Source organism: Salvelinus alpinus, chromosome 20, assembly GCF_045679555.1.
Source record: "Salvelinus alpinus chromosome 20, SLU_Salpinus.1, whole genome shotgun sequence".
Taxonomy (NCBI): domain Eukaryota; kingdom Metazoa; phylum Chordata; class Actinopteri; order Salmoniformes; family Salmonidae; genus Salvelinus; species Salvelinus alpinus.
Window position 1 is genome coordinate 9,582,453 of NC_092105.1, and position 55,911 is coordinate 9,638,363.

General features: G+C 44.3%; 2 protein-coding genes across 3 annotated transcripts; both read left to right on the forward strand.

Moving 5' to 3' along the window:
- Positions 1–13,616: 13,616 nt before the first annotated feature.
- Positions 13,617–21,148, forward strand: LOC139546261 (exosomal polycystin-1-interacting protein-like). 2 transcript variants are annotated; one of them, XM_071354414.1, is made up of 3 exons: positions 13,617–13,724; positions 13,843–13,968; positions 16,172–21,148. In XM_071354414.1, exon 3 carries the CDS (start codon positions 16,235–16,237, stop codon positions 16,997–16,999), a length of 765 nt encoding a protein of 254 aa, XP_071210515.1. In that variant the 5' UTR covers positions 13,617–13,724; positions 13,843–13,968; positions 16,172–16,234; the 3' UTR covers positions 17,000–21,148. The 2 variants fall into 2 exon arrangements, with proteins under 2 accessions (XP_071210515.1, XP_071210516.1); XM_071354415.1 differs by lacking the exons at positions 13,617–13,724; positions 13,843–13,968 and adding an exon at positions 14,028–15,198.
- A 6,033-nt stretch (positions 21,149–27,181) lies between these two features.
- LOC139547283 (uncharacterized) lies at positions 27,182–47,154 on the forward strand. The gene is made up of 13 exons (XM_071356340.1): positions 27,182–27,481; positions 30,884–31,041; positions 31,290–31,438; positions 31,555–31,714; positions 31,888–32,015; positions 32,400–33,815; positions 35,979–36,111; positions 36,844–36,973; positions 37,739–37,917; positions 39,099–39,244; positions 39,455–39,620; positions 39,698–39,810; positions 44,940–47,154. The coding sequence occupies exons 1-13, from the start codon at positions 27,297–27,299 to the stop codon at positions 45,735–45,737; spliced, it is 3,861 nt and encodes a 1,286-aa protein (XP_071212441.1). The 5' UTR covers positions 27,182–27,296; the 3' UTR covers positions 45,738–47,154.
- The last annotated feature ends 8,757 nt before the right edge of the window (positions 47,155–55,911 follow it).

Here is a 55,911-nt window from a genome sequence, read left to right on the forward strand (position 1 = left end):
CTGCAGGCCCCGGACTGGGGACCGTCGCTGGAGGCCCCGGACTGGGGACCGTCGCTGGAGGCTCCGGACTGGGGACCGTCGCTGGAGGCCCCGGAATGGGGACCGTCGCTGGAGGCTCCGGACTGGGGACGGTCGCTGGAGGCTCCCCGCGGTAAGCACGGGGAGTTGGCTCAGGTCTATAACCTGACTCCGCCAATCTCCCCGTGTTCCCCTCCCCCCCCCAAAAAAGAATTGGGGGCTGCCTCTCGTGCATGCTTTGTCGTGCCAACTCCTCGTATCTTCGCCGTTCCGCTTTTGCTGCTTCCAGCTCCTCCTTAGGACGGCGATATTCTCCAGTCTTTGCCCAGGGTCCCTTGCCTTCCAGTATCTCCTCCCATGTCCATTCCTGCAGAAAACGCTGCTTGGTCTTTTTGTGGTGGGATCTTCTGTAACGCTCGTCTGAAGAAGTAGACCAAGGTGCAGCGTGGTAAGTGTTCATGATCTTTAATACTCAGAACACCAAACAAAAACAACAAAAGGAATAACGAACGTCACGTCTTGCAGGCTTCACAGAGCTAACAAAAAACAAGATCCCACAACATAGGTGGGAAAACAGGCTACCTAAGTATGATTCCCAATCAGAGACAACGATAGACAGCTGCCTCTGATTGGGAACCACACTCGGCCAAAACCAAAGAAATACAAAACATAGAATGCCCACCCCACATCACACCCTGACCTCACCAAATAGAGAAATAAAACGTAACAAGGGGACTAGAAGTATTGGGACAAATTCACTTGGTTATTAAAGTACTAAAAAGTGAAGTATTTGGGCCCATATTCATAGCATGCTATGCATAAAGTTTGTGACTCCACAAAGAGACATTGTGATGGTGAGAGGTTAGCATGTCTTGGGAGGTAAAATATTTGTGCGTCTGTCTATACATTTCTCACTCGTCATTATTCAGGATTCATTCCGGTTTATCCGTAACCATGGTAGCATACACATTCATGTACAAGTGTTAAGAAACATTCTATTCTTATTTACAATGAAGTGACTTCAAAATGACACTATACGTTATATACCATTCATTTCTATTGGCACAAAATAATCTGAAAGGCAACCAAAACAAACAGCAAATGCAGCCAACAAATGTGTAGAGTCGGAAGCTTGATGTAGTCATTGCGTGCTGTCACGGCTGTCTAATTCCTCCTCCTCGGACGAGGAGAGGCGAGAAGGATCGGACCAATACGCGGAGTGGCTAGTGTCCATAATTTATTAGCATCGAACTGAACACTATAATGAAACAAAATAACAAATAGAAAACCGACAAACAGTCCCATGTGGCACAACGACTACACGGAAGACAAACACCCACAAAACACAAGTGAAACCCAGGCTGCCTAAGTATGATTCTCAATCAGGGACAACGATTGACAGCTGTCTCTGATTGAGAATCATACCGGGCCGGACATAAACATCCCAACATAGAAAATACCACATAGACAACCCACCCAACTCACGCCCTGACCAACTAAATAAATACAAGAAAAAGGAAAACAGGTCAGGAACGTGACAGCGTGCTATGAATATGGGACCAAAGACTTGACTTCGCACTACTTTAATGCACATATTATTTGAATTTGTCCCAATACTTTTGTTCCCCTAAAATGGCGGGACTATGTACAAAAAAGTGCTGTAATTTCTAAACGGTTCACCCGATAATGATGGAAATACCCTGAGATTAAAGGTGACAGTCTTCACTTTAAGATCTGTAGTCATTGTATCATTTCAAATGCAAAGTGCTGGAGTACAGAGCCAGAAGGGGGGAAGAAATGCTTCACTGTCCCAATAATTACAGGGCATTGTACAGTGTAACTGTTAATGGTCCTACTCTGAGATGTTGTGATTACAGGCCCTGCTTAATGACCAAATTGAGCATCATCTTCTTTTGTGACATCTTATGAAGTGATCTTTTGTCTTTAAATTCTTATTCCAGGTTGATTCAACTGGCCCTCCGTAGCCCTGAGCTAATTCTTATTACAGGTGAGGGCTGATTCAACTGGCCCTTTGTAGCCCTGAGCTAATTCTTATTTCAGGTGAGGGCTGATTCAACTGGCCCTTTGTAGCCCTGAGCTAATTCTTATTTCAGGTGAGGACTGATTCAACTGGCCCTTTGTAGCCCTGAGCTAATTCTTATTTCAGGTGAGGACTGATTCAACTGGCCCTTCGTAGCCCTGAGCTATTTCTTATTTCAGGTGAGGGCTGATTCAACTGGCCCTTGGTAGCCCTGAGCTAATTCTTATTCCAGGTGAGGGCTGATTCAACTTGCCCTTGTAACGACTGTCGTCCTCTTCTTCCTCTGAAGAGGTGTAGCAAGGATCGGACCAATACGCAGCGTGGTATGTGGAACCAGGCTTCCTGTGCGGAACCAGGCTTCTGTTCCTCCTCCACGCACTCGCCCTGTGGTGCGTGTCTCCAGCCCGGCACCACCAGTTCCGGCACCACGCACCAGGCCTACTGTGCGCCTCAGCAGGCCAGAGTCTGCCGTCTGCCCAGCGCCACCTGAGCTGTCCATCTGCCCAGCGCCGCCTGCGCTGCCCGTCTGCCCAGCGCCGCCTGCGCTGCCCGTCTGCCCAACAAAGGTTCGTAAGGACAGCGTAACTAGCAAATTGTCAGCCAACCTAACGTGTAAGGTAACATATTTGCAAAGTCATTACTTTATTACATTGCTCAACATTTTCTTAACATTTGTCATAATTAGTTTGTTAAAGACAAACTAGGTTGTTTGTATCAAGTTGATGGAGTAGAATAACCACACCCATACATAAAGGACAAATGTAGGTTGTTTGTATCAAGTTTTGAACACTGTACCATAAACGATCTCTGAGAAACTGATGAAACCATCTCCGGTCTCCCTTATGTGGCTGAGGAGGGTTTCCAGTAAGTAAACTACCGTAAGTGGTACATTTGTCAACTGGTACTAGTGCACCAAGTAGGTTATTGTAGTATTCTGAAAACAAAACGGTTGATATATTGTTTTTAATGTAATTTTGACAAAGTAGACTATTCATTGGTGCAGAGCTATAGGTGTGCCCTTACAGTTGATCAAAGGCTGGGTTATGGAATGTGATTGGGGATCTCCCTCTTCAGAGTAGTCTGCTACAGAGTAGTGACTCAGAAGATCTCTCAGTACTGATGATGATGATGTAATGTGAATATGAAGTCAGGGGAACTGTTGGTATTTGACATGATTCTTAAGAACAGGAATATAGAAGGATAATTTACTGGTTTCCTTTCTCTAATGTACAATCTTGTATACACATGTATGCACGTGCACTCACACAAACACACTAACACACACACATGCAGTACAAAGTTATTGTCAATCTGGAACTCTTTGGGGCTCTCAGTGAATCCATCATCCCAGAATCCTTTGGGGCACTGGAGCTCCTGAGATTCCGCTACATCTCCCACTGGGCCACAGGATTGTTTGTTTTTTATAGAGGCCCAACTCTATGCAAAGAAGATGTGACGCTGCATGCGGAAAATGTGGTCACACCAGTATTCAAACACAGCTCTAGACTGCCTCGGGCTTTTCCTGTTTTTCATTTAACCAACCTGGAAGACCAGGTGTGTTGAATTTATCTCTGATCTGATCAATTGGCTCAGTTGGTCAGGTGTGGTGCCTATTTGGAACAGAATCCTGCAGTACCTTCGACACTCCAGGAACAGGGTTGCGTACCCCTGGCCTCGGCCCTCACATTGAGCAAAGAGACAGCTATTTTAACATGAGTTAAATGTCACGTATCTTGCTCTGTGGGAAATCTTTTTTTGTTTCTTAAACTGTAATTATTATTTATATTATTTTGATCTATATATGTTTTGTGTGTTGTGAGATAAAGCACTGCTACAGAGACCACTCGGGTTTTAATTGCACGTTGAGACAACCCCTCGTTCCCTTAACAGCAGTTTTGTGTTGAATTTGTAATATTTTATGTTGTCAGCGGACAGATGTGGATTTGGTGTAAAGAGCATTACCTCTCATCCTGTTAAACTGTTGTGCTTTTGTTCCCGTCTGTCATTTTTCAATGTATCTCTGAAACGTATGTTCTGTGTATAGACAGACGCTTAATGTTCATAGGTCTGGTGTCTGTAGTGAGGTGGGCCACCTCTGCCAGTGATGTTATTGTAGAGTTGGTTCACTCCACACACACATATAGCAGGCTGGAAAAGGCAGTTAGAGATGGGAGGACAGACTCACTCACTGAGGGGTTTGGTGACTGGCTGTCCCACTAACACAGCTGTGTGTGTGTGTGAACAGATAATTGTTATTGTCTGCCTGGCCTGTTGTATCAGAACTAGTCTGGTGGTGCAGAAAACGTTGTATTTTAACTACAATGACCATAATCCATTGCACGCCCGTGTTTCTTTTACACCTGCTAGGTCAGCTTAGTGTGGGGCAGATACGGTGAGAAGAGACAGAAGAATGTGTGATGGACAGGGGTAGAAAGAAGTTGAATCGCAAGTTATCTGTACCTGAAAATACATGATCTAAGTGACTGATAGGTTGTATTCAGCAGTCATAAAAGTCTGCTTTATTTACTTTGAGGAACTACTAAAATAGTGATTTGTCGGACAGCATAGGCAACAGCTCTATACAGATGAGGCATTGGCATGAAATGTCATCAAATGTAATATACACAAGTTAAATATTTTATTAAAGTAATGTGCATAAATGATGGTTAATAAGTGATAAGCAGTAATGGACAGTCACTACCTGTCACGGCTGTCGTAAGAGGAGGACCAAGGTGCAGCGTGGTGACCGTACATACTTTTAATAGTAGATGTCGCCAACAAAACAATAAACAATACAAAACAAACCGTGAAGCTTAAGGCTATGTGCCATCAAACAAAGTTAACTTCCCACAAAGACAGGTGGGAAAAAGAGATACCTAAGTATGGTTCTCAATCAGAGACAACGATAGACAGCTGTCCCTGATTGAGAACCATACCCGGCCAAAACATAGAAATAGAAACTCATAGAAAAACAAAACATAGAATGCCCACCCCAAATCACACCCACTGACCAAACCCAAATAGACACATAAAAAGGATCTCTAAGGTCAGGGCGTGACAGTACCCCCCCCCCCCCCCCCCAAAGGTGCGGACTCCGGCCGCAAAACACAAACCTATAGGGGAGGGTCTGTGTGGGCATCTATCCGCGGTGGCGGCTCAGGTGCAGGACGTAGACCCCGCTCCACCACTGGCTCATCCCACTTTGGTGGCACCTCTGGTGCGGGGACCCTCGTCGTCGACCCCGGACTGGGGACCCTCGGTGTGGGCCCCGGACTGAGGACCCTCATAGCGGGCCCCGGACTGGGCACCCTCGTTGCGGGCCCCGGACTGGGCACCATTGCTGCGGGCCCCGGACTGGAGACCGTCGCTGGAGGCTCCGGACTGGAGACCGTCGCTGGAGGCTCCGGACTGGGCACGCTCGCTGGAGGCTCCGGACTGGGGACCCTCGCTGGAGGCTCCGGACTGGGGACCCTCTCTGGAGGCTTTGGACTGGAGAACGTCGCTGGAGGCTCCGGACTGGAGAACGTCGCTGGAGGCTCCGGACTGGAGACCGTCGCTGGAGGCTCCGGACTGGAGAATGTCGCTGGAGGCCCCGGACTGGAGAATGTCGCTGGAGGCGCCGGACTGGAGTCCTTCGCTGGAGGCTCCGGACTGGAGGCCTTCGTTGGAGGCTTCGTGCCATGACTCCTCACTGGAGGCTTCGTGCCATGGATCATCACTGGAGGCTTTCTTGCCATGGATCATCACTGGAGGCTTCGTGCCATTTTTCATCACTGGAGGCTTCTTGCCATGGATCATCACTGGAGGCTTCGTGCCATGGATCATCACTGGAGACTTCGTGCCATGGATCATCACTGGAGGCTTCTTGCCATGGATCATCACTGGAGGCTTCTTGCCATGGATCATCACTGAAGGGAGGAGACGTATGGGCAGTCTGGTACGTTGAGCTGCCACAGGGCTCACCAGGCTGGGGAGACATACAGGAGGATTAGTTCTAGGCGCAGGCACAGGACTCACCAGGCTGGAGAGACATACAGGAGGCTCTGTCCTAGGTAGAGGCATCGGATACACTGGGCCGTGGAGGCGCACTAGAGGTCTCGAGCTTAGAGCCTGCACAACCCGTCCTGGCTGGATGGTTACTTTCACCCTGCAGATGCGGGCGCAGGCACAGGACGCACTGGGCTGTGCAGACACACCGGAGACACAGTGCCAGAGCCGGCGCAGGATATCCCGGGTCGTAGAGACGTACTGGCGGCCAGATGCGCTGAGCCGGCATCCTCCGACCTGGCTGGATGCCCACTCTAGCCCGGCTCTGTCGTAAGAGGAGGACCAAGGTGCAGCGTGGTGGGCGTACATACTTTTAATAGTAGATGTCGCCAACAAAACAATAAACAATACAAAAACAAACCGTGAAGCTTAAGGCTATGTGCCATCAAACAAAGTTAACTTCCCACAAAGACAGGTTGGAAAAAGGGCTACCTAAGTATGGTTCCCAATCAGAGACAACAATAGACAGCTGATTGAGAACCATACCTGGCCAAAACATAGAAATAGAAACTCATAGAAAACCAAAACATAGAATGCCCACCCCAACTCACACCCCTCACACCCTGAGACATAAAAAGGATCTTTAAGGTCAGGGTGTGACAGTACCATTTTGGGACTTTTATTATTGTTTTACTCTGTGTTCCAGCATTTAACTCGCATAATGCAAAGTGCATTTCATGTGAAAACTTTAATGATTATTTTTTATAATCAAATCGAAACCGACCACAAAGAGCATTAATTGCTCAGCGTTATGAATTTGTAAAGACTTTCGTCTTGTTTCTCTTCCGCCAATAAAGACAATATCAATATGTACTTTTTGTCATGGATTTATTAAGGTTTACACATTGCTATTGTACATTAACTGTTTATAATATTGCATTTATTGTTTCTATTGTTTGTTTTTGCAAAATAAAAAATACGTAACTACTTACTTCTTTAAAATGGTTTCTGTTCAATTGCAAATGTACATACATTTGATACATTTCACATAGATTTAGAGGGGGAAGGAACTTTGTGTGGAGGGAACACTATTTTAACATTTCTGTATAAAAACGATTTACTGGCCAAAAAAATACTGGTACAATTAATATTATTTTACAGACAGTTCCGTCAAAAGAAATACAGAAAATACTGTATAAACACAGTGATTGTCCGTTAATAGACATAGCTGATATTTGGATAAATATGTTTGTTTTTTTAAAGTTGTTTTTTTACGGAAATTCCCTTTAATCTGTTACATCGAATGTGCAAAAAAAAACAGGACTCTTTTTTTTTATCAATCTGTTACAATTCACCCCAAGCACTGTTACAACTAACCCAGACTATGGGGTTAATAACACTCCACTCCTTGTATTTCAGACAACACCATGCATTTGCAGTTTATTTACATATAGAATAACCACACCCATATGTAAAGGACAGATGTAGGTTGTTTGTATCAAGTTTTGAACACTGTACCATAAACGATCTGAGAAACTGATGAAACCATCTCCGGTCTCCCTTACGTGGTTGACGAGGGTTTCCGGTAAGTAAACTACTGTAAGTGGTACATTTGTCAACTGGTACTAGTGCACCAAGTAGGTTATTGTAGTATTCTGAAAAAACGGTTGATATTGTTTTTAATGTAATTGTGATGAAGTAACGGTTGCTGTATTGTTTTTAATGTAATTGTGACGAAGTAGACTATTCATCGGTGCAGAGCTATAGGTGTGCCCTTACAGTTGATCAAAGGCTGAGTTATGGAATGTGTTTGGGGCTCTCCCTCTTCAGCGTGCTGTAAATGTTTGACTAAACAGATCTCAGTACTGATGATGATGATGTAATGAGAATATGACGTCATGGGAACTGTTGGTGTTTCACATGATTCTTCAGAACAGGAACATAGAAGGATAATTTACTGGTTTCCTTTCTCTAATGTACAACCTTGTATACACATGTATGCACGTGCACTCACACACACATGCAGTTGTAACGTTCGTTCTCCTCCTCGTCTGAGGAGGAGCAAGGATCGGACCAAAATGCAGCTTGGTATGTTTCCATATTTATTTTTATAATAATAACGAAGACGAAAAACACTTAATAAACTACAAAACAATAAACGACAAAACAATAAACGACGTTACAAGACCTGAACATGTGAACTTACAGACAACGAAGAACGCAATGAACAGGAACAGACTAACAAACGAAACGAAACAACCCCATGTGGTACAAACACTAACACAGGAACAATCACCCACAAACAAACAGTGTGAACAGCCTACCTTAATATGGTTCTCAATCAGAGGAAACGTAAAACACCTGCCCCTGATTGAGAACCATATCAGGCTAATTGAAAAGAACCCAACATAGAAACACATAACATAGAATGCCCACCCAGCTCACGTCCTGACCATACTAAACAAAGACAAAATAAAGGAAATAAGGTCAGGAACGTGACAGCAGTACAAAGTTGATGTCAATCTGGAACTCTTTGGGGGTGTCAGTGAATCCATCATCCCAGAATCCTTTGGGGCACTGGAGCTCCTGAGATTCTGCCACATCTCCCACTGGGCCACAGGATTGTTTGTGTTTTATAGAGGGCCCAGCAACCCCCACGTGTATTATCTGTATATTGTTCTACACTGAAGGCATGACGCATTGTATCCTGGCAACCACATTTGCATCTCGTCTCCTCTCTCGCCCAGACACTTACAGGAAGCCATCTAACTTCAGCCCTTGTCCTTGGAGGAAAATCCAAAATGTCCATCTGGACAGTTTACTAGAAACACCACTGCCAAACAAACACAAAGAATAACATGAATTCATATGCCCGCACTCTCACTGAGGCAAACATGCTCATATACTAGTCAGTAAACACAGTGGCTGTGTCCGAATACCCATAGTAGCGTACTTCATACTTAAACTGCATACTATTTACTATTTAGCACGTACTGTTTAGTTAAAAAGGATGTAGTATGTCGCAGCCCCAATGCAGTAGCGGCTCCTGATTGGTTGAATAGGTGGGGATGGGCCGAGTGTGAGTGGATTTTTCCAAATTCAACAGAAATGCATCGCCGGACAGTAACTCATTCCCAATTTGATTAATTTCTTTAAACTCCGAATAGACTAGGAATGGAGTTATAGGCCTCCTCAGGCTGGTTATAGACAGACTATCACATTCAACCTAATGGAGTTATAGGCATCCTCAGGCGGGTTATAGACAGACTATCACATTCAACCTAATGGAGTTATAGACCTCCTCAGGCTGGTTATATATAGACAGACTGTCACATTCAACCTAATGGAGTTATAGACCTCCTCACGCTGGTTATAGGCAGACTATCACATTCAACCTAATGGAGTTATAGGCCTCCTCAGGCTGGTTATATATAGACAGACTGTCACATTCAACCTAATGGAGTTATAGGCCTCCTCAGGCTGGTTATAGACAGACTATCACATTCAACCTAATGGAGTTATAGACCTCTATCACATTCGACCTATACAGAAGAAGAACATATATATCCTATTTAAAAAGGACTGAAAAGGGAAACAGATCATTTGGTTCCATTTCAACATATTTATTAGTGAAACCAAAATACTGTAACATATATCAATTAAATCAAATAGGTTAGTACACACACCAAAACGTTTTGAATCAAAAGGCTATTCCACAGAAAAACGTGGACAGTCGGGTGAATCGCAAATTCGGAACGGCTCGAAAGCCACATAATAAACTAAAGCACTGATCGTTGGGGAACAAGATCAGAATGACTGCTAAGGCTTGATTCATTACTCAAATAATGAAATGGGTAGCCTTGCCTACAAAACGAAAACAATCTGTTTAAATCCAAAGGCCTAAATGACACCACAGCCCCGGTGTCGCTTTTTAATTAACTGAAATAAAAGATCCCATAAATGTGTATACGCACAGAAAGCATTATGTCTCTCAAATTTTTGTGCACGAGTTTGTTTACATCCCTGTTAGTGAGCATTTCTCCTTTGCCAAGATAATTCTTCCAGCTGACAGGTGTTGCAAATCAAGAAGCTGATTAAACAGCATGATCATTACACAGGTGCACCTTGTGCTGGGAACAATAAAAGGTCACTCTAAAATGTGCAGTTTTTGTCACACAACACAATGCCACAGCTGTCTGAGGTTTTGAGGGAGCGTGCAATTGCCATGCTGACTGCAAGAATGTATACCAGAGCTGTTGCCAGAGAATTTTACTCCTCCAACGTCGTTTTAGAGAATTTGGCAGTACGTCCAACCGGCGACCATATGTATGGCGTAGCGTGGGCGAGCTTTTTGCTGATGTCAACGTTGTGAACAAGAGTGCCCTATGGTGGCGGTGGGGTTATGGTATGGGCAGGCATAAGCTAAGGACAACAAACAGAATGTCATTTTATTGATGGCAATTTGAATGCACAGAGATACTGTAATGAAATCCTGAGGCCCATTGTCGTGCCATTCATCCACCTCATGTTTCAGCATGACAATGCATTGCCCCAAAATCTGTACACAATTCCTGGAAGCTGAAAATGTCCCAGTTCTTCCATGGCCTGCATACTCACCAGACATGTCACCCATTGAGCATGTTTGGGATGCTCTGGATCGACGTGTACTACAGGGTGTTCCAGTTCCCGCCAATATCCAGACAACTTCTCACAGCCATTGAAGACGAGTGGGACAACATTCCACAGGCCACAATTAACAGCCTGATCAACTATATGCAAAGGAGATGCTGCATGAGGCAAATGGTGGTCATGATCCACGCCCCCAACAGTGTATTAGTGTGCTTTGGTGAGTTAGTCATGGCAGAGAGGGTTTGAATAGTACAAATACTACAAATCATGCATGGTGCTGCAAGCAGAGGTATCTCTTAGATTTTTTTGTTCTATTCTGTTCACTGTCTGTTCTGTGACACTTTGAGATTTACCCATGAGCCCCAGTGTCACAATGTTCCATGGAAGACAAACGGTGTGGGAGGGGGGGGGGTCGTTATGTTGTAGTTTGAGCTTAGCCATTTTGACATTTATTTGTATTCTAATGTCTGCATTCTTTTCACACCTCAGTCTCACAATGCCAGTAATGTATGGCATTCATCTAGCAGCTGTTGATTCATAGAGAGATATGAGTATAGTTCTATGTATTGATATGAGTAAGTATTGCCTGTTTTGCCCACATGGGTATTTTTGTACTAGTTAGAACACACCCACTCAGGAAAGGTAATGAGTACCATCAGGTAGAGTACATGTCTTCTCCCTCTATGACCTGTAGAGACCACTGTGTACTCCATCACCCATCATGTAGAGACCACTGTGTACTCCATTACCCATCCTGTAGAGACCACTGTGTACTCCATCACCCATCCTGTAGAGACCACTGTGTACTCCATCACCCATCATGTAGAGACCACTGTGTACTCCATTACCCATCCTGTAGAGACCACTGTGTACCTCCATCACCCATCCTGTAGAGACCACTGTGTACCTCCATCACCCATCCTGTAGAGACCACTGTGTACTCCATCACCCATCATGTAGAGACCACTGTGTACTCCATCACCCATCCTGTAGAGACCACTGTGTACTCCATCACCCATCCTGTAGAGACCACTGTGTACTCCATCACCCATCCTGGAGAGACCACTGTATACTCCATCACCCATCCTGGAGAGACCACTGTGTACTCCATTACCCATCCTGTAGAGACCACTGTGTACTCCATTACCCATCCTGTAGAGACCACTGTGTACTCCATCACCCATCCTGTAGAGACCACTGTGTACCTCCATCACCCATCCTGGAGAGACCACTGTGTACTCCATCACCCATCCTGTAGAGACCACTGTGTACTCCATCACCCATCCTGTAGAGACCACTGTGTACCTCCATCACCCATCCTGGAGAGACCACTGTGTACTCCATCACCCATCCTGTAGAGACCACTGTGTACCTCCATCACCCATCATGTAGAGACCACTGTGTGCTCCATCACCCATCCTGTAGAGACCACTGTGTACTCCATCACCCATCCTGTAGAGACCACTGTGTACTCCATCCCCCATCCTGTAGAGACCACTGTGTACTCCATCACCCATCCTGTAGAGACCACTGTGTACTCCATCACCCATCCTGTAGAGACCACTGTGTACTCCATCACCCATCCTGGAGAGACCACTGTGTACCTCCATCACCCATCCTGGAGAGACCACTGTGTACCTCCATCACCCATCCTGGAGAGACCACTGTGTACTCCATCACCCATCCTGTAGAGACCACTGTGTGCTCCATCACCCATCCTGTTGAGACCACTGTGTACCTCCATCACCCATCCTGGAGAGACCACTGTGTACTCCATCCCCCATCCTGTAGAGACCACTGTGTGCTCCATCACCCATCCTGTAGAGACCACTGTGTACTCCATCACCCATCATGTAGAGACCACTGTGTACTCCATCACCCATCATGTAGAGACCACTGTGTACTCCATCACCCATCCTGTAGAGACCACTGTGTACTCCATTACCCATCCTGTAGAGACCACTGTGTACTCCATCACCCATCCTGTAGAGACCACTGTGTACCTCCATCACCCATCCTGTAGAGACCACTGTGTACTCCATTACCCATCCTGGAGAGACCACTGTGTACTCCATCACCCATCCTGGAGAGACCACTGTGTACTCCATCACCCATCATGTAGAGACCACTGTGTACTCCATCACCCATCCTGTAGAGACCACTGTGCACCTCCATCACCCATCATGGAGAGACCACTGTGTACTCCATCACCCATCCTGGAGAGACCACTGTGTACTCCATCACCCATCCTGTAGAGACCACTGTGTACTCCATCACCCATCATGGAGAGACCACTGTGTACTCCATCACCCATCCTGGAGAGACCACTGTGTACTCCATCACCCATCCTGTAGAGACCACTGTGTACTCCATCACCCATCCTGGAGAGACCACTGTGTGCTCCATCCCCCATCCTGTAGAGACCACTGTGTACTCCATCACCCATCCTGGAGAGACCACTGTGTACTCCATCACCCATCCTGTAGAGACCACTGTGTACTCCATCACCCATCCTGGAGAGACCACTGTGTACTCCATCACCCATCCTGGAGAGACCACTGTTTACCTCCATTACCCCTCACCACACCAACATACTCTTTAAAATCCAAGTCTTCATAGTTTTTCAAAGAACAGAAACATAATGAAAAGTGGCAATATTGTCTCTTTATTTTCCAGCTTGGCATTAGTTAAAAACATTTCAGATTAATTGTATGGTATTCAAATAACATGATTTGATAGATATGATCTTGAATAATGCAATTTTAATAGTGTAAGTAGTCTGTATTAGTCTGAATGGTGAACGTTTGTTTAGTAGTAGGCTTACTACATTCTACCAGCAGATGGCAGCTTGAGGAAAATCACTGACAAGAGGGAGGGAGAAAAGAAGAGAGGGAGGGAGTTCAAAAAGAGGGAGGGAGGGAGGAAGAGGGAGGGAAGAAAGAAAGAAGAGAGAGAGGGAATGAAAGCGAGTGACATGAGGAGAAAATGGGCAGATTATTTGTGTCCCATGTCATCATCACTGAAGACCGTGCAATCCCATGTTCAGAGAGTAAGTCTGTCTTTCTTTCTCCTTCTCTCACTCTTCCCAGCTCTCTCTCTCTCCCCCCCCCCCCCCCCCCTCTGTGCCTCTCTCTGGGCTGACTGTTTCTCCCCCTTGCGTCTGCTAGACGGGTGAGGAGTTCCACTGGGTCTGCCAACAGATGTGGAAGGCTAAGTTGCTGCGTCTGGAGCGGAGCTAAATTATAACGTCTGAGAAGCACATGCCTCCCTGACTGCTGCCAGCGCTCTTCCCGGTAAGTAGCCATACTTTTAATAATCAAGCCACATCTTGTCTCATTTATCCTATGGGAATGTGTCAAAGTGCCTGATGTCTGTGTGTGTGTCTGTCTCCTGTGTGTGTGTGTGTGTGTGTGTGTGTGTGTGTGTGTGTGTGTGTGTGTGTGTGTGTGTGTGTGTGTGTGTGTGTGTGTGTGTGTGTGTGTGTGTGTGTGTGTGTGTGTGTGTGTGTGTGTGTGTGTGTGTGTGTGTGTGTGTGTGTGTGTGTGTGTGTGTGCGTGACAGTCTCAGACAGAAAATTAGATTTTGAGGAAGAAGGAGAGGGAGGATTTGGAGAGGCAGAGAAAGAGGGAGGATTTGGAGAGGCAGAGAAGGAGGGAGGATTTGGAGAGGCAGAGAAAGAGGGAGGATATGGAGAGGCAGAGAAAGAGGGAGGATTTGGAGAGGCAGAGAAAGAGGGAGGATTTGGAGAGGCAAAGAAAGAGGGAGGATTTGGAGAGGCAGAGAAAGAGGGAGGATTTGGAGAGGCAGAGAAAAAGAGGGAGGATTTGGAGAGGCAGAGAAAAAGAGGGAGGATTTGGAGAGGCAGAGAAAAAGAGGGAGGATTTGGAGAGGCAGAGAAAGAGAGGGAGGATTTGGAGAGGCAGAGAAAAGGAGGGAGGATTTGGAGAGGCAGAGAAAGAGAGAGGATTTGGAGAGGCAGAGAAAAGGGGATGATTTGGAGAGGCAGAGAAAGAGAGGGAGGATTTGGTTGGGGGCTTGCGGCCGCATGCGGAACATGATGTCAGAGGAATGCTCTGTGCCGCTCCTCGTAGCTGACTGGAACAGCAGCCACCTTCCTCTCTCACTCCCTCCCCGTCTCCCTTCAGCATCCGGCACAGCAGCTGGAGCTTGCAGCAAATGAAGGGAGGGGAAGGGAAGAAGGGAGCAAGGGAGGCAAAAGGGAGAGAGACAGAGGGAGAGGCAAAGTTTGGTGTGACATAAAGAGAGGGGGATGAGTTGGACTGGGACAGTAAAGGAAGGAAGGGAACATAACAGTAGTCTATAGAGCTACACTGAGCTCTATAGTATTGCAGACCTGTGAGTCATGGCTGTGGTCTGTATAGGAATGGAACAGAACAGTAGTCTATAGAGCTTGGGCTCCGGTAATGCAGACTGGGCTGTGGTCTGTGTACTTAGCAGGGATCCGGTGACTGAAGGATACAGAGGCTGCATGGAGCAGTCAGACACCTATACACAGAGTGGGAGTAAGTTGACACAGTGTTGTATGGAGACATGGTTGCTGAGCTTCTAGTTTAGGTTTAAGGCCTGTGGTATATTGAGAATGTCTTGATGTTTTGTGATGGATAAGAGATGTTTGATGCGAGGCTGAGGAGTGGGGATCGACAAAGCCGAATCCTCTGTTAGTCTGGGTTTTCAACCAAACATATCCTCTTACATAGTCTGCCAGCCTGGCACTGTAGTGGCAACTGAAGCCATCTACAGCGCTATAAGCTGGTTATATAAGAGATAAATAAATAGGATTCTTTGTGACCAGAGCCATCCTTCTATTTTTCCAGACATGTTTCAGACAACTAAGTACAATTTGTCCAACTGTGATGCCAATCACATCGGAAAGTCCTCTCTCCTTTAAAAAACAAAAAGAGGGAAAAAGTTATTCTGGAAGACCTTATTCATCCCACTTTCCCTCTGCTCCTCGATGGTGAAAGAAAGAGGCAGTGTTTTCATTTTTTCCTGACTGTTTTATTATGGCTGGCCTCTGCCTTTACCGCAGCACGGTGCAGGCATGTTTATAGACAATCCTATGCCATCCGCAGTAGCCCAAGGCCTGAAGGACCTCTCCCCAATAAAGTTGGAGAGCAATTTTTTTTTTTTAAAGGCACAATTACGGGCGCCTGGAAATGAAGAGCTGAATTCAGTCGGCTGTCTCTCACGGACCTCCAACCAATAACGTGGCATTTTAAATAAGAAGCAGCTATATAACTGTAGTTACAGAGAAGCTATTTATCATGTGCTATTCTGAGCGAGTGAGTATGATTGTGTTCTTCTGTGACAGAGGCAGAAGGCAATCTGATACATTTTTCCCACTTGGTAGGATTTGTCTTGGTTTCAATTTTGCTTTGTTTTTGATTTGTCTTGGTGTCTATATTAGGTTGAAATCTATCTCAAAGTACACTTTGCTCTTTAAAAATCTGCATAACTTTCCCTCCCATCCTACAGATTTGTTTACAGGCTTCAGGATATCCACTCGGTGAAGATGTAGTCCATTTGGTTTCCGTGGAGATGTCTCTAAACAGGGCCTTCTCTTGTCGCCGCCCTCCTGCCCTGTTGCCGTGGCTACTGTGGACTCTGTGGGTTCTACTCCTCCCCACGACCGTCGCCTCGACCACGGGCCCCGGCAACAGCACCCTGCTCTTCAACAGTGCCGCCCACGGCAACAGCCTGCGGAAATGCAGCTGCTCCACCCACATTCAGGACTGTGACGAGGCGTTGGCAAACCTGCTGTGCAGCTGCCGCACCATGTCGCACTCAGAGCTGACCCCTGGGGGCCTGAGGGAGCAGGGCAGCTTGACCATGTGGCTCAGAGAGCCCTGGGTCCTCACAGAGCTACTGAATGGGAGCGTGGTGCCAGACCTGCGCCTGTCCTACTGTGGACCCGGGTCCCTGGCCATCCCCACCCAGTACCTGGCCCTGTTCGGTCTCCGTAGGCTGAGGGTCCACATCGCTGCCCAGGGTGCCCCACACCCGGAGCAAGTCCTCACAATCGCCTCTGGGACTGAGGATATAGAGGGTATGGGGTCCCTAGCCTCCACTGACCCCTCGTCTTCTATCCTTCATGTATCCTTCCTGGATGTAGCACTGCTTAATGGCTTGTCGTCCCTAAAGGCCTACAGTGTGAGCGCCCCTCCCATGCCCACCCTCTCCAAGTACTTCCCCTACCTGCCCCTGTACCCCTCCACCGCCTTGGACCAGCCCCTGTACCCCTCCACCCCTCTGGACCAGCCCCCAGATCCCCAACAGGACTGCCTCTTCACCTTCATCTACTAGACCTGTAGGCTCTGAGCAGAGAGCAGGGCTGGGTCAGTCCCTCAGCTAACTAGATCTATGGGAACTAGACTGAGCTGGATGGATAACACTGAAGTGGTAAGTGCAAGAGCTCCATTCACCCTGATGTTACTGAATGCGCTTGATGTGCAGAGAGCTATGCTGCTTTTCAATTTGTTTCTATATGGTGCGTTTCTACGCTGCAGAAAACACTATTCCAAAATCCACAAGAAGACTCTGGACAAGACAACCATCTCTGAGAAGAAGGAGGCATCTGTTAGTATCAATGCAAGAGCGAGGCAGAGAAGAAGAGATGGAAAGAGACTGAGAACGAGACAGAAAACAAGACAGAGAACGAGACAGAAAACAAGACAGAGAACGAGACAGAAAACAAGACAGAGAACGAGACAGAGAACGAGACAAGGACGGCATCCGTCTGCTGCATTCATAACAAATGCTATCTGACAGTTAGCTTTGCCAGCTGCTCTTTTCTTCAGTTATTCGGTGCAGATGGCCTATTAAAGCATGTTGTTTTGAAGCAGGTTACCATGGCTCCCCTTTAAATGGGTCTTCCTGGTTGGAACCCTAATGGATCGTCAGGTCATGTGACTGTTCTTAGTTGAACTGTATGGTTGTGGACCCCACCTTAAGCTGGACTTGGTTGGGTTTTTAATTCAAGATGAAGCTGACGTAGAAGCCTTCTGGACTGGTGAGCTCTGGAGACTGGGTCCGTCCGGCCCATGCTGGATTGATTACATCACTGTGTTTCTGGTGTTCTAGAATACAGGGTTGTTCTGGAACGACCTTGGTCTCACCCCTATGGTCCACAATATGTTCTTCTGCTCATGTTCTAGAATACAGGGTTGTTCTGGAACGACCTTGGTCTCACCCCTATTGTCCACAATATGTTCTTCTGCTCATGTTCTAGAATGAGAAAACCCTTTTAGTTTTTAAGTAGTACCCTGGCCAGGGATTAGACCAGGTTAGTAAAGGTTAATACATCTTACCCTTGTTTGTTTTTTTATTATTAAAAGAGGGGGAAGAAGGAACATGACGAGAGGTGTTAGGAAATATTTTCTGATCTCCACTCAAAAAACAAATAGCACCTGTTTTATTTTCAGCTGACATCCGGAGAGAGACATAGTCACGTCATTCATCTAAAACCACCCTCACAAACCGACTGCAGCCAACACTTCTGTTCTGCGTGTGTGTGTGTGTGTGTGTGTGTGTGTGTGTGTGTGTGTGTGTGTGTGTGTGTGTGTGTGTGTGTGTGTGTGTGTGTGTGTGTGTGTGTGTGTGTGTGTGTGTGTGTGTGTGTGTGTGTGTGTGTGTGTGTGTGTGTGTGTGTGTGTGTGTGTGTGTGTGTGTGCGTGTGCGTGTGCGTGTGCCTAGGCATGCAAGTGTACATGCATATTCTTATATACGTCTTGTAAATAATTGTTGAAGATGGGTGAAGTGACGCTTCAGTTCCTCTGCCTGCCCTGTGGTGAGCAATGATGGGTATTTTCTGTATTAGGTCACGCCAGAACACACTCACTGATGACAGTTGGGAAATTAAGGTTTCTGTATTAGATCACGCCACAACACACTCACTGATGACAGTTGGGAAATTAAGGTTTCTGTATTATGTCACGCCAGATCACACTCACTGATGACAGTTGGGAAATTAAGGTTTCTGTATTATTCTGCATTGACATGACAACATTCAGACGCATCAGACCCCAACCAGATCCATGTGTTTAAGAGAGCTGGGAATGTTGAATATGGTTTCTAATTCTACACATTCGGTTACATAGCATTATATTTAAAAATTCCCAATGTCATGTTAATGAGGACGGAACACATCTCGGATACAAGCTCTCAAGCACAGGCTCGCTCTGTAGAGACAGAAATCTGTCATTAGTGCTTCCCATTTCGGGGAATTTAGGTCACACCTCTGGGGAACCATTTACTGTGGATTAAACATTTAGGCTAGGTCATCACAAAATGTGTCACTCCTCACGCTCACTGTCTGCACCATAAAGTATATCTCAGTCACTCACAATCCAGGCAGAACGATCCATGAGCCTCCGTAGTAGGAGATGGGTGTTTGTGTTTCATGTCATGTTTATTAACTAGTGTTGCTACTTTGATTTTAAAGCACCTTTTGATTCAAGCACTTTTTTTCTTCACTGTATCATATCAGGACATTTTTTGAAGGTGTATATACAGTTGAAGTTGAAAGTTTACATACACCTTAGCCAAATACATTTAAACTCAGTTTATCACAATTCCTGACATTTAATCCTAGTAAAACTTGCCTGTTTTAGGTCAGTTAGGATCACCACTTTATTTTAAGAATGTGAAATGTCCAAATAATAGTAGAGAGAATGATTTCTTGCAGCTTTTATTTCTTTCATCACATTCCCAGTGGGTCAGAAGTTTACATACACTCAATTAGTATTTGGTAGCATTTCCTTTAAATTGTTTAACTTGGGTTAAACGTTTCGGGTAGCCTTCCACAAGCTTCCCACAATAAGTTGGGTGAATTTTGTCCCATTCCCCTTAACAGAGCTGGTGTAACTGAGTCAGGTTTCTAAGCATCCTTGCTCGCACACGCTTTTTCAGTTCTGCCCACAAATTTTCTATAGGGTTGAGGTCAGGCCTTTGTGATGGCCACGCCAATACCTTGACTTTGTTGTTCTTAAGCCAGTTTGCCACAACTTTGGAAGTATGCTTGGGGTCATTGTCCATTTGGAAGACCCATTTGCGACCAAGCTTTAACTTCCTGACTGATGTCTTGAGATTTTGCTTCAATATATCCACATAATTGTCCCTCCTCATGATGCCATCTATTTGTGAAGTGCACCAGCCCCTCCTGCAGAAAAGCAACCTCACAGCATGATGCTGCCTCCCCCGTGCTTCACAGTTGGGATGGTGATCTTCGGCTTGCAGGCCTCCCCCTTTTCCCTCCAAACATAACGATGGTCATTATGGCCAAACAGTTCTATTTTTGTTTCATCAGACCAGAGGACATTTCCCCAAAAAGTACGATCTTTGTCCCCATGTGCAGTTGCAAACCGTATTCTGGCTTTTTTATGGCGGTTTTGGAGCAGTGGCTTCTTCCTTGCTGAGTGGCCTTTCAGGTTATGGCGATATAGGACTCGTTTTACTGTGTATATAGATACTTTTGTACCTGTTTCCTCCAGCATCTTCACAAGGTCCTTTGCTGTTGTTCTGGGATTGATTTGCACTTTTTGCACCAACGTATATTCATCTCTAGGAGACAGAACGTGTCTCCTTCCCGAGCGGTATGACGGCTGCTCCATGGTGTTTATACTTGCGTCCTATTGTTTGTACAGATGAACATGTTAGCTTCAGGCGTTTGGAAATTGCTCCCAAGGATGAACCAGACATGTGGAGGTCTACATTTTTTTTCTGAGGTCTTGGCTTATTTCTTTTGATTTTCCCATGATGTCAAGCAAAGAGGCACTGAGTTTGAAGGTAGGCCTTGAAATACATCCACAGGTACACCTCCAATTGACTCAAATCATGTCAGTTAGCCTACCAGAAGCTTCTAAAGCCATGACATCATTTTCTGGAATTTTCCAAGCTGTTTAAAGGCACAGTCAACTTAGTGTATGTAAACTTCTGACCAACTGGGATTGTGATACAGTGAATTAATCTGTCTGTAAACAATTGTTGGAAAAATGACTTGTGTCATGCACAAAGTAGATGTTTTAACCGACTTGCCAAAACTATAGTTTGTTAACAAGAAATTTGTGGAGTGGTTGTAAAACGAGTTTTAATGACTCCAACCTAAGTGTATGTAAACTTCCGACTTCAACTGTATGCTTTGCAGGAACAGGTATAAATCACATATGCGTAGATAAGTACAGGCTCTCTGGTGTTGGGGCTGGCTGTATAAATCGTTCTGGGTACTTGCCTTCTATAACATATTTAATACGTCATCAATAAATCATGTATCACAGTTTGGTGGCTTTGATTTGTGTATAATTTGGTTCAAGGCAGATTATTGACTGTTTTTTAAGGTAGAAATAATTTGTTTATACGTGCGTGTGGGTTATGGCCTCTTGTCTACACACCATTTATGTTGTATATGAGTATTATGTTATTAAAACCAATAAAAGTGATACGATGTCTAAAATGCAATTATTTCTTTGTCGATGCGCGCACACATATACAGGTGTCAGTGTATGGCCCATAGAGGGCACCTTGGAGCTATACAAATGGCAACGTACAAAAACATTGAATGTTTTGAGGGACACCGACTCAAGTCCATTCCCTTTTTCAGATGTATAGTTTATGGAACAGCAGCAAAGACTTGGTTTCAGAAGCTGGACAGAATCTGGTATGTAGCTTTAAGGATATGCATTGGTGCATTTAAATCAACATCTGTATGTGCCTTACTCGTGGAGGCAGGTGAGATGCCTTTGGATATACAGCGTAAAAAAAAATGTCATTAGCTTATTGGGTTGAAAGGTTGTGAGGTTGAGCATCCCACTGCTACTGTTCTAGATGACTGTTGGGAATATACTAGTAGACTGTTGGAAAGCTTGCTGATGACAGTGGTTTAAGGGAGTTGGAGGTTGGCCCTTTCTGTGTTGATAGGGGTTCCTCCATGGTTACTTCCAGATCCTGTTGTTGATCTAACCTTGGTAGAGAAAAGGAAAGATTGGTCAGAAGTCAGTGATAAAGGGAAAATGGTTGACATTTACATTAGTAGAAGTTTTTATGCTTTTTTTTAACCGCTTTTCACAGATGGATCCAAGGACCCAGATAGTGGAGCACAGGAGCAGGCATTTACCTTCCTGAATTTGATGTGCAGATATGTAGAAGACTAACAGATGAACTGTCAGTACCCTCAGTTGAACTGTTGGTGATAATAGTTGCCCTCCAGTGGGTGGAGGACGTACAACCTGTTAGAATTATAGTATGCTCAGATTCTCTGTCTGTATTGAATAGTTTATCATCTGGTAAATCTAATAGGAGTGATCTACTATTGGAGGTATTCATGTTATTATGGAGAATTGAGAGAATGGGTGTAGTAGTGAGATTCTGCTGGGTCCCAGCCAGCACATTCAGGTGTGGAAGGGAATGAAAATGTAGACCAGTTAGCCAAAAGAGCTTTGAAACGAGATATAATTTATGTTAATTTTCCACTGGGTAGAGGTGAGACCAAATTTAAGATCAGAGCCATTTTGATAGATGCAGAAGAGATGGGACTCTGAGCCCAAGGGCCGGCATTTATATGCCCTCCAAAGAAATGTCGGTGGACCAAGATTCAAAGGTCAGATCAGGAAGGAAGAGGTGGTGTTTGCTCGATTGCGCTTAGGACGTTGTACATTGTACTCATCATTACAACTGGTTAGCAAGCATGTGAATGGTTTGTGTCTGAAGTGTATGGTCGCCGAAACGGTGGAGCATGTGTTGTTATATTGTTGTAAGTATGTTGAAGAGAGGGAAAGATTAAAGTGTAGGGTCATTGAGGTCGGACGGGGTTGGGGGGGTTTGGAAGGGATTTGTGGGATGGGGGAGGGTCTATTAGAAGTTAGTAGAGTTTTTATTTCTTTCTCAGAAGTACTGAGTTAGGTAGGAGGATTTAGAAATGTTGCAAACCGTGATTGACCACACACTCCAGCCCAGTAGGTGGCGGCATGTACCTTTAACGTTGGTTTGCGGACCGCCATTATATCGTAGAAGAAGAAGGAGGACTATGGTTCCGGATAAAGAAAAAGATAGCTGAGGTGGATCCTGAGTTCGAATCAAGCAGCGCGTCGAGCAAAGTTGATGAAGACAAATGTTCTGAATGGACAACGGTAGTAGTGAAAACTGGAACAAAAAGGAAATTGGCAAAAATTGGAGTGGAGGATATGTGTATGAATGATAATGAATCGCTTCTTGTTGGAATGCATATGTGGGAAACCCGTTTGAGGTGTTGAAAATGTTGAGGTATGCACTGGGAAAAGTGGAGTACAAATTGATTAATTGTTTTTCTGAAGAACAGAGGAAGATTGCAGTGAGCCTGAAAAGAATCCGAACAACAGAAGTGTTGGGTTTTGAACTTCGCTGTAGAGCACCCGTCAAAGGAGTCATCTCAGGGGTGACGACGGATGTTCAGGTTGAATACCATTACCTGAAGAAAATTCCTGCTGTGGTTGGTTCCCGGCGTCTGATCCGCTGCCACTGGGTGAATGAAGAAAAAGAAAGTCTGTCGGACCTGTCGTTTTTTTGATAAAGAGCTTGTCGGGTCCGCTCATAGTGTACATGGGGCATTAGGCGGCCAAATATGGCGGCAGATTAACGACCTAAACTGACCAAGATGCACCTCCAACAACAACACACAAAACCTCACATTCTGCCCACAAACAATTACAATTTCTCACAACCAGTGGCATATGGGCTTTTTAGGTGAGTGCTTATGCCGCATTTGATAAGCAGTACCCACTGCAAAAATATTTTGCTTGTCCATTCCCTGCGCGCCTCTCCAGGGTGGAGGGACGCATCTCTTAAGCGCTCCACCAATGTTTTTCATTCATCTAACGTAAATCATGTAGCAGATATAGGATATGGTAGAAAGAGTATGGCCTTTTCTATAGCCTACAGACTGGAAATTTAAAAAGAAATATGAGGCAGACACTTTTTACATCATGCAGGTTTCTCCAGATCAAATACCGGAACCTAAATGGCACTCAATCAAATAAAAAATGTGATGTCATGAAAACAAAACAACATATCCTAAAAACAGGACAGGTCATAAAATGGACAATATGGAATGGACAATCACATCTGTTGTCCAGGAGTTTCACTCCATTGTCATGATCAGTGGTTTCAAGTTTGTATCGGTCAATGTTTGACAAGCTGATCGTAGCGAAACAAGAAAAATACTTCTACATTTCCCGCTGTGTAAACACTTTGCAAAAAGGCTCGAGAACTCCTGATGAAGTTGGGTAGCTGATTTCAGAGCTTAAATAGACAAATTAATTAGTCACAGGAAACAGAACTAATAAAGCCAATGCAACTTCCTGTTTTACAAATGGTGGGCCTACCACATGGATGGGCATTCATAAAATTCCATTGCGGGATGACAATGTAGGCCACACCCCAGTAAGCACAAGCCGACATCTAAGTTTACCACATAGATGAGCATTCATAAAAATGTAATTTTAGGCAACATTGTAAGCTATACCTCAGCACAGGAGGACGTCTTTTTTTTGGTGCAGTTCCGGACAGGCCTTGATTTCAACGTCCACGGACATATATTTTTGATCCGGACTAAATCTGAACCAATCATATGTTAGGTTCAGTTTTTGTCCAGTCTGGACCATTCTTGATTTGGCCCAAACATAGACGTATATAAATTACTTATTTTCAACTTTCATTCAGAACCGAAAATTAACCTGATTTCAACATCCAGAAAATATGTATTTCTCAACATCTGGAAAAGATGCCTTTTCAAAATCCTGGAAAATGTTTTTTAAACATATGGAAAATACCTTTTCACCTTTCATTCAGAATCTAAATTGAACCTATCTTCGTCTGGTAAATACGTATTTTAGACGTCCTTTTAACGTCATTTTGCGTACTGAGACTATTCTAGTTTTGTGCGGGGGCGACATGTTTTGGTCTGTCCTATCCCGGCATAACCGCAAGGACCGGTCTTGTGCCGAAAATCCCCCCCCTGCCAGAATCCTCCATTCGCGTGAACGCGCATGCACTCAATTCTTCATTGTTTGCTAGTTGAGATTTCTGATCACGTTAGGCTACGCCCTGGTGAAGAGTAGACCGTACCGTGAAATTCTTACTTACAAGCCCTTAATGAACAATGCCGTTTTCAGAAAATATAGTTAAGAAAATATTTACAAAATAAACTAACCCAGACTTCCTGGAGTGCCCTGTAAACGTGAAGGACATTGAGGTGACAAAAATCAGTTCGGTCAATCGAATCTCCTATGCAGAAGCGATGAACAGAATTGAGAAAGCAAGTGATGCTCGTGAAGATGTGGTAGTGGACGCATCACAGTCTGTAGTAAATGTTTGCTGCCAGCCAAAATATAGCCTGTGCGTTAAAAAGTTGGATTTTGTGGCGTTCATTTCCACAGTTATAAACTGTGCGGCACAAGTCTCAAAGAAGTAAAAGAAACCTGGACATTATTGTGTTTGCGGCAGAAAGTTTTTGGGACTTAAGGATCTTATTTCTGAAGACCCGCCCTCCCAGGTTCCCCGTGAGCCTGTGTATAGATCATATGTTTTATTTTGTTAACAGAAAAGTTGTTTGATTTAGTTTATTTTTTGTTCTTTTTTTTGGTTGCATTTTGGGGAATCCTGTTTCCATCCCGCACAGCAGGTTGCCGGATGCACATTACATTGTGCGATCGTCAATATACCATAGAAGAAGTCCATTCCACAGATAGAACAATGAGACAGATATTTCACCAGATGTATAAATGTACAGCATCCGCTTGGCGTTCAAACTAACTACCAAATATGGTAGTGAGAGGAAGCCCAGTGGCCGGTAGTGGTAGAAGACGGTAGAAGATTTTGGTCGACATTCTGCACATTTTCTCATCGATTAAATTTTTTTATCTCAATACAGTTTTCTGTTCCCAAAACTAGAATATGTTATAAACAGAGTGGACTACGTTTTGTAGACTTTAACCTTTGCCAAAGTTATAAAAAATCGCATTGTTTAGAAGGAACGCAAAGGCGAATTTAGTTATTGCACACGCGCACTTCACAGAGTAGGCGTTCCCTAACGTGAATATGCAGATATCTGCTAAACGGACGAATAGGATCTCATCTCAATATGACTTATTTGTTTCCATTGCAAACGACAGGCCGTGGTCTATCTTGGTTTAGTTATACACATTTTTGCCCATTGCCATTTGGGAGCGTTCGACCGGGTTACAATGTGATTTCACGGAAACGAGTGACGTTTGGAAAACACGTGACTGAAAGAAACGAATAAATTACTAGTATTCACTGCCCAGCCAGACTGTTTATGTGTTTACGTGTCTAATTTCTCTTCTTCTTTTACGCACAGGGGAAATATCACGTTCTTTGAAAGGGATTCATCAAGGAAGGTATGTCTTCAGGTAAAATTATTTATTAATGTCAGCATTTAGTTCGGATCAAGGAACAGTGTAGCGTAACGTTACCCCTTTACTAGCGAAGTCATTATTAGAAACACTAGACTTGGAAGACTACACAAATCTCTATCTTTTATATTATTCATTAAAAGTGTTTGTTGTGTTTAATAATTTCAAGAGTTGCAGACTGGTTGTAGACAACATATTTATATAAACACATAACAGTAGCCTAAAGTAAGCATAGATTGAGTCAAGTATTGTTCACCTGTCCCAACATTAGATCATACAACCTGGTCGTTATATCAATAGACTTCAAACAAACCTCACAGTACTGCTCTACCTTTTCTTTTGTGTGAGTGGGATAACTTCATATTCACTTCTGTATTCAATATCTTTTGTTTTTCAGAACATTGACCAACAATGGACCAGTCCTCTAGAGAATTGTTTAAAAGGTTTTAGGAATAAAAAGATATGAAACGTTTCCTTCTAACTATTTATTTGATGTTGCAGTGTTTTTATGGTAAGTTGTCCACTGCTATTATGGGTTTAAGAACAGGTTCCACGTAGCATTGTTTACTGCTGAGCAGTGTTGAGTTTCCCAAACTAGGGGTCAATTTGAAAACGAGGTCGCAAGAGAAAATTTAGGGTAGATTCTAGATGCGGTTGTAATTAACAGACCGGTGTCTGTTTTCTTCCTACAAATGTGGCTCTCTTTTTAACGTTTCAAGCTTAACAATATTATGATGCCGTTACTGAAAGATACGACTCAGGAACACTGTTTCCAGCTACTATGCCCACAAGCCATTAGAATAGCGTGGGCAAGACCAGGCACTAAATCAGACTGAGGGGGAAAGAACATTGTCAATGATGGTGTTATTTTCTACACAGAAGATCATACAACATTATTGCCTGATGGTCTTCTGAACTTCTCAATACCTTTCTGATGCATTTCAGTCACTTCAAACCATACTGTCTTTTAGATTGAAATACTGTCAGACTGATTTGTAATAAACTGTCATAGTCAAATTTAAGAAAGTAACCATTGGCCGTTGATTACATAACATGGTGGGGTTACTGGCAGCTAGGTAGAAGTTATTGATTTACTGTACCTTAGCTGGGATAAGATACTGAAGTCTCTAGTTGCTCTCACACATACACCCACAAACAGTCTGTGTCTGTGGGCAGTATAGTGGATTGTACTGACATACTGTATGCTATCTTCATTTATGAGTTTAATGATAATGTCCCTCTCTGTATCCCCTTTTGCCATCCTAGCACTGTGTACACTGCCTGCTCCAGTCAATGTTACCATCGATTCTCTCAACTTCCACCATGTTCTCCGCTGGATCCCTGGGCCAGGCACACCACCCGGGCCCATGTACAAGATCTTTCGCAGGTTGTCACCTACAATCACCCATCATCATGATTTTGCTTGTGTTTATCATATTGGATAATTCTACTACTGCATTGTGGTTAAGGTTTATGGACTTTAGACAAATGATGGGGATCTGATTCCCATGACACTTGATATGACTGGGTTGTAAACGTGTGTCAGACGTTAGGTGTAGTAATAATGATGATGCTATAATTACAGTTTTTAAATCATAACTTTCCAATGAGTGTTTTAGTGAAAAGCAATGTCTTCTGTCAGAGCATTTCGTTTTTTCACTTTGTGGAGATGAGCGCTGGTCTTAGAAATAAGCTTTTGAATTTTTCACCTTTGCGTGTGTATTGCAACATTTTAGTCTATTCAGAACAATTTGCCTATCTTACCAAGTGTGTTTGTGGATGGAACATTTGACTGCAGTGTGACGTGTTTTCTCAAGTATTGCTTTCACTTGAACATAGCTACAGCTCTGTGGTTGTAGTTTGCACCCTCATAGTGTCTCAACTCCAGAGACAGTACTCTGCTCTGCAGGTCTTACCACTGGAGAAAAAAAAGGCCTGTGAATCTTTTTTAATTACATTGTATTAGGATCCCCATTAGCTGACGCCAAAACATCCGCTAATCTTCCTGGTGTCCAACACAGAACTGACAAGACATTACGAACAATTTACATTAAGATATTATTAAGATTTAACCAGTAGACATTACAGACAATTAACACACCTGGTACTGGCAGCAAGTTATTGATTTACTGTTCCTTGTTTGGGATACAGTGGCAACCAATGTTCCCTCTAATTTTTATCGGCACTGAGTGAATTTCAGGTCTGTTGAGCGCAAACTTGAACATTCTGTGCAACTTCCAGAGTGCGTTTACTGTGAACAGTGCGTTTACGGGTTGTACCCGCTTTAAGTTAATTTTAACAGTAACCAAGTAGACTACTGTGGCTATTTGATCATAACGTAGGCCTACCAGAGTGGCCTACCATCAGAAACAATGGAGAAGATGCATCCCATAACATTTTAACATGGAAATGGCTGTTCTATCATTCAGCCTACAGTAGCAGACAATGTGTGGTGTTCAATGTAGACCTACATTCCATGAGACGTTTCTAAAAACATGCAGGGCTTGACATTAACCTGTTTGTCCACTTGTCCTTCAGACAAGAAGGTGACTGAAAATGTTGCGTTGTTTGATGCAAGAAACCACTTCATAAAATACATTATTATTCCCATACAATTATTACAGAGAATAAGACAAATTATGCAGCCCTCTGCCTATTGGCTACTTAGCTTATTCAAGCATATCTCAAAATACAACATTGCACCTTTAAGACAAAAAAAGCTCTTTACCTGACTCGCTTTTCAAAGAGGTCTAGAAATGTTGCGCACCCAGCTCACTCAGGTGCTTCGCTATATCACATTTGACATTGTCCGTAAGCTTGAGTTCATTTGCACACAAAAAATATCATACAATGATGGAAAGACCTGTGTGTTGCCCTTGTTAATGCAGACAGAAAAGAGCTCCAACTTCTTAATCACAGCCTCAATTTTGTCCGGCACATTGAATATAGTTGTGGAGAGTCCCTGTAATCCTAGATTCAGATCATTCAGGTGAGAAAGGCCAGTCATGTGAGAAACTCGCCATGCAAGCGGTCAGACAAGTGAAAATTATGGTCAGTATAGAACTGTAAGCTCGTCTCTCAATTTAAAAAAAACGTGTCAATACTTTTCCCCTTGATAACCAGCGCCCTTCTGTATGTTGTAAAAGCTTTACATGGTCGCTGCCCATATCATTGCATAATGCAGAAAATACACGAGAATTCAGGGGCCTTGCTTTAACAAAGTTAACCATTTTCACTGTAGTGTCAAAAACGTCTTTCAAGCTGTCAGGCATTCCCTTGGCAGCAAGAGCCTCTCGGTGGATGCTGCAGTGTACCCAAGTGGCGTCGGGAGCAACTGCTTGCACGCGCGTTACCACTCCACTGTCTCCCTGTCATGGCTTTTGCTCCATCAGTACAGATCCCAACACATCTTGACCACCAAAGTCCATTTGATGTCACAAATCTGTCCAGTACTTTAAAAATATAATCTCATGTTGTCCTGGTTTCCAGTGGTTTGCAGAAGAGGATGTCTTCCTTAATTGACCCCCCATAAGCGTAACGGACATATACCAGGAGCTGTGCCAGGCCCGCCACGTCTGTTGACTCATCCAGCTGTAACGCATAGAATTCACTGGCTTGTATGTGAAGCAGTAACTGTTTCAAAACAGCTCCTGCCATGTCACTGATGCGTTGTGAAACAGTGTTGTTTGATGAAGGCATTGTCTGTATAGTTTTTTTGGCCTTTTCCCCCAGCATTGTCCCAGCCCATATCTGCGGCAGCAGGAAGAATTAAGACCTCCACAATAGTATGGGGCGTGCCTGTCCTAGCCACTCGGTAGCTCACCTTAAAAGATGCTTCTAGCCCCTTCTTATTAATGGTATCTGTTGCTTTTATACAGGTCTTACTACTCCAAAGTCATCTTTATTCTTGCTCCAAAAACTCCCGTGGCTTATTTTTCAAATTGTCATGTTTCATTTCTAAATGTCTGCGCAAGAGTGAAGGTTTCCCGCGAGAGAGTAACGGTTAATGTGATTGGATGTTAATCATTTGACTAGGCTACCTGTATTTGACATTGTGTTGTTATTTCGCCGGATGGTTTATTTTATTTTTGGCAGTGAAACGAGGCTACTCAGGGGAGGGGGAAAAAACTCACCCAAATGTATAGCCCCCGTTGGAAAATCTAAATGTGCTGTTTGATTATAATATTTTTGGTATTTAAAAAAAAAAAATGTGAATCACATTTTTTATTTGGCGTACCCCCGACGGCATTGCGTGTACCCCAGTTTGGGAAAACCTGATATAGAAGATATCGCCGTAGTCTAAAGCCGGAATGAATGTAGACTGAATTATTTTGTTTTCTGCTATTTAACGAAAGACATTCCCTATTCCTAAAAACCTCTTAACTAACTCATCAATTAGCTTTTTGAAAGATAGCTTTTCGTCAATCCAGATACCCAGATATGTATAACCCTGGACATGATCAATGTGGGCATCATCCAATGTACATATGTATAAATCATCAGATACGTTTCCCAATATGGATAAATCACATTTCCAATCTTTTTGGAATATAATATATGCGTAGATAAATACTCTTAAGCCATTATGGAACAGGAAAGAATACTAAACCAGTAATGTTGCAACACACACCACTCTGAGAAAGAATATATCTTGTTGAGGTCTGAAGACCACATTGATTCAAAATTATAATAATTTGGATTCCAAATTAACTCACTGTATTTTGTCAATAAAGTAATTTAACTAGGTCTACTTTGTAATTTTATCCTATCCTATATTCTATCCTAACAGAGAAAACAACGTGACCCTACAGCTACAACATCAAACCAACATGACAAATCAGAAGCTGGATCTGTACCCCAAAGAAGAACACAGATTGTGTGTTCAGGCTTCCCACGACCTCTTAGAGTCGCCCTTGGCCGGGATCACCTTCACCCCCTTCACAGAGAGTACGTCAGCTGGTCATTCTGTCTTACTAATAGGCGGATGACTATACTTCTGCTAGGGATTTTAATCAAGTGTTTGTGTGAGGGCCATTATTTACATTAGCCAAGTTGACATCACATAACACAGTCTAGGCATGTATTTGTGTGTCAATGTGTCTGTTATAATATATTCTTGTTAAAAAAAATAAAAATAAAAAAGTAAAGTATTTAACTGTGAAATGATGCTACAGTACCATTTATATCTTCCACAGCTGTTATTGGTCCTCCAATATTGTCTTTGGATGGATGTGGCAATTGCCTGGTAATCAACATCACACTGCCTGAGATGAGAACCATTCAAAAAGTCTATGGGAGCACTGTATCCTTTCAGATCGACTGGAAGAGAGCAGGAGAGACTCAGGTGAAAACAACAATGCCTATCCTTTCCCTGTCTTCATTGTAGTGTCAAATTCTATTCAAATTATTTTTTTATTTTACAAATGATGACCATTTCATCTCAATCATATTCATTTTCAGTTCAAAGAGACCCGTACACGTCATTTAAGTTATATGCTGGAGAACTTGAAGGTGGGTGCAGAGTACTGTGTGAGGGTGCATACGAAGATCACCACCAACAAGAACACACAGCTTTCTGAGTGGAAGTGTGCTCACACCAGTATTGTGGAGCCTAACAGAGGTGAATATTGTCTATAGTTATGCTTCATCACTTTTACTATGCCAGATATTAGGTAATGTGTTACTATTTTACATATTGCATGGAACTCTTATGTTATCAGGATTATTCTGTTCATTCAGTGCACCTTGGACAGGGGTCTAACCATGACTTGTCCCCCCCCCGTCCCCCCCCAGTCCCTGCTGTTGTAGCCGGGGTGTCGGTTCTCCTCATTGTGAGTGGAGCAGGCCTGATGGTTCTAATGTTTGTCCTGTTCTACACTGGGTTCCTGTGCAAGTTAAAGACCCACCTGCCTAGATCACTGGTGAGAAATGGCTCTATCTTGTAGCTAACCACACCCTACACTCTCACTCATTTGTTTCAATTCAATGTAAAGGGCTTTAGTGGCATGGGAAACATATGTTTACATTGTCAAACCCATCTCTCTCAACTCTCTCACTGTTTGTCTGTGATATTATTTGTTTGGCTTTGCCATTGTTTCAATGTTGATCTGTTGGTCCAGGATGTGAATTTGTGGAGCTTAAGAAATACAAAGCAAAAGTAAATTCCTGCAAAAGGCAAATAACATTAACGTCAACTCTTTCATGCCCTGTAGTCCACATAAAGTTAAATCAGCTTCAGGCAGTGACATCACTGTGCCTTTCTCTGTGTCTAACACAGCCTCTCTCTTCTCCCTCTCCCCATGCAGACTGCCCTGGTTGAGGGCTACCTAGTCATCCCAGAGAGAACAGTTCCTGACCTGGTCTCTATATCCTCTGAGCCAGAAAAACAAGGAAAGGCCCTCACACCAAAAGCACACCACAACAGAGAGAACTCAAACCGAGCAGGGGAGGAAGAGGAGGAGGAGGAAGAGGAGGAGGAGGATGAAGAGGAGGAGGAGGGAAACGGTGCGGTCTACATGGACCGCGACGCGGGGCTCTCCTTTGATAGCAGCTCCAGCACCACACAGTCCCAGGATGCATCAGGGGCCAATGTTGCCCTTCTTAACGGAGCAGGGCTTTCTGGGGGGTTGAGTTTTGAGGCAGCTGCTGAGGAGGAAAAGGAAGCTCCTGTGGTTGTGGTGGTGCTTGAAGGTCAGGGTCAGAGAGAAGTCAAAGGTGAACTAGCGAAGATCATTTCCAGTCTAGACGGAGAACAACCCAGACCTCTGGGACTTGTAGGGTTGGGTGGAGAGGAGGAGAAAGAGATGACGGAGGTGGAGGAGGAAGAGAAAGAGATGAGGGGTGAGACCTCTGGTAATGTCAATCTGTTCTCTGTGACTCTGGGGGCTTTAAAGAGGGAGGAGGAGGAGCATGAGAATGAGACAGATGTTTTATTAGGCTGTTCCAAACAGGAGCAGAAGCCTCTACTTCCCATAGACTCCTTACAGAGGACATTAGGACTAGACAGCATGGGATCAGAGGGTGAAGAGGAGGAGGGGGGAAATGATTACTACATGGACTGCGCCCCCAAGCTCTCCTCAAAAAGCAGCGCCGGCACCATACAGTCCCAGGATGCATCAGGGGCCAATGTGGCCCTTAACACAGTAGGGCATTCTGGGGGGTTGAGTTTTGAGGCAGCTGCTGAGGAGGAAGAGGAAGCTCCTGTGGTGGTGCTTGTAGGTCAGGGTCAGAGCGAGGTCAAAGGTGAACTAGTGAAGGTAATTTCCAGCCAAGACAGAGATCAACCCAGACCTCTGGGACTTGTAGGGTTGGGTGGAGAGGAGGAGGAAGAGACGAAGGAGGAGAAAGAGAGGGAGGAGACCTCTATTAATGTCAATCTGTTCTCTGTGACTCTGGAGGCTTTAAAGAGGGAGGATGAGAATGAGACGGATGTTTTATTAGGCTGTTCCAAACAGGAGCAGAAGCCTCTACTTTCCATAGACTCCTTACAGAGGACATTAGGACTAGACAGCATGGGATCACAGGGTGAGATACAGGAAGATACAGGCCGAGTACTGACACCGCCACAGACAGACTGCACACACAAATACTCTGAATATTCAGATAGACGTGCTGTCAGCTGTACAAAGACATACTCTGACTGCCTGGTAACGCACACTGGCACTCTGCAGTCTCACAATGAGACAGAGGAGGAGGAAGACTTCTCAGGCTATATGGGACATTGAGGCGTGCGTGAAGTGTAGGTCTACAGTGTAAAATGTCTTAGCCGATAATTGCACAGATATTCCACTTGGTTGAATATGCCTTCTATCACGTGCATTCCTTCTCAAATATTGTCTTCTGTTGAGAAATGTGTATGTAAAACAGAGGTATTCACACTTTCCCAATCCTCACCCAAAAACTAATGACAGCCTTAACATGTCTCTAAGTGTTATCAGGATTCTGTTCATTCAGATACATTTGATTTTTTGAAATGATCTTTCTCAAAAACGTTTGTATATTGTCCCATACTATAGCATGTACTATTAATTTGTATTTTTTGTTTGTTATTTGGCGACATTAATGCAGTTCCACCCACCCCGACTTTGAATACCACTGATGTGTGTCAGTTTAATTTATTGTAATGTACGTGCAATTTCATGAAAGAAGAATTAGAGCTCAATAATCAAATCGTGACCCGGTTTTTGTGTGGAATGTGTGTCTTTTAGGTTATTGTTTCCAAAAGTTATTCTGTGGGAAATTCCTTGATACGTCGAGATTTATATGTCGTGTTAAAGTACACTGCTCTCTAAAAAAACGAATTGCTTAGTGTGAAACAATGTCCCCCAGGTAAAGCCAATCCGTTCGTATAAAGATCTGTGGCTGGTTGCTCAACATTGTCGTCATTTCCAGTAGCAGCGTTGTTATGCCGCGTTCAAAACAACTGGGAACTCGGGAAAAATACGAGGTCAAATTACGTCGTCGTTGATCTTCAGGTGGGAAAGTCTGATCTCTAGAAAGAATTGCCCGAGTTGCCCGATTTGGAATTCCGAGTTGGATGACCGTTAAATTATTTTCCCAGTCGTAACTCGTTTTTTAACGCATGTAAGTCGGATATTTCCGAGTTCCCAGTTGTTTTGAACGCGGCAAAAACCTTTGAATTTCTTCAAGCTGGCAGCAGTTGCGGAAAGCACCCCAATTGTGGCAGAGGACTGGCTCTTGTTTAACGTTCTGTTGCCAACCAGGCAGAAATGTGAACATCTCATATCGGTAGCTATGCTTTATTGTTATTGCATTATGCTTGTAGTTATCAAATGATATATACAGTTTGGCCTAGGCTTTGTTAGCGAGAAGCTAACGGAATCATGGCATTAGTGGAACCGACAGCGAACGTTAGCTAACTGTTGTTTTGCTAGCGGTTATCGTGGTTTTGCACGCTTGTTTTGGTAATGTTGATGTAACTAGTTGGCAGGGGTGTAAAAATACTTTTTAAGTACTACTTATTTGCTTTACTATTTATATTTTGGACAACTTTTACTTCACTACATTCCTAAAGAAAATTATGTACGTTTTACTCCATACATTTAACCTTAACACCCAAAAGTGCATGTTACATTTTGAATGCTTAGCAGGACAGGAAAATAGTCCAAATTCACGCACTTAATCAAGAGAACATCTCTGGTTCTCCCGCCTGCCTCTGATCTGGCGAACTCACTAAACACACATGCTTCGTTTGTAAATGATGTGCGAGTGTTGGAGTGTTCCCCTGACTATCCGTAAATAAAATAAAAACTACATTTATGCGGTCTGGTTTGCTTAATATATGCAATTTGAAAAGATTTCTACTTCTGATACGGAAGTATATTTAAAGTCAAATACATTTAGACTTTTACTCAAGTAGTATTTTACTGGGTGAATTTTACTTGAGTTATCTTCTATTGAGGTATCTTTACTTTTACTCAAGTATCCACCACTGCTAGTTGGCCACCCAGAACGAGAATTAGTGATATCAACTAGTTATGCCACATAGCTACACAAGTTTCCATTTACATTATCACAAAGCAGCAGATTTTTGTAAAAAAAAAAATATTTTAAAAAAATTATAAGGAAAAGAAACACATTCTGACACGACCCTGGTTGCAATAGCCTAATGTAGCTTACCAAATTAGTCCGTTTTTTTTCCCTTTTTTATCTTTCCAAAATTCCAGCACAATGTTGGTTTGAGTTGTGTGAAAACAAGTGCTCCTCAAATGATGAACCCCCAGACCCCTCGACAGCCCCTGAACACTGTTGAACAGTACATCTGCAACTCAATCATCCGATCCTTTGAACCAACTGAACAAACACCACACGCAAAGAGACCATGTCGCCTATCTGTCCTTTCAGCTAGAAGAGGATGGACATGAGAGCAGCTGCACAGTGGAGTCAAGGTGGAGGATGTACGAGTCAGCTTGATTGACATGACCACTGAGTGTTGTGGCAATGGTGTCATGACTCCAGTGATATGGATGGTCACCTTGTTACTACAGGCACATTCAGGTGAGACATTTTTGCATAGCTTGTCCCCCCCTCTGCATCTTGTACAATATATTTTCCTCAGTAACGTTACAGCTTCATAATTGCAGTCATCATTACTGTATTTATGAGGGGTAATACTTAAAGTAACAGTCCAGTGTGATTTCTTTAAAATAATGACCTATAATTAGTTACAATATGAGTGAAATGGCCTTTTTTTTGTTGTTGATGGAAAACAAATTAAATATGTTAAAAAGAAGCTTTCCTGTGTTTGAATGGTGTGTCTGTACCCCAACAACAAAATGGTGTGGGTGTAGGCCTATACTTTAAGTTACTTTTATTAATAAGGCCTGAGTGGGTGTGGTATATTTACCTGAGTGGGTGTGGTATATTTACCTGAGTGGGTGTGGTATATTTACCTGAGTGGGTGTGGTATATTTAAGCAATAAGGCCCAAAGGGGTGCGGTATATGGCCAATATACCACGGCTAAGGACTGTTCTTACACACGACACGAAGTGGAGAGCCTGGATACAACCCTTAGCCGTGGTATATTGGCCATATATCACAGACCCCCCCCCCATGATGCCTTACTGCTATTAAAAATGGATTACCAACGTAATTAGAGCAGTAAACAAGTGATTGTGTGTCATAGTATGCCGTGGTATACGGTCTGATATACCACGGGTTTTCAGCCAATCAGCATCCAGGACAAAAACGACACCCTAAATGTAATGTATCTTCCTCTTCTTTCTCAGTTATGTGTGATCTGCCTGCTCCAGTCAATATGACTCTCTCCTCCAGACATTTTGTCCACCAGCTGAGGTGGGATCCAGGCCCTGGGTCCCCCAGGGGCGTGTACTACCGCGTAATTGTTGCCTCGGACAGGTATATGTGTGTATGATGTAGTTGTGTCATTCTGTATGAGTATCTCTCTCTCTTTCATCCTCTCAGTTGAATAGGCCAAAACTGCCTTCCCTTGATGTGTTTGCTCTTTGAATGATTCAGTACTGTAATCACAACATATTGTTAGATTCTGGGTTAAACTTGGAACATTGTTATATTCAGAAGTATCTTATTTAAAGAGTGATAGCGACTGGTTTTTACATCAGAAGTGAATGGTTATCTGTAGGAGCCAGATGGCTTTGGAATGTGTTGGGTGGACAGGAGGAAGTCACAGGATTGCTATAGGGGATACGGGTGGTGATCTGAGGATTAGGCAAATGAAGGGTTGAGGTCAGATCCCCTTAAGGGAGAAATTATGGTTTATTACCTTTCTGTCAAACCATAATAGATGTAAGGATTGGCGAGAAGGAGTGCATCTAAATTGGAGTATATATACTTGTGTTGGTGGAAACATGTTTTGTCTAATGCAGTTGTATTGACCCTCTGGGAAGAATAAACTTGGTTCAGCTTTCATTTTGTCCGTTGAGTTTTTTAGTCTTGAGAATTAGAACCGAACAATATCATACACCTGGATGAAGATAGACTTGTCAGAACATGACTTGGGAGTGTCTTCTTGTATTTTAGCTCAATGATACACACACCATACTAACTACTGTGTAACGTTAGGCCAACTAGCAAACAAGTTAGTCTTGAACTTCTCTCTCTGTCTATCATTACCGCTCTCTTTTTTCCCCTCGTTTAAATTAGGGGTGTCCTGTCTTGGGAGGTGGTGGCTGGTTGTGAGCACGTGGAGTTCCCTCTGGTGTGTAACCTGACTAAAGCATTCTCAAGCCACAGTCTCACCTACTACAACCGTGTGTACGCTGTGTCTGGGAACCAAGTCTCACCCCCGGCCAACCAAAGCGGCTTTAAACCCATCACTGACAGTGAGTGTCAAATCAAATCAAATTTTATTAGTCACATACACATGGTTAGCAGATGTTAATGCGAGTGTAGCGAAATGCTTGTGCTTCTAGTTCCGACAATGCAGTAATAACCAACAAGTAATCTAACCTAACAATTCCACAACTACTACCCTATACACACACAAGTGTAAAGGGATAAAGAATATGTACATAAAGATATATGAATGAGTGGTGGTACAGAACGGCATAGGCAAGATGCAGTAGATGGTATAGAGTACGGTATATACATATGAGATGAGTACTGTAGGGTATGTAAACATAAAGTGGCATAGTTTAAAGTGGCTAGTGGTACATGTATTACATAAAGATGGCAAGATGCAGTAGATGATATAGAGTACAGTATATACATATGAGATGGGTAATGTAGGGTATGTAAACATTATATTAAGTGGCATTGTTTAAAGTGGCTAGTGGTACATTTTTACATAATTTCCATCAATTCCCATTTTTAAAGTGGCTGGAGTTGAGTCAGTATGTTGGCAGCGGCCGCTAAATGTTAGTGGTGGCTGTTTAACAGTCTGATGGCCTTGAGATAGAAGCTGTTTTTCAGTCTCTCGGTCCCTGCTTTGATGCACCTGTACTGACCTCGCCTTCTGGATGATAGCGGGGTGAACAGGCAGTGGCTTGGGTGGTTGTTGTCCTTGATGATCTTTATGGCCTTCCTGTGACATCGGGTGGTGTAGGTGTCCTGGAGGGCAGGTAGTTTGCCCCCGGTGGTGCGTTCTGCAGACCTCACTACCCTCTGGAGAGCCTTACGGTTGTGGGCGGAGCAGTTGCCGTACCAGGCGGTGATACAGCCCGACAGGATGCTCTCGATTGTGCATCTGTAGAAGTTTGTGAGTGCTTTTGGTGACAAGCCGAGTGTCAGCGTTTCTCCTCAGTCACGCCAAAGGAGAGCAGGCCAGTGCTTATCTGGGTTGTGGGGGGAAGGAGGGTACCAGGGAATGGAATTTGTAAGGTTAATGTTAAAATACTTTGGAGTTGTGTTCAGGAGCACTAGCAGAGCTTGTCAAATACAACCACAAGTAGGCTGACACGTTCTTCATTTTAAAAACATGTTCTCCCCTGTTGGAGAGACTTTAAAAACAGCTCGGTTGAACAGCAGCCACTAAGTGCTGTTTGTCCCTCTGTGTGTCCTGTAGCCCTCCTGGATTCGCCCGTGGTGAGTGTTAAGGCCTGTGGCAGCAATCTGTGTGTGGACCTGAGGCCTCCTGTGGACGGCCTGTGGGATGTCTACAACAGGTTCCACTACAGTTTAAGCATCAGCAGCAGCAGACATGGAGCTACGGTGAGGACAGGTAGAGCCAAAAATGCCTACGGGTTGGAGCTATATGGGTCAATTTGAAATTGAGTGACAGATTCACACACAGTATAACATCATCACTGCATCATCAGAGACGCTTTACTATTGCATGGCATGTTCTCGTTTCAGTGCTGAATAACTCTGTGTATTCAAGCCATGATGCATTGGTTTGATTGGTTTCTGTTGTGTGTCCAGTACTCTGAGAAGATAGCTTCTCTGAAAGAAAAGATTCTAGAGAACCTGGCTCCAGGCAGAGAGTACTGTGTCTCCGTCAGAATAATAGATAGCGGGGAGAGACGCAACAAGAACTCTTCCTACAGCCAACCACACTGTGCCGTAACTGCTGCCAAGTACATCGCAGGTACAGTGTGTGTGTGTGTGTGTGTGTGTGTGTACATATGTGGTCTTTGTGTTCTGACTGCCTATCTCTCTCCACAGACACAGAGATCTCAGTGGTTTTGTGTTTGCTCGTGTTGTCTGGGCTGTTTACTACTACCCTATTGTTCCGCACTGGATTCATCTGTCTGAGACAACACCTTCCAGAAGTACTGGTAAGCTATAGACTGATACAGATAGATCTATTCTAGCCCTGGTTTCAATCAACTAGCCTCCAGAGTGGCGCAGCGGTCTAAGGCACTACATCACAGTGCTAGAGGCGTCACTACAGACCCGGGTTCGATCCCAGGCTGTGACGCAGCCAGCCGAGACCAGAAGACCCATGAGGCACTGACTGAGGAGTGTTGGGTTTCTCGTAGGATAAAGTCACGTCACAAATCTTAGCTCATGCTAAAATGTCAACAGGAGACTCAGACAGTGGAGACTGACAGCCCTGCACAATTCTTTTTTTAAATCTTCAACATAGAAATGCTACTAAAAATAACCCATGATTCACCAAACTATATTTTGAAAGGGGAAGCAAAGTACTTTAAGCACATGTTTTACTTTTAGTCCACTAACCGAAAATAATTGTATGGATCTTTTTCAATTAATAATGTAAAATTAACAACTGTACAGAAAGATTCATGTGTAGGATAAATTACAGAGGAGGAATTTCTTGACGCAATTAAAGCCTTTATGTCCGGGAAAACTCCAGGGTTGGATTGGCATACCAGTGGAAGTACACTAAACTTTTGATGTATTCAGAAGACCATGATTAGCATGTTTTAACCACTTCTATAGAAATGGTAGATTACCAGATACTCAACAAGAAGGTCTGATTTCATTATTACTGAAACAGGACCCAAGTGGTAAATATAAAGATCTGGTCCATTTAAAAATGTGGAGGCCCCCTTTACATGTCAGTGTTCTAGCAAAATGTATAGCGTATAGAATTAAAAAGGTATTGTTGGATATTATCCTAATCAGACAGGTTTTTTACATGGACGATACAATGGAGATAATATAAGACAAGTACTGGAAACAATAGAACACTATAAAAAAAATCTGGAAAACCAGGCCTGGTATTCATAGCTGAGTTGGAAAAGGATTTTGATAAAGTACGACTGGAATTTATATATAAATGCCTGAAATATAAACATTTTGGAGAATCTCTTAGAAAATGGGTTAAAGTTATGTATAGTAAACCTAGGTGTAAAATAGTAAATAATGGCTACTTCTCAGAAAGTATTAAACTGTCAAGAGGAGTAAAACAAGGTTGCCCACTATTGGCATATCTATTTATTATGGCCATAGCAATGTTAGCTATTAATATCAGATCCAACAATAATATCAAAGGGTTAGAAATCCAAGGCTTAAAAACAAAGGTGTCATTGTACGCTGATGATTCATGTTTTCTTTTAAGACCACAATTAGAATCTCTCCACGGCCTCATAGAGAATCTAGATACTTTTTCTAATCTCTCTGGATACAACCAAATTATGATTAATGTACTATATTACATATAGAATCACAAAAAAATAAAACTTTTACATTACCGTGTAGTTTACCAATGAAATGGTCTGACGGTGATGTAGACATATTTGGTACACATATCCCGAAAGAGAGAAATTATCTTACTACAATACATTTTAATAGAAAGTTAGCAAAAATAGACGATTTTGCTACCTTGGAAAGGAAAATAACTGTCTCTGTGGAAAAATCACCTTGATTAACTCTTCAGTCATGTCCCAGTTGCCCTATTTGCTTATGGCCTTGCCTACATAGCGACCAGTTTTTAAAAAATTATATGAGCAAAAAATATTCAATTTTATTTGGAATGGCAAGCCAGACAAAATTAAGCAGGATTATTTATATAATGAAGATGAATTCGGAGGGCAGGAATTATTAAATATTAAAGCATTAGACCTTTCACTAAAGGCTTCAGTCATACAAGCGTTATACTTAAATCCGGACAGGTTCTCTAGCAAATTAGTAAGAATGTCTCACCCCATGTTCAAGAATGGCCTTTTTACTTTTAATTCAGATTACAAACTCACTTTCGGATATTTGAAAATGAAATAATCTCGATAGTAAAGTTATTTTTAAAACAAGCCATAGAAAGTTGGTTGCAATTTCAGTTTAATCCACCAGAAAAGACAGAACATATAATTCAGCAGATATTGTGGTTAAATTCAAATATAGATTTTTTTTTTTAAATAAAAAAACATTACCAAAAAAAGTATCATCTTTATAAATTATATCATAAATATGACTGGTGGAGTTATGTCACACATGCAGTTTACAGAAATATATGGAAATGTCAGCTCTACCCAAATTTACAATCAACTAATTGCAGCAAAATAACGGCGGATTCAAAACTTTGAATTTTTCTATTTAAATTATTATACATCATTTGATACATTTTATTTGGTCCATATGTAGATTGTTTTTGGTCGCAGGTCCAGGAATGGTTGGAGAAGTGAAACATTTACCTGGAGCGAACTCAGCACTTAGCTCTACTGGGTGATTTGAAAAGTCAGTCAGTCGATCAATAATATAATCATACTTTTAGCTAAAATTAATTTACAATCTGTAGAAACTATGAGAATAGAAAGGTTCAGTACTTTTGTGAAACATCACAGCACAGCTGAAAAATATATGGCAAAAAGAAATACAAAAGTTATGGTGTTAAGAGATTTTCTGAGAGGGGTTGATGGGATCAGAAACAACAATGTAAAATATACTGTGTCCGTGTATAGAAATTCAGAACTTTTGTGAAAGATAACAGCACAGTTGAAAAATATGGCAAAATAGAAATAAAACTGGATGGACTTCAGAGATAGATGGGTTCATGGTAGCTGAAGGATGGGATTTTTTTTTTAAACACAAGATAACTATTGTAAAATATGTTGTGTCAAGTAAAATGTAGAAGCCGAAGTGTTGTTGTCCATTGGTTTACTCCAATTAGAGGAGGAGTGGTAAAGTTAGGGGGAAATAATAAAGGTAAATATATTTTAAATATATATACAGTACCAGTCCAAAGTTAGGACACACCTACTCATTCAAGGGTTTTTCTTTATTTTTACTATTTTCTACATTGCAGAATAGTAGTGAAGACATCAAAACTAGTAAATAACACATGTATTCATGTAGTAACCCAAAAAAGTTTTACACAAATCCAAATATATTGGAGATTCGTCAAAGTAGCCACCCTTTGCCTTGATGACAGCTTTGCACACTCTTGGCATTCTCTCAACCAGCTTCATGAGGTAGTTACCTGGAATGTATTTCAATTAACAGGTGTGCCTTGTTAAGTTCATTTTAGGAATTTCTTTCCTTATAAATGCGGTTTGACCCAATCAGTTGTGTAGTGACAAGATAGGGGTGGTATACTGAAGATTGCCCTATTTGGTATAAGGATGAATATGTATGAACTTTCCAATTTGTAAGTCGCTCTGGATAAGAGCGTCTGCTAAATGACTTAAATGTAAATGTAATAAGGCCAAGTTCATATTATGGCAAGAACAGCTCAAATAAGTAAAGAGAAACGACAGTCCATCATTACTTTAAGACAATCCGGAGAATTTCAAGAACTTTGAACGTTTTTAAAGTGCAGTCGCAAAAACCATCAAGCACTATGAAACTGGCTCTCATGAGGACCGCCACGGGAAAGGAATAACCAGTTACCTGTGCTGCAGAGGATAAGTTCATTAGAGTTACCAGCCTCAGAAATTGCAGCCCAAATAAATGCTTTACAGAGTTCAAGTAACAAACACATCTCAACATCAACTGTTCAGAGGAGACTGCGTGAATCAGGCCTTAATGGTCGAATTGCTGCAAAGAAACCACTACTAAAGGACACCAATAATAAGAGACTTGCTTGGGCCAAGAAACACGAGCAATGGACATTAGCCTGGTGGAAATCTGTCCATTAGTCTGAGTCCTGATTTTTGGTTCCAACCGCCTATTCTTTTTGAGACACAGAGTAGGTGAACGGATGAACCCCACATGTGTGGTTCCCACCGTGAAGCATGGAGGAGGAGGTGTAATGCTGTGGGGGTGCTTTGCTGGTGACACTGATTTATTTGGAATTCAAGGGACACTTAACCAGCATGGCTACCACATCATTCTGCAGCGATACGCCATCCGATCTGGCTTTCCCTTAGTGGGACTATCATTTGTTTTTCAGCAGGACAATGACCCAAAACATACCTCCAGGTTGTGTAAGGGCTATTTTACCAATAAGGAGAGTGATGGAGTGCTGGATCAGATGACCTGGCCTCCACAATCACCAGACCTCAACCCAGTTGAGATGGTTTGGGATGAGTTGGATCGCAGAGTGAAGGAAAAACAGCCAACAAGTGCCCAGCATATGTGAGAATTCCTTCAAGACTGTTGGAAAATCATTCCAGGTGAAGCTGGTTGAGAGAATGCCAAGAGTGTGCAAAGGGTGGCTACTTTGAAGAATCTAAAATATATTTTGATTTGTTTAACACTTTTTTTTGGTTACTACATGATTCCTTTAGTGTTATTTCATAGTGTTGATGTCTTCATTATTATTCTACATTGTAGAAAATAGTCAAAATAAAGAAAAACCCTTGAATGAGTAGGCGTCCAAACTTTTGACTGGTGCTGTATATGGTTACAAAAGAAATATATAGGGGGATTGGAAGTGATGCAGACAATTACATTGACGGAAGCTACAATCTGTCTGCACTGTTAAAGCTGATCTACACCCTAACAAAAATAAAGACAGCCCTGCACAATGCCGGAAAGAGCTGCAGGTCACACACACACACACACACACCCCCACTGTGATACATGTGATTGTGCTGTGGTCACAAAGACTGAAACGGCTCCGTGTTTACCAGACAGCTGCAGCCCCAGGCTCCTGCAACCAACATGGTTCAAACTAAAACCCTTCTTTCTCTCTCATAGTCTCTTTATCGAATACTTTGTATACGGTGCATTCGGAAAGTGCACTAAGTGCATTCAGACCCCTTGACTTTTTCCACATTTTGTTACGTTACAGTATTCTAAAGTTTATTAAATAAAACATTTCCCTCAGCAATCTACACACAATACCCCATAATGACAAAGCAAAAACAAGTTATTAAACATTTTTGCAAATGTATATAATAAAAAATTTAAAAAACAAAACAGTCTGTTGATTTAAGACTGTTTTGTTTTTATCAACGTATTTCATTTTTAAAACATTTCGGTAGCCATGGTCTTATTCTGTGAAATGTGTCTGACTACCCACCTCCTAACCTCACAGATGAACTCTATCTCTTCTCTGCAGAGCTCAATACAACACCGCGAGGAGAACCTATATCCAGTGCCCTGTGATGAGGAACCATTTCCCTCAGTGCATCTAGTGCCACCATCGCCCCCTTCAGGAAGCACTGGGAAGGACAGCGAGAGTGAGGAAGAAAGTGAGGCAGAGACAGAGCGAAGCAGTGGGGGAGGACAAGGATACAAGACACGCGGGATCACTGCTCGTCTGACCTCTCATAACCCCCTCTCTTCCTCTAGAACAGAGATGTTCCTACACCCCTATCTAAGCACCCTCTCTCCGGCATATCCCACTGCCACATCCACAGACACTCAGACCACCGCTGAGACACAGCCCAACCGCCCTCACGTTCCTCTCTTCATAACCAGCGACCAACAGCCTGAATCTCTGCTCAGACCTGACGGCCTCTCAATGTCCCTATCAAACAACCATCCACTGCCTAGACCCTTACAAACCAGTCAGCTTACAGAGCCAGCTCAATGTGCCTCACGGGGACAGGACTTGAGCTTGAGTCTCTCCTCAGAGAGAGACACAGGGAATGCAGAGGGATTACATCCGGAGGAGGAGGAGGAGGAGGAGGAGAGCTGCCTGGATGTCAACCTGCTGTCTGTAACCCTAGGTAGTAGACATGAGGAGACGAAGAGGCAGAGAGAGATGGTGGAACCCCCTGAGCCCACCATTCCCTTCCTGCCCTCTGACACCAAGTTTTGGGCCACAGAGCCTGCCATAACACAGACGTACACTGCTACGTCTGAGGAAGAGGATGAGGAAGATGAGGAGTATTCTGGTTACATGAGGCGATGAGAGAAGTAATTTCTTGCACAATTAACCAACTATCCATTCCATTTTTTTTGCCCGGAGGATTTTTTATTTGTTGATGAAACCCCATATGACTAGTGGACATTGTGTACGCTTCTGGCATAAATATCACATTCTTCCCAAGGTAGCCTGAAGTGGCTTCCTTGTCCTTCTTCCTTTATTTTTGTTATTAACCTTTATTTAACTAGGCAAGTCAGTTAAGAACAAATTCTTATTTATAATGACCGTCTACCGGGGAACAGTGGGTTAACTGCCTTGTTCAGGGGCAGAACGACAGATTTTTACCTTGTCAGCTCGGGGATTCGATCCAGCAACCTTTCGGTTACTAGTCCAACGCTCTAACCACTAGGCTACCTGCCGCCCCTTTATCTGCATTAGGTGAAAATAACTGTTTATCTCTCCACTATATTGCTTTGACTTTTCTTGTATTTTCAGACCAGTTCAAATTTAAAAGAGAAGAGCCAATGTATTTGCCTGACTGCCCAGACTCCTTGCTCCGGCCATATGCTACGCTACGCCCACGGACGTTCGTTTGTTCTCCGCAATGAGTCTGGAGCCGAGTACCTCCCCGATGATTTCTAGAATGTAAACACACTCTAACCGTTCTGATTGGTCCCAGAAACTGATGGATTGGACCAGAGCCAGAACACACGTGGATAAAGCTGCATTTAGAAAATGTGTCATTGGCTTTGATACTCTGATTGGTTAGAGATGATCCAATCGTTGATGACTTTGTTTTGTACAACACCCCTCCTTTTGATGTCACCACCAATGACTTAATTGATGTCAGTTTCAGACTGAAGTATGTAGCGAACGACAGAACAGCGGAAGTATTTAGTTTGAGTCCTCGGCCAACCAATAGTATTGAATATGGACTATACTAAATTATTGCAGTTTTTAAAGTATTTAGAATGATGTTTTTTTACATCATTAAATTGTTAAAGTACATAATACCTCAGCGGGGTTCTTTGTGAGAGCCATTATCAAAAGTTACATTAGGTTTACAAGTACTTTGGAGTTATGTTATCGATGTTCACAGACGGCATTAGTACTACTGGCTAATACTAACGGGTAAACGTCAAGGGCATCACTGAACAAGCTATACAATACAGTATTCTGTACTTATTCACAAGTTTAAGGTCAACATACATTTTAGTGTTTATGCGATCATCGTAGTGGTACTTTACTTGCTTTTTGCTATACTGTAAGAAACATTTACTCTAACTGTTACATATTCAGGAAAAAGTAATCATTTTGAAGTGTGTATTATACAAATTTTGCAATCGACGTTTATCGGTAAAATATATGTAATATTTGTCAACGCCAATTTTTTTTCTGGATCTTAGACTTTTTTTATGCTTATTAATTTTGTATGTAATAAAATATTTTTCTACCATCTTAACATTTGTTTTATCGTTTGTTATAAACACAGTTAAGAAACTATTCAGGTCAACAGTAGTTTCATGTTCCTGACAGATATGTACACTGTATCCTTCAAACCACAGAAACACAACTAATACAGCATGCACTTAAAATATTACATCAAAATGGACAGCAAATAAATACACTGAGTGTACAAAACATTAGGAACACCTTCCTAATATAGAGTTGCACCCCTCAGAACAGCTTCAATTTGTCGGTGCATGGACTCCACAAAGTGTCTAAGGCGTTCCACAGGGATGCTGGCCCATGTTGACTCCAATTCTTCCCGCAGCTGTGTCAAGTTGGCTGGATGTCCTTTGGGTGGTGGGCCATTCTTGATACACACAGGAAACTGTTGAGCGTGGAAAAACCCGGCAGCGTTGCAGTTCTTGACACACTCAAACCTGGCACCTACTAACATACCTCATTCAAAGGCATTCAAAGGCACCATTCACCCTCTGAATGGCACACACACAATTTGTCTCGAGGCTTAAAAATCCTTCATTAACATATCTCCTCCCCTTCGTCTACACTGATTGAAGTGGATTTAACAAGTGACATCAATAAGGGACCATAGCTTTAATCTGGATTCACCTGGTCAGTGTATGTCATGGAAAGAGCAGCTTCCGTTATCTACAGTATCTTATCTTCATTCTTTGTATTCTCTGAAACATCATTTTCATTACATGTTTGATTTGTGTATTATCTCTGGTACTAATATTTTGTTCTACTGTAATATCTCTCTCTGGCGTTCCTGTTTAATACCCGTCTCTCTGGCGTTCCTGTTTAATACCCGTCTCTCTGCCTTTCCTGTTTAATACCTGTCTCTCTGGCGTTCCTGTTTAATACCTGTCTCTCTGGCGTTCCTGTTTAATACCTGTCTCTCTGGCGTTCCTGTTTAATACCCGTCTCTCTGCCTTTCCTGTTTAATACCTGTCTCTCTGGCGTTCCTGTTTAATACCTGTCTCTCTGCCTTTCCTGTTTAATACCTGTCTCTCTGGCGTTCCTGTTTAATACCCGTCTCTCTGCCTTTCCTGTTTAATACCTGTCTCTCTGGCGTTCCTGTTTAATACCTGTCTCTCTGGCGTTCCTGTTTAATACCTGTCTCTCTGGCGTTCCTGTTTAATACCCGTCTCTCTGCCTTTCCTGTTTAATACCTGTCTCTCTGCCTTTCCTGTTTAATACCTGTCTCTGGCTGTCCTGTTTAATACCTGTCTCGCTGGATGTCCTGTTTAATACCTGTCTCTGGCTTTCCTGTTTAATACCTGTCTCTCTGGCTTTCCTGTTTAATACCTGTCTCTCTGGCTGTCCTGTTTAATACCTGTCTCTGGCTGTCCTGTTTAATACCTGTCTCGCTGGCTGTCCTGTTTAATACCTGTCTCTGGCTTTCCTGTTTAATACCTGTCTCTCTGGCTGTCCTGTTTAATACCTGTCTCTGGCTGTCCTGTTTAATACCTGTCTCGCTGGCTGCTGTCCTGTTTAATACCCGTCTCTCTGGCTGTCCTGTTTAATACCTGTCTCTCTGCCTTTCCTGTTTAATACCTGTCTCTCTGGCTGTCCTGTTTAATACCTGTCTCTCTGGCTGTCCTGTTTAATACCTGTCTCTTGCTTTCCTGTTTAATACCTGTCTCTCTGGCTTTCCTGTTTAATACCTGTCTCTCTGGCTGTCCTGTTTAATACCTGTCTCGCTGGCTGTCCTGTTTAATACCTGTCTCTGGCTTTCCTGTTTAATACCTGTCTCTCTGGCTTTCCTGTTTAATACCTGTCTCTCTGGCTTTCCTGTTTAATACCTGTCTCTCTGGCTTTCCTGTTTAATACCTGTCTCTCTGGCTGTCCTGTTTAATACCTGTCTCTGGCTGTCCTGTTTAATACCTGTCTCTCTGCCTTTCCTGTTTAATACCTGTCTCTCTGGCTGTCCTGTTTAATACCTGTCTGTTTAATACCTGTCTCTCTGGCTTTCCTGTTTAATACCTGTCTCTCTGGCGTTCCTGTTTAATACCCGTCTCTCTGGCTGTCCTGTTTAATACCTGTCTCTCTGGCTGTCCTGTTTAATACCTGTCTCTCTGGCTGTCCTGTTTAATGCCTGTCTCTCTGGCTGTCCTGTTTAATACCCGTCTCTCTGGCTGCTGTCCTGTTTAATCCCTGTCTCTCTGGCTGTCCTGTTTAATACCCGTCTCTCTGGTTGTCCTGTTTAATACCCGTCTCTCTGGCTGGTGTCCTGTTTAATACCCGTCTCTCTGGCTGGTGTCCTGTTTAATACCCGTCTCTCTGGCTGGTGTCCTGTTTAATACCCGTCTCTCTGGCTGGTGTCCTATTTAATACCCGTCTCTCTGGCTGTCCTGTTTAATACCCGTCTCTCTGGCTGGTGTCCTGTTTAATACCCGTCTCTCTGGCTGGTGTCCTGTTTAATACCCGTCTCTCTGGCTGGTGTCCTGTTTAATACCCGTCTCTCTGGCTGCTGTCCTGTTTAATACCCGTCTCTCTGGCTGGTGTCCTGTTTAATACCCGTCTCTCTGGCTGCTGTCCTGTTTAATACCCGTCTCTCTGGCTGCTGTCCTGTTTAATACCCGTCTCTCTGGCTGCTGTCCTGTTTAATACCCGTCTCTCTGGCTGCTGTCCTGTTTAATACCCGTCTCTCTGGCTGCTGTCCTGTTTAATACCTGTCTCTCTGGCTGCTGTCCTGTTTAATACCCGTCTCTCTGGCTGGTGTCCTGTTTAATACCCGTCTCTCTGGCTGGTGTCCTGTTTAATACCCGTCTCTCTGGCTGCTGTCCTGTTTAATACCCGTCTCTCTGGCTGCTGTCCTGTTTAATACCCGTCTCTCTGGCTGGTGTCCTGTTTAATACCCGTCTCTCTGGCTGCTGTCCTGTTTAATACCCGTCTCTCTGGCTGCTGTCCTGTTTAATACCCGTCTCTCTGGCTGGTGTCCTGTTTAATACCCGTCTCTCTGGCTGGTGTCCTGTTCTGTGTGACTATCATTTTATATTTTTTTGTCTGCATCTCCCACTCTCTATATATATGTTCCAGTGGTGTGCCTGCTCCCAGCCATTAGTAACGTGTCCATTGTCTCCTTCAACCTTGAGCACACTCTGACCTGGCTGCCCGGTTCAGGGAGTCCTGCCAACACCCACTTCACAGTTCAGAGCCTCAGGTACGCTCTTACACTTCAGTCCCATGCTTTCATTTTATCTATCCTTCTAGTGTAGCTGCTGAGTAAGTGCTTTCATTTTATCTATCCTTCTAGTGTAGCTGCTGAGTAAGTGCTTTCATTTCAGCTGGTTACGTGGTAAAGGAAAAATACTGAATCACTGCAGTCTAGGACAGGCACACCCCTGGTAGAAATAGAGAGGGGGGGGGGGGAGTGATTTAATCCATGTTAGGGCTGTAACGTGGGGAAGGGGGTCTGAATACTTTCTGAGTGCACTGTATCTACTTCATTTTGGAGGTTGTTGTTGTTTTACAGTGTAGAGATACGTCAAAGGATACATGTACCTAGAAAAGAAAGCAAGTTCTGAGAATGTGGTCAAACCCACTCGCATTCTCTTTGAATAGAACCTGACAATAACACCAGGACTGAGGATGACAAAGCAGACCAGTATCTTGTCTAAAATAATAATTGAATCCGGCACATTTTTCCTCTCTGAGGGGTTGTTTACCTCGTACTGCAGATGTAGATTCGTGTGGTTTTGGCCTCTACTTCCTGTCACCAGAACACGCTCTGTGTTCAAGGAAACTCACCTCTCGTTCTAAGAATTACACCAACACAGGTCCAAGGGGAGGGGGCTCATCTCTAACCCACAGGTCCAAGGGGAGGGGGCTCATCTCTAACCCACAGGTCCAAGGGGAGGGGGCTCATCTCCCATCTCTAACCCACAGGTCCAAGGGGAGGGGGCTCATCTCTAACCCACAGGTCCAAGGGGAGGGGGCTCATCTCTAACCCACAGGTCCAAGGGGAGGGGGCTCATCTCTAACCCACAGGTCCAAGGGGAGGGGGCTCATTTCTAACCCACAGGTTCAGCGGGAGGGGGCTCATCTCCCATCTCTAACCCACAGGTTCAGCGGGAGGGGGCTCATCTCTAACCCACAGGTCCAAGGGGAGGGGGCTCATCTCCCATCTCTAACCCACAGGTTCAGCGGGAGGTGGCTCATCTCTAACCCACAGGTCCAAGGGGAGGGGGCTCATCTCTAACCCACAGGTCCAAGGGGAGGGGCTCATCTCCCATCTCTAACCCACAGGTCCAAGGGGAGGGGGCTCATCTCTAACCCACAGGTCCAAGGGGAGGGGGCTCATCTCCCATCTCTAACCCACAGGTCCAAGGGGAGGGGGCTCATCTCTAACCCACAGGTCCAAGGGGAGGGGGCTCATTTCTAACCCACAGGTCCAAGGGGAGGGGGCTCATCTCCCATCTCTAACCCACAGGTCCAAGGGGAGGGGGCTCATCTCTAACCCACAGGTCCAAGGGGAGGGGGCTCATCTCTAACCCACAGGTCCAAGGGGAGGGGGCTCATCTCCCATCTCTAACCCACAGGTCCAAGGGGAGGGGGCTCATCTCTAACCCACAGGTCCAAGGGGAGGGGGCTCATCTCTAACCCACAGGTCCAAGGGGAGGGGGCTCATTTCTAATCCACAGGTACAAGGGGAGGGGGCTCATCTCTAACCCACAGGTTCAGCGGGAGGGGGCTCATCTCTAACCCACAGGTCCAAGGGGAGGGGGCTCATTTCTAACCCACAGGTACAAGGGGAGGGGGCTCATTTCTAACCCACAGGTACAAGGGGAGGGGGCTCATCTCCCATCTCTAACCCACAGGTACAAGGGGAGGGGGCTCATCTCTAACCCACAGGTTCAGCGGGAGGGGGCTCATCGCTAACCCACAGGTCCAAGGGGAGGGGGCTCATCTCTAACCCACAGGTCCAAGGGGAGGGGGCTCATTTCTAACCCACAGGTCCAAGGGGAGGGGGCTCATCTCCCATCTCTAACCCACAGGTCCAAGGGGAGGGGGCTCATCTCTAACCCAAAGGTCCAAGGGGAGGGGGCTCATCTCTAACCCACAGGTCCAAGGGGAGGGGGCTCATCTCCCATCTCTAACCCACAGGTCCAAGGGGAGGGGGCTCATCTCTAACCCACAGGTCCAAGGGGAGGGGGCTCATCTCTAACCCACAGGTCCAAGGGGAGGGGGCTCATCTCTAACCCACAGGTTCAGCGGGAGGGGGCTCATCTCTAACCCACAGGTCCAAGGGGAGGGGGCTCATTTCTAACCCACAGGTACAAGGGGAGGGGGCTCATCTCTAACCCACAGGTCCAAGGGGAGGGGGCTCATTTCTAACCCACAGGTCCAAGGGGAGGGGGCTCATCTCTAACCCACAGGTCCAAGGGGAGGGGCTCATCTCCCATCTCTAACCCACAGGTTCAGCGGGAGGGGGCTCATCTCTAACCCACAGGTCCAAGGGGAGGGGGCTCATCTCTAACCCACAGGTCCAAGGGGAGGGGGCTCATTTCTAACCCACAGGTCCAAGGGGAGGGGGCTCATCTCTAACCCACAGGTCCAAGGGGAGGGGGCTCATCTCTAACCCACAGGTCCAAGGGGAGGGGGCTCATCTCTAACCCACAGGTCCAAGGGGAGGGGGCTCATTTCTAACCCACAGGTCCAAGGGGAGGGGGCTCATTTCTAACCCACAGGTCCAAGGGGAGGGGGCTCATCTCTAACCCACAGGTTCAGGGGGAGGGGCTCATCTCCCATCTCTAACCCACAGGTTCAGCGGGGAGGGGGGTCATCTCTAACCCACAGGTTCAGGGGGAGGGGGGTCATCTCTAACCCACAGGTTCAGCGGGAGGGGGCTCATCTCCCATCTCTAACCCACAGGTCCAAGGGGAGGGGGCTCATCTCTAACCCACAGGTCCAAGGGGAGGGGGTTCATTTCTAATCCACAGGTACAAGGGGAGGGGGCTCATCTCTAACCCACAGGTTCAGCGGGAGGGGGCTCATCTCTAACCCACAGGTCCAAGGGGAGGGGGCTCATCTCTAACCCACAGGTCCAAGGGGAGGGGGCTCATTTCTAACCCACAGGTCCAAGGGGAGGGGGCTCATCTCTAACCCACAGGTCCAAGGGGAGGGGGCTCATCTCTAACCCACAGGTCCAAGGGGAGGGGGCTCATCTCTAACCCACAGGTCCAAGGGGAGGGGGCTCATTTCTAACCCACAGGTCCAAGGGGAGGGGGCTCATTTCTAACCCACAGGTCCAAGGGGAGGGGGCTCATCTCTAACCCACAGGTTCAGGGGGAGGGGCTCATCTCCCATCTCTAACCCACAGGTTCAGCGGGGAGGGGGGTCATCTCTAACCCACAGGTTCAGGGGGAGGGGGGTCATCTCTAACCCACAGGTTCAGCGGGAGGGGGCTCATCTCCCATCTCTAACCCACAGGTTCAGGGGGAGGGGGGTCATCTCTAACCCTCAGGTTCAGGGGGAGGGGGGTCATCTCTAACCCACAGGTTCAGGGGGAGGGGGCTCATCTCCCATCTCTAACCCACAGGTTCAGGGGGAGGGGGCTCATCTTATCTCCCATCTCTAACCCACAGTTTATTTGTCAATAGGGATCGGCAGGTAGCCTAGTGGTTAGAGAGTTGGGCCAGTAACCCAAAGATTGGGTACCTGGAGCCAGGGCCGGAGTATTGTGTGACCGTGACCCTCAGTCTGTCCCCTCTGAGCTCCACTGGGCCTTTACCAGTTCTACTGCAACCAGCACAGGTAATGTACCAGGACCTAACAGCACAGGTAATGTACCAGGACCTAACAGCACAGGTAATGTACCAGGACCTAACAGCACAGGTAATGTACCAGGACCTAACAGCACAGGTAATGTACCAGGACCTAACAGCACAGGTAATGTACCAGGACCTAACAGCACAGGTAATGTACCAGGACCTAACAGCACAGGTAATGTACCAGGACCTAACAGCACAGGTAATGTACCAGGACCTAACAGCACAGGTAATGTACCAGGACCTAACAGCACAGGTAATGTACCAGGACCTAACAGCACAGGTAATGTACCAGGACCTAACAGCACAGGTAATGTACCAGGACCTAACAGCACAGGTAATGTACCAGGACCTAACAGCACAGGTAATGTACCAGGACCTAACAGCACAGGTAATGTACCAGGACCTAACAGCACAGGTAATGTACCAGGACCTAACAGCACAGGTAATGTACCAGGACCTAACAGCACAGGTAATGTACCAGGACCTAACAGCACAGGTAATGTACCAGGACCTAACAGCACAGGTAATGTACCAGGACCTAACAGCACAGGTAATGTACCAGGACCTAACAGCACAGGTAATGTACCAGGACCTAACAGCACAGGTAATGTACCAGGACCTAACAGCACAGGTAATGTACCAGGACCTAACAGCACAGGTAAGACCACACAGGACATAGCAATACAGCACATGTAAATCAGTTAACAGTTAACATTTTACAAGAGTGTTTTACATTACAGCCCCTAAACCCTTGGTGTCTGTCTGTCCCTCAGTGTCTGTGGTACTGACCCTTGGTGTCTGTGGTACTGACCATTGGTGTCTGTCTGTCTCAGTGTCTGTGGTACTGACCCTTGGTGTCTGTCTGTCCCTCAGTGTCTGTGGTACTGACCCTTGGTGTCTGTCTGTCTCAGTGTCTGTGGTACTGACCCTTGGTGTCTGTCTGTCTCAGTGTCTGTGGTACTGACCCTTGGTGTCTGTCTGTGGATGGTAGAGCCATGCTGTGTCAGTGGATGGTAGAGTCATGCTGTATAGAGCCATGCTGTATCAGTGGATGGTAGAGCCATGCTGTATAGAGCCATGCTGTATAGAGCCATGCTGTATCAGTGGATGGTAGAGTCATGCTGTATCAGTGGATGGTAGAGTCATGCTGTATAGAGCCATGCTGTATCAGTGGATGGTAGAGCCATGCTGTATAGAGCCAAGCTGTATAGAGCCATGCTGTATCAGTGGATGGTAGAGCCATGCTGTATCAGTGGATGGTAGAGCCATGCTGTATAGAGCCAAGCTGTATAGAGCCATGCTGTATCAGTGGATGGTAGAGCCATGCTGTATAGAGCCATGCTGTATCAGTGGATGGTAGAGTCATGCTGTATAGAGTCATGCTGTATCAGTGGATGGTAGAGTCATGCTGTATCAGTGGATGGTAGAGTCATGCTGTATAGAGCCATGCTGTATCAGTGGATGGTAGAGTCATGCTGTATAGAGCCATGCTGTATCAGTGGATGGTAGAGCCATGCTGTATAGAGCCATGCTGTATCAGTGGATGGTAGAGTCATGCTGTATAGAGCCATGCTGTATCAGTGGATGGTAGAGTCATGCTGTATAGAGCCATGCTGTATCAGTGGATGGTAGAGCCATGCTGTATCAGTGGATGGTAGAGTCATGCTGTATAGAGCCATGCTGTATCAGTGGATGGTAGAGCCATGCTGTATCAGTGGATGGTAGAGTCATGCTGTATAGAGCCATGCTGTATCAGTGGATGGTAGAGCCATGCTGTATAGAGCCATGCTGTATCAGTGGATGGTAGAGCCATGCTGTATCAGTGGATGGTAGAGTCATGCTGTATAGAGCCATGCTGTATCAGTGGATGGTAGAGTCATGCTGTATAGAGCCATGCTGTATCAGTGGATGGTAGAGCCATGCTGTATAGAGCCATGCTGTATCAGTGGATGGTAGAGCCATGCTGTATAGAGCTA

Excerpts from the sequence above, each read along its gene's own strand:
- LOC139546261 (XM_071354414.1), top strand. The coding sequence starts at position 16,235 with ATGTCTCTAAACAGGGCCTTCTCTTGTCGCCGCCCTCCTGCCCTGTTG.
- LOC139547283 (XM_071356340.1), top strand. The coding sequence starts at position 27,297 with ATGCTATCTTCATTTATGAGTTTAATGATAATGTCCCTCTCTGTATCC. Across the intron at positions 27,482-30,883 it reads ATGTACAAGATCTTTCGCAG|AGAAAACAACGTGACCCTAC; the intron begins GTTGTCACCTAC and ends CTATCCTAACAG. Across the intron at positions 33,816-35,978 it reads TCTCAGGCTATATGGGACAT|GAGCAGCTGCACAGTGGAGT; the intron begins TGAGGCGTGCGT and ends GGATGGACATGA.